The following is a 72089-nucleotide window of genomic DNA, read 5'->3' on the forward strand; positions in this document are numbered from 1 at the left end:
AGGAGCAATTTGTAATCCCCATAAAGGCAAAACTTTCTTTATTTCTTCAAACATTCTTCCTAAAGTGTCTATGTTTGAGTCAGATAGCATAGTGTCATACATGTAATAGTAACTTATAGATTCAGGAAATTCTTTACATGTTACTTCCAATGGCTGACTTACAAAGTATTAGCACAGGATGGGGCCATTGAGGGAGAACAGTCCATCGATATCTTCTAGTGGGCTGAAAATTATTTTAAGTAGGCACTGTGAAGGCAAATTTTCCTCTGTCCTTTTTTTGCAAAAGTTTAATGAAGAAACAATCTTTTAAATCAATAACTATAAGAAGCCATCTTTTAAGTAATATAGAAGGCAAAATAATTCTAGGTTTTAGAGGGGCCATAGGGTGAATTACCTTGTTGACAACTCTTATTTGTCACCATTGCTATTTTCCAGATTTTTTTAACAAGTAATAGAGGAGAATTCCATGGACTGGTTCATTCATCTATATGGAGGGCATCTCATTGCTCCTGTACCAGCTGTTCTAAATCCTGAAGTTTTTCTTCTGTTAAAAACCATTGCTTAACCCATGTTGGTTTCTCAGTTAACCATTTTAAAGGTAGGGCTGTTAGTACCTCTGGAGGTTTGCTTGTTTCAGCCTGAATGACTGGTAACATTTGCTTGTAGTAACTTATAACAACAAACATGAGTTTCTGGGACTGCAGTAATGTTAATCTAGATTTTTCCATTGCTGCAGCAGGTCATGACCCCCAAAATTTACAACAGTATTAGGTATATATGGCCTCAACCTTCTTGTCTGTCCTTCTGGCCCTATGCATTTAACCCAACTCATTGTTTCACTTGAGATAGGGTTCAAATTCCTAGGAATTGAACATCTGCCTCTTAAAGATGCCAATTCATATGTCAAGATTCTACTAAAAGACAAGGAAATGGTAGTTTGCTTTTGTTCCTAATAATGATAATGAAATGAAGCATTTCTGTGCAGCAATGTTCTTCACTTACATCATCAGCAACAAATTGCAGATATTGCAATGCTTCAACATATTTAACTGAAATGTCATGCAAATAAAGAGGCTGAAACCACTAATCATATTTTCCTTTCTCCATATGATATGTATCAGTGTGTGAAGAATCTAGAGGAGCAATGTTCCAACACAGCAGAACCAGTGCATTCACAATGCTGCAACCTTTATGAACTAGGAAGAACTGTATGGGGTGGCTGTTGCATTAATAGCCTTGGACTTCCCTGCATTCAAGTTTGGGTTCTTGGTGGTCTTTGTGAAGCACCATGACACCGCACTGTGAAGGCCAATAACCAACTCTCAGCTACATCTTTAACCTTTCACTCATCTTTTTCCCTGTGTTTCTAGTTCTGCATTGACCATCTCAACTCAGCTCCCTGCATTCATAAGTCTAATGCCTTTGGAGTTGAATTTACTGTGACTGTTTCCATTGTGTAGGCAAAAGCCACCTACACAATGCTAGTGGCTTCCAAAGTCACAGGCCCTGGAAGAAGGATGAAGTACATCCTGGATTCAGAGGCACCTAGCTGCATCTGGTCCACCTGTACTCTCATCCAAATTATTGTCTGTTTAATCAGTGTTTTGGAGCTTGTCTTCTCTCTGTTGATATTGATGTACACACTAAGGATGGCCACATCAGCATTGTATACATCAGTGATTTAGTCACTACCTTCTACGCTGGGATTCCTGTCCTACTTGCCAGGAGTTTTGTCATATGAGTAGCAGATGGCAATTGAGATTGAGGTGCCAGCTCACCAAGACACAAATCATGGATGGGTGAATCTTGTATAGGCAAGGCCCAGAGACCACAGACTTCAGAATGTCTTTGACTCTGCCAAGACTTTCGATGTTTGTCACTGACATCATTCTCTATTATCTGTCATGGTATGAATGGATGTGGGGAGATCCCCACTGCCTTTAATGTAGTGTGTTTTTCTCAGAGAAACATCTCATTCTACTGAGCATTTTTATCAGTGAGTTGTTACAAAGATGATTCCCTCTTAAGCTGCACTGTCTAATTGATAAGATATAATAATAGTTCAAGTAGAGTTATGATGATTAAAAACAAGATAAGATAGTGTCACAGAGCTAGAACGCATTAGGACTCACAAAGACTATGATATAGGCTAATGATTAAGAAAATGAATTGAGTCTCCGTAACCCAACTCATTTAAATTTTTTTCACCTTAATGTAGTAGATACAGTAACAGGTTTCAGTGTGCACCATAGGTGAAACAAAGCTTTGAAATTAACTTAAAATTAGATCAGATGTTTTAGTCAAACAGATTGAGGTCAAAAACCCAAGAAGACAATCTAAAATTTAGGAAGGGACATTGTTGAATGAGGAACTCTTTAGGGTCATAAAACTACAATGAAACAGTCTGATTATTATTAGCTGATGCACCTTTATTGCTTGGATTCATTGATGACCAACAGTGATGATTGATTCTTGTACACATTTTTATGTTCAACATTCTATTATTAAAAAAACTATTGAGGAGTGGGTATGCACACTAAAGATTTAAAGTAGAAATGAGTGATTGATTTTCATGTATAAAAGTTTACATTTGTGATTTTTTAAAGATTCCTTATAATATTACATTTTAAGATAAATGATAAAATGATTGGTTCTTCTTTTTGTACCCACAAAAAATGCAGCCTGCCAATAAAAAATACTTTGCTTAAACTCTGTTAATCTATCAAGTTGCATGGGAAGGAATGTACGTGGGTTCAAGGATGATTTTGTTTTAATCTTCTGAAGGAAATAAAAACATACTTTTACTTGTAGTCTTTGTAATCATTCACTTGAAAAATAAAATGTAACCACATTGTAATTTTTATATTGCCTGAAAAGTTTGGTTGGAATATATAAGCTGTAAAGGAAAGAAAAAAGACAGAGTTAAAGGTAGTTAGAAGTTAAATATCAAGAATAAAGAGAGTCAGAAGGGGAGCATCAATAACAACAGTATTAAAAGGAAAATGTTAAGAGAGTTAGAGAGACAACATTAAGAGAAACAGAAGGAACATTTTTGGGTAGTGATTAAAAAAAAGCAAATAAAGAATACATAATCAGTATAAAGAAGAAAGAAAAGTTCTGAAAGAAACCATACAGAGGGTTATCATCATGTGTTTTTCCCAACCCCTTCAAACAAAAAATGTCATAGTAAAAGCCAACTATGTAGATTCCCTTCCAGCCCTGTGTTGCTGGTGTCTGGTCCCCCAAACCAGGAAACTTGCTGCACTCTGGGGACCTTCACTGTGCATTTCCTATCCATGAATCAATCTGACAGGTTCTAAAAGCAAAGTTCTTAACATTCAGCATACTGGAGTTCTGCAGGGTCTGGGTCACTTTTTTCCCTGCATACAATAGAACCAAGGACAATGCCATGGTGGCTGTGGTTTTGTTCTCCATTTTGACTTCCACTGCATGGATATTGGGATGTATCTTTTTTTAAAAGTGCATTACAATTTTATTAAGACCAGAGAGGATTTCTCTTTTAAAGATCAGGGAAAATTCTTCCAAACTCATATTTCATGAATTCCATCTGTTAAATACATAGTTGGTTCATAATCACCAAATATTGAATTATATTGCAAGACCTATTTCTTTTAGAACAGCTCTCATGGTTTCCTCTCATGACTATTAATGATGTCTACAATGTCTTCCCTAATTGCCACATCCACGGCTGTCACACCGGTGTAGCAGAAATGCTGACTGGACAGACTGAGGCTGGAGGATTGGGTTTTGTGCTCCATGGAGTTTATGCTCTGGGCTGTTCCCTGGCAATCAGCTGTGGTCCTGATGCCACCTGAATTGCCATCTGTACTGACTCGACCCTCACTGTCACTGGCACCACTGAAGCTGTTTCTTTCTTGTTCTTTTGTTCTATTCTCGTATTTTGCCAACAGACCATGCTGTTCCATTGAATGAAACTGCTGAGGACATTTTGAGCTCTGCCCCACCATTCACTAAAGCCTTTAAAGAAGTAGCCAGTTCTGGGAATTGGGGGTCATCGTTAGGATAATTCCTTAATGATGTGGAGCAGAAGGAGTTAGTCTTACTGGGAGAAATCTTAGAAGCCTTCTGCAGAGAAACAGTTACAGCAGCCCCCACTAGGCATCTGCCTGGGAGGACACGCACAGTTGCAATTAGAAAGCAGATGGTGAACGCCCCCACGCTGACCCCAAATTCTGGTAATTACCTTGATCCATTCCCGTACACAGAAGGCCTATAAGGACTTTCCTGTGGGCAGAAGAGGCCTAAACTGATAACAACATCCGAGCCTGGGAGTCAATAAGAGAGTTGAGATCAATGGTGTGAAACAAGTCTCAGAAAAGTGTGAGACCATGTCTTTGAGCAACAACCACAACTAACGTTTAGAATAGACAATGGACACATAAATTTGCTATTCTAGTTAAATGACAGTGCTGTTCCTTTTCTTTGTTTCTATTCTATGATCTGATGGCATATGCCTTTGCCAAGTTCCTTGATTGTAAAAGTATAAAAAGCCTTACACTAATTAAAGTAAAGCTACAGCAGCATATTCAACTATATTGTGTTTGCTTGTCATTTCCTTCGCTGATTCCTGAAATCTTCTGAGCCTTCGTCCTGTTTTCCCTCGGTCTGAGTGTCTCCACGAGAGACGGTCCATGGCACCTAATTTTCCTCTCAGCCATTTATCTCACAGGACCTAACCAGTAGGTAATACTGCAGTATGGATGTAGCCACTTCTGCTCTAAAATGCACAGTGCTCAAAATAAACTCATAGTTATTATTTTACTATCTGGGTGAAAGAATGGTTTTGATGACAGTAGAGTAGTGAGAAGAAAATACAAGATATTTGTAAGAGAGTGAAATAAGGTCTGCAGATGAAGGAAAAACAACCTTCTCCCTTGGAGGGGACATTCAGAGGATCTTCATGCATGCTAGGAGTTATAAGAGTTGAACTTAGAAGAGAGAGGAATGATTTGATAAACAGGTAGAAAAAATATTACAGGCGCTAGATTGTTGTGTCAGTAGTTAATACATGTACTCTTCTTGCAGAGGACCTTATTCAATAAACATCTACAACAAAATGTTTTTTACTGATTTTATTGAGCTCTACATTTTTCTTTGTTCTTCTTCCTTCTTTTCCCCTCCCCTTCAACCCTGTACCATGGTCCCCATGCACCCAATTTACTCAGGAGATCTTGTCTTTTTCTACTTCCCATGTAGATTAGATCCATGTATGTCTCTCTTAGGGTCCACATTGTTGTCTATGTTCTCTGGGATTGTGATTTGTAGGCTGGTTTTCTTTATTTTTCTTAAAAAGCACTTATGAGTGAGTTACATGTGATAATTGTCTTTCTGGGTCTGGGTTACCTCACTCAATAAAATGTTTTCTAATTCCATCTATTTGAGTCCAAATTTCAAGATATAAAATTTTTTTCTGCTGTGTAGTACTCCATTGTGTAAGTGTAGCATATTTTTCTTACCCATTCTTTGGTGGAGGGACATTTAGGTTGTTTCCAAGTTCTGGCTATGACAAACAATGCTGCTATGAACATAGTTGAGCACATTTCCTTGTAGCATGATTGAGCATCCTTTGGATATATACCCCTAATGTTAGAAAGATTCTGCACTGTGATTCTGAGTTTCATTGTGATCCTAAGGTGTGGGAATTTGAACAACATACAGGGGAGAAATGAGGTGTGAGAAGAGAAGACTGAGGCTCTGTTCATGCATATGACATTAGACCCTACATTACTAAGTGTACTATGTAGACACAGTTGTGAAACTGATAAGGGAAGAACAGCTAATTAACTTGCTCTCTTGCAGTATTATGAATTTTAGGTGATGCTGTCCATGGAAATTATGCATTTGTGACATCTCCATTGATGGAAATCATAGGTCTTGATACAACTGCTGTCTAGTAGAAACTACCAAAGACCTTTATTTTTGCAATATGAATATCTCTGCCCCCACATTATAAGTGTTATATTTCTTCTCTAAAAATATTTTATTTCCATTTCTTGCATAAGGGTGTCCTCTAATATGCATGCAATAACTACAGAGACCAGAATAGAACTTAGAAAAATTGGCTTTATAATTTTTGTTGGCTGCCATTTGGGTGCTGGGAAATGAGCACTGATCCTCTGGGAGAACAGGCTGCCCTCTTAAATGCTGCAGTTTTGTCCCTTGTCGCTCAGGTTTTATCTGAAGTTAGACTCATTAACTAACTAGTTGTAGTAAAAGATGTGACCCTGCCCTCTAGTTAGGCTGACACCTTTCCACTAAAATTCTCTTCCCACATGTTCCCACAGTATTAGGAAGCCATATATCATGTAGTGTAGCATCAAAGTTTGTTAAATTCTATTTGGTTTCCCAGTCTTTTAAACTGTGGAACTTGGAGACAGAGAGAAATAGCTTAGCGTTAAGGAGAGGGGCTGGTCTCATAGAAGACCTAGGTATGATCTCAAGCCCTTTTATCATTGCTCATAACTGAGCAAAACTCATGTTTTAGGAGATTACAACTGTATAGGCACAAAGGATTCATGTGGTGCAATGCTGTCATATAAGTAAAACTAAATATAGTGTAAGGCATGTTTGGTCATTTTAATAGTTGTTTGAAAGGATTAATAACTATCAACAAAACTCCGGAGTATACAGTCTCAAGAGGTCTATATGTGTTTTTATTCTGTCAATTGACCATTTTATTACACTTTTTTTCAGACAACATATGAGGTCAAAATACAAATATAAAACAGCTGATAATGGTGAGAAAGACAGAATCAATACAGAGTTCCAGGCACAACCTAGAGCACTGGAAATAGTGAATGTAACATCTAAACATAAGTTTTCCTATGCTCCCATAAAAGATTCCTCCTGTCATGTCCCTAGCTATATATCCAGCACTCTTCCCAACAAAGTCAGTTCATCACAGAGTCAGTGATTTTGGATATACTATGTGTTGATTGCTAGTTTTCTTTTCTTTTTTTAAGTAAAACTGGTATTTTATTCAAGTAGCTTCAAGTAAGAACACTTCTATGTTATGGAGTACACAGAGTCTAGTTCAAGTGCCAGACTACACTAAGGCAAAGACTTTACTTTGGAATGTTCTTTCTCCTGCAACAATAATGAAAAAATGCCCTTCCATGTGTATCTTGCTGAATAATTAGTGTAGAAAGAATCTCCAGCTTTTACTCTTAACTCCAAGGTTGAAATCTAATGACTTTCAATTTTGCTGTCTTCAGTACCAATTTAATCCAGGTTTAAATTTTATGTAATCAGAGAAACAGGTTTAGTTTATGGCCCATAAGATAGGTTGCAGGAATCAAGGAATATTTGTAATTTCCTGAAATTCTTAACTCATGAACACTATATAACACGCATTATATTAGATTGAGTTCAACTTAATCTAAATTTTATAGTGCCTAGATGAAAGGAAATGAAAAGAAAAAGCCATTTCTACTTGGGTAATGCTTTCTATTCTGGATGTAAGTTGTATGCAATAAAGAAGAAAAACACTGAACCTGATAGAAGAGAAATTGGGAAATAGTCTGTAACACATGGGCACAGGAGACCACTTCTTACGTATGGCCCCAGGAGCACAGACAATAAAAGCAATAATGAACAAATGGGACATCCTGAAACCGAGAAGGTTTTGTAAAGCAAAGGACACTGTCATTAAGATAAAAAGGCAACCTACTGATTGGGAGAAGATCTTCACCAACCTTGTATCAGACAAAGACCTGATGTCCAAAATATATTGAGGGATTAAAAAGAACCAAGGCACTAAAGAAACCCATTTCTGCATGACCGCATTCTATGAATATCTTGACCTAAAGGGGGTCGTGAGTGGAAAAAAATTAAAGAAGTTCTTCTTTAAAGTGTAAATATTTTAATTTTAATGAAATTAAACTGCATCTATTATAACACTTCAAAACAGAATTAATATCAAATAGTGTACAGGTCAGAAATTTTAATTTTAATGAGATATGGATTTTTTAGATCTATGGAAATTAGTGAACTTAAGATCAATTTTAATGTTTTCTCTTAATGTTGAAATTATAAATAGATTTCCTTGCTTACACTAATTGTTTCCAATATGTTCACTCTCCAGCTTTTGCTACAATGAGAAAGATCTTTGTCTATCTTTTAAAAATCTTTTTATTATTCAAACTTTTTCATTAGCAACATAGATTGAATATCTAATTTGATAAATCCGTAGTAATTATTATAAATTAATTAAACAGCTTTTATAAATGTGACCACAGCTAGCTTCACACACCTCATTACATCATGATTTTAGCTATTTAATTACTTAAATGTTAGCTTCCAAATAATAAAATCTGTAATAGTAAAGTTATAATAGAGTAGATAGATGATAGGCAGACAGTCAGAATGATAGATAGACAGATGATAGATTCACAGTTTGGGGATGAGACTAGTTGATAAGATTTTCTTATTACATTGCTGAGAATATGCAGCATCTCATCTATTTTTTCAGCTTTCTATGCACAATGCACATGCTAACCATTCACCTTCTCTAATCATGTAAAAAGATGGGTCTCTATGGAAGACAATGGTCCAATTCACTATGAGCTCACAAACAGCACTGACTCCACATCAGACTTTTCCCTCCCATTTTCTCATGACAGAAACTCTAACTCATGAATACAAGTCTAGGACACAATAAAAAGTAAGTTCAAGGACAACAGTACTGCATTTTCTGGGTTAATATCACTGAATTTGTGAAGCCGCCTTTGCCCATGTTCTCACCCTGTGACTATTGAAAGGCAGGCTGGCGCTCAGCCCGCTCAGACACTGTGGACTTGTTCTCAGGTTACATTTCTCTACCATTTATGTGCGTTTTGTCACAAAGCCTTTGTCAGATTTGTCCTACACTATTATTTCTCTTCTGAGTCAGGCCAGCCCCCTCCCAGGTCTGGGGAGGGACCCCAAACAGAGCTTGTGAATGCCCCTCCAGGTCCACTTTCTGACCTCATCCCTACTCTGTACATGGCTGTTTAATTTCCTCTTTAAGACAAATTAATTGTTGCATACTCTAATGAGACTGCAAAGGCTCCTGCTCCAATCTGGGAGCCGGGAAGAGGTTACCCAGGGGTTGTCCAGATTGATGAATTCAGGGTGGTTGACCTAAAGATGAACTTTGACTAAACTTTGCTCTTGGTGCACTTGGCAGTCTGCACTTGAAAAGTGGTAATTGTACACAAGAGACAGTCTAAAACTCCAAGCCAAGACTGTGTTGGGAAGTTTGCCTTTGGAAAAAACCAGGGGGAACCCTTTGCCACTGTTTTCAAAACCAATAGTTTGATTTGTTTTTCTAAGTATTTTTCTTCTTTATTGCTAGTTTTCAACAGTATCCAGAGAAGAGCAGCAAAACTGCGTTCCTCATTTCAGTTACTAAAGAAAACCTATTACCCTCCACACAAAAGAATTTTCCTGTATTTGTCTCCAACTCTACGTAGTCCATATCATCTAAGGAGAATCCAATACCCACATTTATCGGTACAATTTCCCCCTGGAAATGCATGTTCTCAAAAGAAGAAAACCACAGGCCATTCCCACTAGGGACCCAGGAAGGTGACTGAAGATCTGCACCTTCCCCTTCTCCCACAGACCCATATCGCTAGGCTCACATTCAGCTTTGCACGGGAACATCTTCTTGAGCTATCTCTTAGCCCTTGTGCCATCTCCCGAGGGTCCCCAGGCATCTTCCCCTCCTAGCCTCTCTCCTTAGCTTTATCACGGTCCCACAACCCCAGACACATGCCCTGCTACTGAAAATGCTACTGATGCCAGGAAAGAAGATAGACTACATGTAGATCATTAACTCAGCTCTCCACCTCCTTACCCGAATCCTCGGTTTTATCCGCTGTCTTATAGCAGAACTCCTCTGGTGTCCTCTCTTTACCTTGTGTCCTCATTTCAAGGAGACTAAATGAACACATCCTGTTTGAACACTCTTCTCCCTTTCCTTGGAAACACGTCAGACTCCTAGCCTATCCCCATTCCTAAGTGCTATGTCTAATGCCCAGAAACAAAATTTAACTGGAACCCTCACGATACACACCAATCAGGTCAACAGAAAATTTCCTACCAGGTACCACATCCATCACAGTCTCCTAAAAGTCAGAGAAGAAACAGAAACCAAGAAACTAAACATCTACCCATCAAAGGAAAAAAACAGATGATGGAAGCTATAAGTGCAATCTTCCTAATCCTAGATATCTAGGCAGCACCATAGAACACAATGACAACCAACCAGGACCAGACGGCTCTCCTAGTGCCCTGTAACACTACCACTGCAGCCTCTGAATATTCCAACATAGCTGAAGCACAATAACAAGACCTGAAAATAGCCATTATGAATATGATGGAGGGTTTTTTTCTTATGTAAGAAATTGATTTTTTTCAAATTTATTTAGATAATATTCTTTCTTTTATTTTACATGCCCACCAGTTTCCCCCTCCTCTCCTCTGGTCTCCTCCTTCTGCCCATCTGCCCGACTCCCCATCTGTTTCTCCTCCATCTCCATTCAGAAGGAGGCAGGCCTCTCGTGAACTTGGACGAAACAAGGTATATCAAGTTCAGTCATGACCGAACTCCTCCCCATAGTGTCAGGCAGGGCAAGGTAATCCAGCAGGAAGAAGAGATTGTCAAAAGCCAGCTAACCACCAGGAATAGGTCCTTTTCTCACTGTTAGAAGCTTTAATAACAGGCCACGCTACATGATTGTCACACACATGTATGCAGGGGGCTAAAGTCATACACATGCAATCTCTGTAACTGTTGGTATAGCATCCATGAGCCTCCTTGAACTCAGATTAGCTATCTCTGTGGGTTCCCCCATCATGACTAACCTGGTTCAGCTAATCCACTCCCTTCTCCCTTTCTTCTGTAGGACTCTCAAGATCAACGCAGTGCTTGTCTGTGGACATCTGCATCTGCTTCCATCAGTTACTGGATAGAGTGTATCTGAGAGCAATTAGGGTAGTCTCAAGTCTAATTACAGTAGATAGGCAGTTCTTGCACACTCTCTAGTATTTCTAGGAGTCTTATTGGGGTCATTTTGTAAGTTCTTAAAGGTTGTCCTGGCACCAGAGTTCTCCCCAACTCCATAATGGTCCCTTCTATCAAGACAACTCTTCCCTTACTTTCATCCTCCAGGCTACCTCTAACTTACCTCATACACCCAGTCCAATCAAACAACTCTCTCCACTTCCCATCCCTCCATCCCCTAACTTCAAGCCTACAGTTTACTCAAGAGATCTTTTCTGCTATCTAGTCTCAGTGAAATTCATGGAACCCTTTTTGGGTTTTCCTTTTTATCTAACTCTCTGGGACTGTGGATTGTAGGTTGATTATCCTATGCCTTATTCCTATTAACCATCTAGGAGTGAGCACATACCATGTTTATCTTTCTCTGTCTGGGTTACCTCACTCAGAATGTTTTTTTTCTAGTTCTATCCATCTGGCTGCAAATCTAATTCAGGAAAACACAAACAAATGGGAAGGAAATTAAAGAAACATTCTGAGACCAATAAATATAAATTAAGCCAATAATTAGTAAAGGGACCCAAAGTGAAAGGTATCAGGAAATTAAAACTTAAGCAACTTGAACAGGAACACCAGAGCTAAGATTACCATCAGTTGCATCAGTACAACTCAATTATTCACAGGTATCCAAAGAAAAATATTCAGTTTCATATCGATAAACAGCCAAACTCAAGTACAAATTTGTCAAAGCATTTCAATATAAAAAGAGATACACTGAACCTGGTGGAAGATGGAAAGAGCCTAAAAATCATTGGATTGATAGAAAAATTTCTGGACAGAACACCAGTAGTGTACAGAATAGGATCAGTAATTAATAAATAGGTCCTCATTAAACAGAAAGTGTCCTCTAAGGCAACCTAGATAATGAGATGATGTGGAAATCTCCTCTGTGTGCTGTGATTAGCGATAATGAATAAAGAATCTTCCTAGTGAGTTGATAGGACAGAACTTAGGAAGGCGGAGAGGACAGAACTGAATGCTGGGAGGAAGAAAGGCAGAGTAAGAAAGAGATGCCATGTATCCTCCGCCTCAGACAGACGCCAGTTAGAACTTTACCTGGTAAACCACTGCCACCTGGCAATACACAGAATAGTAGAAATGGGTTAAATTAATATAAGACTTAGTCAATAAGAAGCTAGAGTAAATGGGTCAAGCAGTGTTTTAATGAATATGGTTTTTGTGTGATTATTTCAGAGCTAACCTAGATGGGCGGCCAGAAAGAACAAGCAGCACTCTCCCTACAACAATGAGAGAATATTTTTACAAAGTCCACATCTGACAGAGGTCTAATATCTAAAATATATGGAGAACTCAAGAGACTATATATCAAAAAACAAAGATTGCAAAATTAAATGGGACCTAAATTAAACAGAGAATTCTCAAAATTCTTAAATTGCTCAGAAACACTTAACAAGATGTTCTTTTTTCCTTGTCTCACTGTACATTTTTTTCCTGTAGAGTGGTTGTTTCTTGGAGTCCTGCACTTTCTAGAAGGGTAATAGAGACATAGTGAATTTGGAAGAAAGTATAGGGATGGATCATGTGAGTCTTTAGTCTCAACACTCACTGACGGTTGAAGACACATATTCAGTCAGACATCAATATATGGATTTTTAGTTTATTTTAAATCTGATTGTATATTAAAGTAAGAAAAAGTCTTCTAAAATGCAGCAATGTCCAATAGGCAGGTCTTGGAAATTAAGTGGATGAATGGAAGATTACAAGACATTACGTTCAGAAAAGTAGTATGTATATCAATTCTAGGCATCTTCATTAGAAGAAACAGTGAGAGTCACTAGCTAATGCATACTTCTTTCATTGAATCATAACAAGTGGTTTTGTACCAAAACTACAGCTGTCGCTTTCAATTTAGGAAATGGTAGTTTAGGAAGATGCTTTCTCCTTTAACTTTTTAAGAGAATTTCTTTCTGGTCTTAACAACATTATATAGTACTTAGGGATAAAGATACACCCCAGCAAGCCTGCACTGGAGGCCAAGATGGAGAAGACTTCCACAGCCACCATGACCTTGCCCTTGGTGCTATGGTAGACAGGAAGAAAGGAAACCCAGACACTGCAGAACACTAGCATGCTGAATGTCAGCAACTTGGCTTCATTGAAAGTGTCAGGGAGATTCCTGGCCAAGAAGGCTACAACGAAGCTCCCTAATGCAAGGGAGCCATGGTATCCCAAGACACAGTAGAACGCAATAAATGAGCCCTTGTTACATACAATGATGATGTGGTTTTGTTCACTCTTGGCATCAATTTCAATAAACGGAGGAGAAACTCCCAGCCAAATTGCACAGAGAATAATTTGGATGAGGGTACAGATGACTATAATGAACCATTGGAATCAGGTAGTACCTCATCCTTCTTCCGGGGATTGTGACTTTGAAAGCCAGAAGGACAGTCACTGTTTTGGCCAACACAGTAGAAACAGCTACACTGAATACTACCCCAAATGTGATTTGCTGCAGGATATACTTAGCTGCATTGGGATGACCAATAAAGAGCAAGAGACACAGGAAACAAAAGATGAGTGAGACAAACAAGGTGTAGCTGAGATTCTGGTTATTGGCCTTCACAAGTGGAGTGTCATGGTGCTTTATGAAGACCCCAAGAACAATAGATGTGAACGCAGTGAAGCCCAAGGCCATTAAGGTCAGAGCCATCCCCAAGAGGTCTTCATAGGTCAGAGAACTCACAGTTTTGTCAGTGCAATGGATCTGTTCTGCATTGGCATACTGGTCCTCTGGACACCTTACACACTGATCCACATCTGATGAAGAAAAAAAAACTATAACTACAGAATTTTGAGCATTTTTCTTGATAAGAAATTTGAATTGTGGATGTTGAAATTAGCATTGCAATGTGTGCACTTGTGTTGAGGATGACATTAAAAGTTAATGCTGCATAGCAGTGCTTCCATTTCACAATACTCATTCATTATCTCTTAGTGGAGTGAATCCAAATAATCACTACTTTGTCTATTAAATGTGTGTTAATGTCATCATCTGTCATGTTATAAGGAAAGATGTGTTTAGAAGAGAGACAGGAGATAGAGGATGAGGGAGAAGGGAACAGAACAAAGGAGAGAAGAAGTGGATATTTGGGCCAAGAAGACAAAGCTTTCTCTGATTAGAGTAGAAACAGGTATAACCTGTGCGAAAATGACAATTTATAAATGTAAAAGGTTTACCCCATTTTAGGATGAAGTGTTAAATTTGATTATCAGGTTAATTAGGACAGTCAGAAGGAATTTTTTACTAGCTTGACTTCACACTTTGATATCTGGACAATGATAGTCAGTCTCAGGTGGAAGTGGCTGATTAAGGAAATAGATCTTAGTGGCTAGCTTTGGAAATGTAATTGTCTTAGGTTTTATACTACTTTGAAGAGAAATGAAGACCATGGCAATTCTTTTAAATTTAATTGGGTATATTATAGTCAGAAGTTCAGTCCATTATCATCATGTTTGAATATAGTCATATGCAGATGGACGTGGAATTGTAGAAGGAGCTTTGAATTCTATTTTCATCATTGGCAACAGGAAGTAAACAGACTCACTGTGTGTTTCTTAAGCATGTATGAAACCTCATACTCTGCTGCCACAGTGAAACACTTCATCCAATAAGTCCATATTTTCTCCAACAATACCAAATATCCTAATAGGAACACTGCCCATGATGTCGTGGGGGCAATTTTTTTGTCAAGCTACCATTGTAATCTAATGGTTTACAGCAAGCAAATGGAATGTGAGAGAAGGACAGGATTTGTTAGATATGTATCTGCCATGCCTGGGATGGCTACAGCCCTTTCAGAATCATTAATTTGTATGTGTTTACATGTGAAGTGTCAAAAGAGATCATAAATATGAGATCGGTTAGGATTATATGGAGTAAGTAGGAGGTTGAAATGAGAAAGGAAGGTTATTTAAGTATAATTTTGATGTTGAAAAATGAAACATAATCTAATAAGTTAAATAAGTATGCCCTTAGCTGTGTCTTCATCTGATAGTAAGATTTCTGTACTCCTCAGTATTATTCATAACAAGCAGCAACATGGCAGTTCACACGAGTAGCTCACAGTTGAGAGACCTGCCTCCAGGATGCATCCCCACTTCTGGTGTGAAACAATGGTCTCTATTCTGTCAATCATATATTAAATAAACACTGATTGGCCAGTAACCAAGAAGGAAGCATAGGTGGGACAACCAGACAGGAAGTAGAGGCAGGTCAGTAAGAACAGGAGAATTCTGGGAAGTAGGAAGTCCCATTCCTCTGCAATCCTGGCCCAGCCAGAGAAAAAGCATGATGTGACTGTCCCTCCAAATAAGGTACCATGCCATGTGGTTAAAATAGATAAGAATAATGGGTTAATATAAGTTATAAGGGTTAATAAGAAGCTTGAGCTAATGGGCCAATCAGTTTATAACTAATGTACAACTCTGTGTCATTTCTTTGGAATTTAATGACTGTGGGAACTGAGCAAGACGAAACCTCTGACAACAAATGGTATGCCAATATGGGGATGACCAAATCTACTTAAAAGCCTGAGAGATCTTGGGAAGTTATCCCAAATAAGAAAAGAATAGAGTTAAGCATGGCTTCTTAAGAGCACCATTTTCTTAGGTGGGTTCTGCTTGCTAGAGGCAAGCACTCTCATTTAAGAGAGACTTCCTGAGTCAGCTTTAGCTGCAAAATCTTGCATCTCTTTTAAGAGGTCCTGCTACGAACACTTAAATGGGGTTGACGAAAAGCTGACCACATGCTTTCTGGTGGTGGCAGGGATCTTGAAATGCCATTGAGTTGTTGCAATAACCATGGCTATAGCCAATACCTCTACCATGAGGCTGGAAACTCAGAAAGCTAAGAAATGGGCTGGAAACAGCTGTCAAAGCCACGATTTTAATCCTCTCCATATTGATGGACAAATTAAAGACTCAAGTGATCACAAAAAGGGAGATATACAGTAAAGAGAGATTTAAAGATAAAGAAAACTTCTAAATGTTTTACAGTGTGTTAAAAATATATGCAGGCTTGGTAGAGAAAAAAAAGGATAAAGTCCTTTTAAAGTCAGAGAGTTGTTGGGTGGGTGGCAAACACCTTTAATCCTAAGACTTGGAAGAAAGGCAGGTTGATCTCTGTGAGTTCAAGGCATGGTGGTACATGTCTTTAATCCCAATACTTGAGAGGCAGAAACAGGCAGATCTCTAAGAGTTCAAGGACAACCTGGTCTACAGAGTGAGTTCCAGGACAATGATAGTCAGAAACCCTGTCTCAAAAAGCCAAATATTAAAAATAAAAGAGATAGAGCTTAAAATAAAGCCAAGTGAAGATGGAAAACACACAAAGAATCTGGACACTGTATGATATTATGTTCTTTTTGAATTGTTTGAATGCTGAGGAGGGAGTAACAGCTGCTAAAAGATATACACTTATAAATCCTGATGAATTTATCCAAGATAAGTATTTTCAAAATACTTTGACTCAAATTGAAGTCAAAAGATACGTTATTTTGGAGAAGAAGTTTTGCTTTTCTTTCTACACAAAATGAGAGGCTATGGATTTATTCTGAGTTAAGAAAAATCAGGTTTGCTATGAACATATTTGAACAAATGCTTTTGTATTATGATTGGGCATCTCTTGGGTATATTCCCAAGAGTGGAATTGCTGGGTCCTGAGGAAGGTTGACTCCCAATTTCCTGAGAAACCACCACACTGATTTCCAAAGTGGTTGCACAAGTTTGCATTCCCACCAACAATGGATGAGTGTTCTCCTTACTCCACATCCTCTCCAGCATAGGCTATCATTGGTGTTTTTGACTTTAGCTATTCTGACAGGTGTAAGATGGTATCTCAGAGTTGTTTCAATTTGCATTTCCCTGATCACTAAGGAGGTTGAGCATGACCTTAAGTGTCTTTTGGCTATTTGAACGTCTTCTGCTGAGAATTCTCTGTTGAGTTCAGTACCCCATTTTTTAACTGGGTTAGTTAGAGTTTTAATGTCTAGTCTCTTGAGTTCTTTATTTATTTTGGAGATTAGTCCTTTGTCTGATGCAGGGTTGATGAAGATCTTCTCCCAATCAGTAGATTGCCTTTTGTCTTAATGACAGTGTCCTTTGCTTTACAGAAGCGTCTCAGTTTCAGGAGGTCCCATTTATTCATTGTTGCTCTTATTGTCTGTGCTACTGGGGTTCTACAAAGGAAATGGTCTCCTGTGCCCATGTTTTGTAGACTACTTCCCACTTTTTCTTCTATCAAGTTTAGTGTGGTCAGATTAATATTGAGGTTGAGTTTTGTGCATGGTGATAGATATGGATCTATTTTCATTCTTCTACAGGTTGACATCCAGTTATGCCAGCACCATTTGTTAAAGATGTTTTCTTTCTTCCATTGTATAATTTTTAGCTTCTTTTCAAAAATCAGGTGTTCATAGGTTTGTGGATTAATAACCAGGTCTTTGATTCGATTCCATTGGTCAACATCTCTGTTTGTGTGCCAGTACCAAGCTGTTTTCAATACTGCAGCTCTGTAATAAAGTTTGAAGTCAGGGGTGGTAATGTCTCTGGATGTACTGACTGAGAAGCCAAGGATAATGGCACTGGTTTTTGATTCTACTGCATGGACTGGCTTTGTGCGAGCCTAGTCCATTTGGATACTCACCTTCCTAGACCTGAATAGAGGGGGAGGACCTTGGACTTCCCACAAGGCAGGGCACCCTGACTTCTCTTAGGATTGGAGGGGGAAGGGGATTGGGGGAGGGGGAGGGGAAGAGAAATGGGAAGAGGAGAAGAGGTAGAAATTTTTATTAAATAAATTAATTAATTTTAAAAATAAAAAAGTTATTTATAGAATGACTTCTATATATTCATCTATTAATTTAAATTGATGTATATGTATAGGTATATGCTTTATTTTTTCTTTCTATATCTATATCTGCCTATGTCTTTTGTTTCTATATCTTTCCAAAACATGTATATTATATTGCATTGCCAATTTGGAGACTACTTCTAGTTGTCTCTCTTTAAAGTTCCTTTTAGTCCTTTCATGAAGTCTTTAAAGAAATAAAAATGAATGCTTTAAATATTAAAAAAAAAGAAAAGAAAAAAGAAAAATCCGGTTTGATCAAGGAAGACCACCTTAGAAATTTCCAGTATGGACAGATGACCCAGATATCTCAGTTCTGCATCCAGAACAGATTCAAGGCTTCCACCTGAGATGATCAAGACTCACAGGATACTCCAGTCAAGAATTGATTTTAATTCTAAATTCTCTTTAGGTCCCCATAAGATTATCAGTGCCCCCAACTAGCAAGAAGTAGCCTGGAATACAACGCCCAAATTCAAAATAAAAATGGGCTATGGATATTTTCATTTCTTTGGAATGTTGGTTACAAGTTGTTATGGCTAATGACCAGAAGACATTAGATTCAGAGTTCTTATATTTAAAAAAAAGAGGGGGAAGTGGTGTAGGAAAATGGTCTGTATTTTGTCAAATACATTTTAAATAAATGCTGATTGGCAAGTACCCAGGCAGAAAGTATAGGTGGGAGAACCAGACAGAAATAGAGGTAGGCCAATGGTAATAGGAGAATTCTGGAAGGAAGAATCCCATTCCTCGCATTCCTTGCCCAGACACAGAAAAAGGAAGATGTGACTGCCTCACCAACAAAGGTACCGAGCCTTGTGGCTAAAATAGATAAGAATAATGGGATAATATAAGTTGTAAGAAAGATTTAATAAGAAGCCTGAGATGCTAGGCCAATCAGTTTATTATTAATGTAGATTTTTGTGAGACTTGTTTGGGACTTAACAATTGCGGGAACCGGGCAGGAAGAAACTCTGACAATACACCCCTGCTATTGATTGGATTTTGTCCCTCCAAGACCAACTCCACCACCAATTCCTTCTCACCTGAACATTCTTCACCTAGCCAGCCCACACCTGCAAGCCCAGCAGACTATATAGGTATAGGCACATGCCACAATGGTTGGAGAAACAGCATCAGCCAGGTAGTTAGATCCTGTCCTCAAATCTGGTGGAACTTCACTGTTCTAGAACAGACTTCATCAGTCAGCAAGCAGGCACCTGAACATACTCTCCACATCCAGTAATCTATTGTAACCTTAGAAGACTACATAGGTACAAGGGCAAACCTCAGCAGTTGAAAGATCATGTACAGACACGAGCCATATCAGATGGAAGCACAGACTACTTAGGCACTGCCATGCCATGAACCACACCTGTTGGAAGAACAGATGAGTAAATCCAGTGCAAGAATACATTCAACAAGTGAAAGAGCAGTATGGGACTGTTAGTGATCCTATAACAGTAAGACCTGAGCATTCTAATACAGCTGAAACACAAGAAAATAGTCTTAATAATAACTTTAGGAAGATGATAGTGGCTCTGAAAGAGGAAATGAAAAATTCCCTTAAGAAATCAAAAAACAAGCAAAGTTTTAGAAGAAATCAATTAATCCCTGAAAGAAACAAAGAAAGCCAAGAATAAACAGTAAAATAGGTAAAGGGAAGAGTTCAAGGCTTAAAAATTGAAATAGAAACAATAAAGAAAACATAAACTGATGGACATCAACATTAATCCGACCATTTTGAACCTGATAGAAGAGAAAGTGGGAAATAATCTACAAGATATAGGCACAGGAGACCACTTCCTAAGCAGAACCCCAGGAGTGCACACAATAAGAGAAACAAAGAATAAATGGGACCTACTGAAACTGAGAAGCTTCTGTAAAGCAAAGGACACTGTCAATAAGACAAAAAGGCTACCTTCGGACTGGGAAAAGATCTTCACAAACCCCTCATCAGACAAAGGTCTGATCTCCAAAATACACAAAGAACTCAAGAAACTAGACACTAAAACCCTAATTAACCCAATTAAAAAATGGGGTACTGATCTGAACAGAGAACTCACAACAGATGAACTTCGAATGGCCAAAAGGCACTTAAGGTCATGCTCAACCTCCTTAGCGATCAGGGAAATGCAAATCAAAACAACTTTGAGATATCATCTTACACCTGTCAGAATAGCCAAACTCAAAAACACCAAGGATAGCCTATGCTGGAGAGGATGTGGAATGAGGGGAACTCTCATCCATTGTTGGTGGGAATGCAAACTCGTGCAGCCACTGTGGAAATCAGTGTGGCGGTTTCTTGGAAACTGGGAGTCAACCTCCCTCAGGACCCAGCAATTCCACTCTTGGGAATATACCCAAGAGATGCCCTATCATACTACAAAAGCATTTGTTCAACTATGTTCATAGCAGCACTATTTGTAATAGCCAGAACCTGGAAACAACCTAGGTGCCCCTCAATAGAAGAATGGTTAAAAGAGGTGTGGAATATATACACATTAGAGTTTTACTCAGCGGTAAAAAACAATGACATCTTGAATTTTGCATGCAAATGGATGGAAATAGAAAACGCTTTACTGAGTGAGGTAAGCCAGACCCAAAAAGAGGAACATGGTATGTATTCACTCATAAGTGGATTCTAACCATAATTAAAGGTCTTTGAGCCTATTATTCGTGATCCTAGAGAAGCTAAATAAGAAGATGAACCTGATGAAGATTATTTAGCTATCCGCCAGTAGGTAGGAAATAGACAACCTAGGTAACCTCGGGTGCATGGGGGTGGGTGGGTGGGAGGGTTGTTGGAAGGGGAGAGGGTTAGAGAGAAGGGAGCAGGGGAGGAATGGGGAAAGCTCGGTGGACCGGGATGTGGGGGGAGGGAGGAAGGATGAATATGGGATCAGGGAAGAATATATTTCAACTAAGGGAGTCATTTTAGGGTTTACAGGAGACTTGATTATATATGGGATCCCAGGTCCAAGGAAAGATCCCCAGATTGTTCTCTGGACAGAGGAGAGGGTGCCTGAACCGGCCTTGGCCCATAACCATACTGATGAATATTTTGCTTATCACCATAGATCCTTCATCTGGCGATGGAGGGCGATACAGATGGAGACCCACATTGGAGCACCGGACTGAGCCCCTCAAGGTCCAAATGAGGAGCAGAAGGACGAAGAAAATGAAAAAAGAAATAAGTACTGCGAGGGATGCTATCACCCACTGATACAAGGGGACGGATCTAATGAGAGTTTACCAAGGCCAGTTGGACTGGGACTGAACGAGGACGTGATTCAACCAGATTCTCTGAATGTGGCCGGATTCTCTGAATGTGGCTGGCCCGGAGTCTTTCTGAAAAGCCATTGACAATGACACTGGGACTTGTTTCCTCTGCATATACTGGATTTTGGGGATCCAGTCTGTTTGGATACTCACCTTCCTGGACCTGGAGGGAGGGGGGAGGAACTTGAACTTCCCACAGGGCAGGAAACCCTGACTGCCCTTAGGGACGTAGAGGGAGGAGGAGAGGGAGTGGGGGGAATGGGAGGGTGTTGGAGGAGGGGCGGAACTGGAAACTTTTGTAATTTAATAAAATTACTTTCTATAAGTAAAAAAAATAATTGAAATGGAAACAATAAAGAAAACATAAACTGATGGAATTCAGGAAATGAAAAATATGGGTAAATGAACAGGAACTACAGATTCAATCATTATGGACAGAATACAAGAGATGGAAGAGACAATCACAGATGTTGAATATACAATGGAGGAAATAGATTCATAAGTCCAAGAAAATGTTAAATCCAACCAATTCCAAACAGAATACATCCAGGAAATCTGTGGCACCATGAAAAGACCAACCTTAGAGATAATCAGGGTAGAAGGAGAAGAACCACAGCTCAGAGATACAGAAAATATATTCAACAAAATCATAGAAAAAAATCCCAATCTAAACAAGAACATGTACATAAAGGTACAAGAAGTTTACATAACACCAAGTTGACTAGACCAAAAAAAACTGTCCCCTCACCCCATAATATTCAAAACACTAAGCAAACAGAATGAAGAAAGAATTATAAGAGCTGCATATGAAAAAGGCCAATAAACATATAAAGGAAGATCTATCAGCATAGCACTTGACTTCTCAAAGGAGACCCTACAAGTTAGAAAGTCCTGGACTGATGTTTTACAGACAATAAGGGACCACAGATGCAAGCCCATAATACTATGCCCAGAAAAACACTCACTCACCATAGACAAAGAAAGCAATGCATTTCAAGACAAAACCAGATTTAAACAAAAACTTTCTACAAACCCACCACTACAGAAAGTGCTATTTTAAAAACTCTAACCCATGGAAGCTAGCTACCATGAAAACAAAGACAATAGATAACTCACAACAGCTAAACCCAAAGAAGGGAAATTCACACACTAACACCACGATGGCCAAAAAATACAAGAATTAATATTTGTGATCGTTAACATTTCATAGTATCAATGGACTCAATTTGCCAATAAAAAGAAATAGGCTAACAGAAGTTACAGTATGAAACCAGGATCTATCCTTCTTCAGGTTTCAAGAAAAACACCTCAACCTCAAAGACAGACATTACCTCAGAGTAAAAGGTTGGGAACAAAATTTCCAATCAAATGAATCTAAGAAAGAAGCTGGTATAACTACCCTAAGATGTAAAAAAATAAAACTTCAAAATAAAATTACTGAAAAGAGATGGAAAAGAACATTTTATATTCATCACAGGAAAATCAAAATGAAGTCTTAATTCTGAACATTTATCCCATAAATACAAAAGCACCAACATTATAAAAGAAACACTACTAAAGCTTAAATCACACATCAGACTCAAATGAACTTATTAGACTACTGTGCAATATTTTACCAAAACAAAAAGGAAGGTACTTTTTTCATTTCTTTTTATTCATTCCTTTATTTATTTATTTATTTATTAAAAATGTCCATCTCCTCCCATTTCCATTGCACTCCCTCTACTCCCCCTCTCCCTCCTTCTCCAGTCCTAAGAGAAGTCAGGGATCCATGACCTGTGTGAAGATAAGAGCGTACTTTTATTCAGCACCTCTTGGAACCTTATCTAAAATTCACACACACTTGATCATAAAAATATCTCAACAGACACAAAGAAATTTGAATAACTCCTTGTATTATATGGCACCAGTATAGGTTAAAGTTAGAGTTCAGCAGCAACACAAACCAAAAAAATGGAAATACTCATGGAAATATTTTCTACTGAACCACCACGGGGTCAAGGAAAAAATAGAGAAAGAAACTGAAGACTTCCTAGCATTCAATGAAAATGAATCCACAATATACCCAAACTAATGGAACACTAGGAAAGGATAAATTAAGAGGAAAGTTCATAGCACTAAATGCCTACACAAAGAATTTGGAAAACCTTGTGCTGTGGTGAAGATTCTCCTGCAGGGAGATGATGAACTGAGAGCTTTGGCCAGCTGGGAAAACACATGTTACACAGTAAAAAGAGTTATTGTTTGCATGTGACCCCTTTTTTGATGAAGAACTTCCCAGAATCAGAATCTTAGTGAAGATTCTGTGAGAGTTCATTGAATGAATCTCTGAAAATGGAAGTCACATTTGTATTTTGATATGATAGGATGTTGAAATTCCCAAGCTGTGAGACATATGCCATGGAAAGCTGCATACAGGGAGTGTAACTAGCAAAAGAGAGACGTGTATAAAATTTTACAGGGGTAGAACTATGTAAACTCAGCTTAGTTTATGGTCACCCAGCCTTGGAAGAAGAAATGATCCAGACCAGGGACATTTGCAGAGGCAGAACTAGGCCTGCAACCTGGGTCTGAGCAGAGCTGAGACAGCAAACTCCACAGAAAGAGGTACAGGAAAGCATCCACTGAGTGAGTGAGCCAGAGCCAGAGCCAGAGCCAGAGACCACTGCAGATCTGGGCATGAATCTGGGACCTTGCAGGGAGTAGACATGAGCCAGGACCCTTGCAGGTCTGGGTGTGAGTCTGGGACATCTAAGGGAGTAGGCCTGAGCCAGGATCTCTGTGGTACCCAGCATCAGTCTGAGACCTCCAAGGAAGTAGGCAGGACCAGAAACATCTGTGGGTCTGGGCATGAGTCTGGGACCTCTGAGGGAGTAGGCATGAGGCAGGTCATCTGTGGGTCCAGGCACACCCAAGTCTGGGACGTCTGAAGGGGTAGATAGAAGCCGGAGATCTTTGCAGGACCAACCCCAAGCCAGATCCTTTGCAGAAGCAGATCCAGACCAGGGACATTTATGGAAACAGGTCTGAGTTTGCAGCCTAAGCCAGAGCAAGCCTGAGAGGGCAAAATCCGTAGGAGAGGGGAATACCACAGAAGCTTTGAGTAACCTCCAGGAACACTGAGTGACCAATGGGGTAACTAGATCCATGGCACTGAATGTCCCACAAGGAACAACCATCTGAGCCTTGGATCCACTGGCACCTAGATGAATGACCAGAGTCACAGACAGCCACAACCAAACCAATTAGAGAAAAAGATGAGGAGACAAGGTAAGAACACTTGCAACACCACAAGGAGCAATACACCAGTAAAATCTAGAGACTCTTCAACAGCAAGACTTGATCTACCAAATATAGGTGAAGCAGAAGAAAAGGACCTAAAAATAACTTCAGGAGAATGTTTGAGACTCTTAAAGAGGAAATGAGAAGTATTTCAAATAAAATTTTTAAAAAAGAAAGACAAAAATTTGGAGACATTAGGAAATCCCTTAAGAAAACTAAGAAAAACCAACCAAACATAGGTATGAAACTATTGAAGCCTTGAACACCTAAATAGAGACAATAAAGAAAATAGAAGCCAAGTGAATTATAGAAACAGAAATCATGAGAAAACGATCAGGAACCACAAATGCAAGCATAAACAGCAGAATACAAGAGATGGAAGAGAGAATCTTAAGCGCTTATGATACAATAAAGGAAATAGGCTCAGTAGTCAAAGAAAACATTAACTATAACAAAAGCTTAACCCAAATTATCCAGGTAATATGCGACACCATGAAAAGACCAAACCTAAGAATACTAGGTATAGAAGAAAGAGAAGAAGTTGAACTCAAAATCACAGAAAATATATTTAATAAATCATGGAAGAAAACTTCCCAACCTAATGAAAGATATGCCTATGAAGATGCAAAAGGTGAACAGAAAATCAAATAGACTGAATCAAAAAAAAAAATCTCCTTGCCACATAATAATCAGACCACTAAACATACAGAATAAAGAAAGAATATTAAGAGCTGCAAAGGAAAAAGGCCAAGTAACATATAAAGAAAGACTTATCAAAATCACACATGATTTTTCATTGGAGACCATGAAAACCAGAAGGTCATGGACAAGCATTATGCAGACATTAAGAGACCACGGCTACCAGTCCAGACTACTATACCCAGTAAAACACTCAATCACCATAGAAAGACAAAACAAGACATTCCATGACAAAACCAGATTTAACCAATACCTCGCCACAAAATCAGCCCTACACAAAGTGTTAGAAGAAAAACCAAGAACTACAAACCAAGAAAGTTGGCTACATCAAAAAAAAATGACAATTGATGATCCCATAGCAAGAAATCCCAAAGAAGGGAAAAACACACAAATTAGCCTCACCAATAATGAAAACAAAATTAAAGGATACAGCAATCACTGGTTATTAATTTCTCTTAATATAAATGGACTCAACTCACATATAAAAGGACACAGGGTATCAGATTGAATACAAAAACAGAATTCATCCATCTGCTCTGTACAAGAAACACACCTCAACCTCAAAGACAGACATCACCCCAGAGTAAGGGTTGGGAAAAAAATTCCAATCAGATGGACCTAAGAAACAAGCTGGTGTAGCTATCCTAATATCTAACAAAATAGATTTCAAACTAAAATCAATCAAAAGAGATAAAGAAAAACATTTCATATTAGTCACAGGGAAAATCCATCAAGAGGAAATCGCAATACTGAACATCTATGCCCCAACTACAAAAGCACAATCAAATGTAAAAGAAACATTTTTAAAGGTTAAATCATACACTAAAACCCACACACTAATAGTAGGAGACTTCAACACTCCACTCTCACCACTGGACAGGTCAGTCAGACAAAAAAAAACAGGAAAATAAAAGAACTAACAGATGTTGTGACACAAATGGACTTAGCAGACATTATTGAATATTCCATCCAATCATAAAAGAATATACCTTCTTCTCAGCACCCCGTGGAATCATCTCAAAAATTGACCACATACTTGTTAACAAAACAAATCTCAAGAGATATAAAAATAGGAATAACCCCATGTATGTATCTTATCAGATCACAAAAAAAGCTCTGAGATTCCATCTTACACATGTATGAATGGCCAAGATAAAAACACTGATAACATCTCATGCTGAAGAAGTTGTGGGGAAAAGGGAACAATCCTGTATTGCTTGTGAGAGTGCAAGCTGGTTCAGCCCCTTTGGATATCAGTATTGTGACTTCTTAGAAAATCAAAAAACAGCCTTCCTCAAGACCCAGAAATACCACTTTTGGGTATATATCCAAAGGATGCACAACTGTGCCACAGATACATGGGCTCAACTATGTTTATCTCAGTATTGTTTGTCATAGTTAGAACCTAGAAACACCCTAAATGCCCCCTGAACAAAGACTGGATAAGAAAAATGTCCTTCTCTTACAATGGAGTACCACACAGCAGAAAAAATAATTACATCTTGAAATTTGCACGTAAATGTATAGAGCTAGAAAACATCATTTTGAGTGAGGCAACCCAGACCCAGAAAGACAATTATATTATGTACTCACTCATAAGTGATTTTTAAACATAAAGTAAAGAAAACCAGCCTAAAAAATCACAATTCCAGAGAACCTAGACAAAAATTAGAACTCTAAGAGAGACATACGTAGATCTAATCTACATGGGAAGTAGAAAAAGACAAGATCTATTAAGTAAACTGGGATCATGGGGACTTTGGGTGAGGGTTGAATGGGAGAGGGAAGGCAGGGAGTCAAGCAGAGAAAAATGTACAGCTGAATAAAAATTAAGAAAAAATATGATGAAGCACAATGAAAATTAAAAAAAGAACTTGGAAAACCTCATACTATCAACTTAACAGCACAACTGAAGGCTGTAGAACAAAAAGAATTAAACCCAAACAGAAGGAGTAGATGACAGGAAATAATCAAACTTGGGGATGAAATCAATGAAATCAAAATAAAGAGTATAATATAAAGAATCAATGAAAAAAAGAATTTCTTTTTTGAGAAAGTCAGCAAGATATACAAACCCTTATCCATATTAACCAAAAAAAAACAGAGAAAGAAAATCCAAGTTAACCAACTCAGACATGAAAAGTTAGAGATAACAACAGACACTGAAGAAATCCAGAGAATCATTAGGTCTCAGTAGTGGTGACACAGGCCTTTAACCCCAGCACTCATGAAGCAGAGGCAGGCGGATCTCTGTGAGCTTGAGGTTAGCTGGGACTATGAGAGAGAGAGAGAGAGAGAGAGAGAGAGAGAGAGAGAGAGAGAATCATTGAGTCATATTTCAAAACCCTATACTACAAAATACAGGAAAATCTAAAAGAAAAGGAAAATGTAGTTAACAGTTACTACAAACCATAATTAAACCAATATCATAAAGAATAGAAACAGTCATTAAAAATCTCCCAACCAAAAAACACAATGGTCATATGGCTTCCGTGCAGAATTCTATCAGCATTTCACAGAAGAGATAATACCAATACCTGCACATGGACAGAAGGACCTCCCACACCATTAAGAAACTAGAGCTAATGGGCTAGGCAGTGATTTAATTAATACAGTTTCTTGTTGTTATTTCAGGTGTAAGCTAGCCAGGCTACCAGGACAAACAAGCCGCTCTTTGCCCTGGAACAACCAATACTCCTCAACTTGTTCTGAACAATTGAAACAGAAGGAATATGTGATTTCTTTAATTGGTCACAGTTACCCTGATAGCCAAACCAGAAAAAGATGCAACAAAGAAAGAGAATTAGAGATCAAACTCTTTCATGAACATTGATGCAAAAATTCTCAATAAATTACTGGAAAAATAAATCTAAGAATACATAAAAAGAAATTATCCACTATGACTAAGTAAGTTTCATCCCTGAGATGTGGAGTTGGTTAACAGATTTTCGTTTGTTGAAGATCTGTCAATGTAATCCACCGTAGAAACAGACTTGAAGAAAACACACATGATCATCACATTAGATTCCAGAAAAGCTTTGATGGAATCCAACACCCCTTAATGATAATGGATCTGGAGAGATCAGATGTAGACAGAAGTTTCTTCCTGCCCAGTCTCACAGTCATTCATTCCAAAAAACACAGGCTTCATTAATTATAAACTGGTGGAGTATTAACTCATGTTTCCTATCAACTAGCTCTTAAAAGTTAAATTAACCCATAATTCTTATCTATGATTACCCATGTGACTGAGTACCTTACTCAGTGAGGCATTCTCATCTTCCTTCCTCTGCATCTGACTGGTGACTGCAAACTGAGACTTTCCTCTTCCCAGAATTCTCCTAGTCTGATCACCCTACCTACACTACATGCCTGTCTGGCTACTGGACAATTAGTGTTTTAGTACATCAGTACATCTGACAAATCTTTACAGTGTACAAGAGAACTATTCCACAGCAATCTGAGATACAAGGAACATACCTAAACATGGCAAAGGCAATAAAAGTAAGCTAGAAGTCAACCATAAATTAAATAAAGAGATACTCACAGTAATTCCACTATAAAAAGAAACAAAAGAAGTCCATCTAGTCTTTCTATTTCTCTTCAATATAATACTTGATGTTCTAGCTAGAGCAATAAGACAACAAATATGACAACAAAAAGAGATCAAAGAGATACAAATTGGAACAGAAGTCAAATTCTTGCAATTTGCAGATGATACGATAGTATATGTAAGTGACCACAAAAATTATATCATGGAACTCCTACATCTGATAAGACCTTAAGTAATGTGGCTAGATAGAAGATTAACTCAAAATGATTAGTAGTCTTCATTTATGCAAATGATAAATGGTGGAGAAATAAATCAGAGAAGGAACATTCTTTACAATAGCCACAAATACTATAAAGTATCTTGGGGAAGCTCTAAACAAACAAATGAAAGACTTGTATGGTAAGAATTTTAAGTCTTTGAAAAAGATGTTAGAGAAGAGATCAGAAAATAGAAGATCTCCCATATTCATGGATTATTAGGATTAATATAGTAAACATGGAAGTCTTACCAAGAGCAAACTACAGACTCAATTCATCTCCATCAAAAAAAGCCTCAAAAAATCTTCACAGACCTTGAAAGAACAAGACTCAGCTTCATATGGAAAAACAAAAACCCCACACAGTTGAAAGAATCCAGTAAAGAAGTTCTGGAGGTATAACCATCCCTGATTTCAAAATCTACTATAGAGCTATAGTAATAACAGTTTGGCTTGGCATAAAAACAGAAACAGGGATAAATGGAATTCAATGAAAGACCCTAATATAAATCCATATACCTATAAACACCTGATTTTTGACAAAGAAGCCAAAATCATACAACAACAACAAAATAAGGCATCATCAACAAGTAATACTGGCATAACTGGTATCAACAAGTAGAAGAATGCAAATAGAAACATATCGACTGCCCTGAACAAAACTCAAGTCCAAGTCTATCAAAGACCGCAATATGAATCCAATTACACTGAAGCTGAGAGAAGAGAATGTGGGAAGGAGTCTTGAAGACATGGGCACAGGGGACTACTTTCTGAAAATAACACTAGCAGCACAAACATTGAGATCAACAATTAATAAATGGAACCTCTTAAAACTGAAAAGTTTCAGTAAGCAAAGGACACTGTCAGTAAGACAAAATGGCAGTGTACAGAGACAAGGTGAAGATAGGGAGGAGGGATTATATGAGCAAGGGGAGTGCTTTGAGGCAATGGTCTGTACCCTGTCAATTTTATTATAAATAAATGCTCAATGATCAGTAGCCAGGTAGGAAGTGTAGGTGGGGTGCAGAAATTAGAGGCACAGCAACAAGAATTCAGGGAAGAACAAAGTCTCAGTCAGAGTTGTGATCTAGCCTCAGAGCAAGCAAGATGTAACTGTGTTGTCGAAAAAGGTACTAAGTCACATGGCTAACATAGACAAGAATAATGGGTTAATATAAGTTATAAGAATTGGTTAATGCTCTCTTTCTCCTTTCCCCCTGGGGCCACAAGATCTCCCCAGAGCTGCTCCCTTGCACACTGAGCCTGGGCTGTGGGCTCAGCCAGGCAGGGGCACTTCCTGTGCTTTGAGAGCCTGCCTGACAGGCAGGCCCTGAATCACCTCAGCCACATTCCTGGCCAGCAAGAGACAGTGAACTTCTAGCAGACATCCATTGGAGGAGGGGTGAGTTTGCTCCTGGCCTGAGGGCTTTGGCTAGGAGGAATTCAGACTTTCCCCGCCCCCCTCGACTTTCTGGTCGCCCTGCAGTGGTGGCTCCACCCTGCAGAGCTCTCACGAATCCCATCCCAGCCTTCATCCAGGTACACCTTCCTCTCTTTCCCCCTTCCCTCTGGGGCCACAAGATCCCCCCAAAGCTGCTCCCTTGCACACTGAGCCTGGGCTGTGGGCTCAGCCGTGCAGGGGCAGTTCCTGTGCTTTGAGAGCCTGCCTGACAGGCAGGCCCTGAATCAGCTCAGCCACATTCCTGGCCAGCAAGAGACAGTAAACTTCTAGCAGATATCCATTGGAGGAGGAGTGAGTTTGCTCCTGGCCCAAGGGCTTTGGCTAGGAGGAGTTCAGACTTTCCCTGCCCCCCTCGACTTTCTGGTCACCCTGCAGTGGTGGCTCCACCCTGCAGAACTCTCCCGAATCCCATCCCAGCCTTCATCCAGGTACACCTTCCTCTCTTCCCCCTTTCCACCTGGGGCCACAAGATCTCCCCAGAGCAGCTCCCTTGCATGCTGGGCCGGGGCTGTGAGTGCAACACGGCAGGAGGGAGTGCCTTTGTTTCAATAGACTGCCTGAGGAAAGGTAGACCTTCTGTCAGTGAAGTCCCTGTCCAACAAGGGAACTTGACCTGGTACCAGAAGATCCAATAGAGAGCAATTGAAGGAAAAGATGGGCAGACGCCAAGGCAAGAACTCCTCCAACAATCTAAAAAACAACATGAAATCACCAGATCCCAACGACCCCACAATAGAAGAACTTGAACCTCTTAATTCAGAAGAAGTAGAAAAAAGTGCCATTAAGAAAGCAATAGAGTCCCTTAAACAGGATATGAATAACTCCCTTAAAGAACTGGATGAGAAGTACAACAAAAGGATTGAAGAAATGAGTAAAGAAATGGATGAGAAGTATAACAAAAAGTTTGAAGAAAGGAGTAAATCCGTGAATGATACACTGGGAAACCAAGAAAAAACAATCAAACAGGTAATGGAAACAGTTCAAGAATTGAAAACTGAAATGGAGGCAATGAAGAAAACACAAAAAGGAGGGCCGGCTATATATGGAAAATCTAGGTAAACGAACAGAGACTACAGAATCAAGCATAATGAATAGGATACAAGAGATGGAAGAACGAATCTCAGAATCTGAAGATACCATAGAGAAAATAAATGCTCAGATCAAAGAAAACAGCAAATCCAACAAATTCTCATCACAAAACATTCAACAAATCTGGGACACAATAAAAAAACCAAATCTAAGAATAATAGGGATTGAAGAAGGAGAAGAACTGAAGATCAAAGGCCCAGAAAATATATTCAACAAAATTATAGAAGAAAACTTTCCCAACCTAAAGAATGATATTCCTATGAAGGTTCAAGAAGCATACAGAACACCAAATAGACTTGATCAAAAAAAAACATCCCCTCGCCATATAATAATCAAAACACAAAACATACAGATTAAAGAAAGAATATTAAGAGCTGCAAAGGAAAAAGGTCAAGTAACTTATAAAGGTAAACCTATCAAACTTACACCGGACTTCACTATGGAAAATATGAAAGCCAGAAGGTCCTGGATAGAGGTACTGCAGAAACTAAGAGACCATGGATGCAAACCCAGACTACTATACCCAGCCAAGCTATCATTCACTATCAATGGAGAAAATAAAATATTCCAGGATAAGAACAAATTTAAACAATTCGTAGCCACAAAGCCAGCCTTACAGAAAGTAATAGAAGGCAAATCACAACCCAAGGAATACAACATTGCCAACACTGCCTACAATAACTCAGACATCTAGCGACCCTTCACGAGCTTAACTCAAAGAAGGGACACATAAAAACTCTATTAAACAAACAAACAAAAAATAATAATAACCGGAGTCAATAACCACTGGTCATTAATATCACTTAATATTAATGGACTCAATTCACCTATAAAAAGGCACAGACTAAGAGACTGGATACGAAAAGAGGATCCAACATTCTGCTGTTTACAAGAAACACACCTCAACCACAAAGACAGACATCTACTCAAAGTAAAGGGCTGGGAAAAGGTTTTCCAATCAAATGGACCTAAGAAACAAGTGGGTGTGGCCATTCTAATATCTAACAAAATTGACTTCAAACTAAAATCAATCAGAAGAGATAGAGACAGACATTTTATACTCATAACAAGAACAATTCATCAGGAGGAAGTCTCAATCCTGAATATCTATGCCCCTAATATAAAGCCTCCTACTTATGTAAAGGAAACAATTCTAGAACTCAAGGCAGTCATCAATCCACAGACACTAATAGTAGGAGACTTCAACACTCCTCTCTCACCAATGGACAGGTCAATCAGACAGAAACCTAGCAGAGAAATAAGAGAATTATTGGAGGTATTGAATCAAATGGACTTAACAGACATCTATAGTACATTCCATCCTATTAGGAAAGAATATACCTTCTTCTCTTCAGCCATGGAACCTTCTCGAAAATTGACCACATACTGGGTAACAAAGCAAATTTCCACAGATACAAAAAAATATTAGTAACCACCTGTGTCTTGTCAGACCACCATGGATTAAAGTTAGAATTCAACAACAGTGCTACCCCCAGAAAGCCAACATATTCATGGAAGTTGAACAGTCAACTACTGAATCACCCCTGGGTCAAGGAAGAAATAAAGAAAGAAATTAAAGTCTTCCCTGAATTTAATGAAAATAAAGACACAACATACTCAAACCTATGGGACACTATGAAAGCAGTGCTAAGAGGAAAGTTCATAGCACTAAGTGCCCAATTAAAGAAAACGGAGAAAGCACACATTGGAGACTTAACAGCACACTTGAAAGCTCTAGAAAAAAAAGAAGCTGATACACCCAGGAGGTCTAGAAGACTGGAAATAATCAAACTGAGGGCTGAAATCAACAAAATAGAAACACAGAAAACAATCCAAAGAATCAATGAATCAAAAGGAGAAAATCACCAAGATTGACAAACCCCTATCCAAACTAATCAAACGGCAGAGAGAGAACATGCAAATTAATACGACCAGAAATGAAAAGGGGGGCATAACCACAGACACAGAGGAAATTCATAGAATCATTAGATCTTACTACGAAAGTTTATATGCCACAAAGTTGGAAAATGTAAAAGAAATGGACATTTTTTTAGATAAGTACCATATACCAAAGTTGAACCAAGACCAGGTGAACAATCTAAATAGACCTGTCAGTCATGAAGAATTAGAAGCTGTTATCAAAAATTTCCCTACCAAAAAAAGTCCAGGACCAGGTGATTTCAATGCAGAATTCTACCAGAACTTCCAGGAAGAGCTACTACCTATACTCCTTAATGTATTTCATAATATAGAAACAGAAGAATCCTTGCCAAATTCTTTTTATGAAGCTACAGTTACTCTGATACCAAAACCACACAAAGACACAACCAAGAAAGAGAATTACAGGCCAATCTCACTCATGAACATCGATGCGAAAATTCTCAATAAAATACTGGCAAACTGAATCCAAGAACACATTAGAAAAATCATCCATTATGATCAAGTAGGCTTCATCCCAGAGATGCAGGGATGGTTCAACATACGCAAATCTATCAATGTAATCCATCATATAAATAAACTGAAAGAAAAAAATCATATGATCATTTCATTGGATGCTGAAAAAGCGTTTGACAAAATTCAACACCCTTTTATGATAAAGGTGTTGGAGAGACTGGGGATACAAGGATCATACCTAAATATAATAAAAGCAATATACAGCAAGCCGACAGCTAACATCAAATTGAATGGAAAGAAACTCAAAGCCTTTCCACTAAAATCAGGAACGCGACAAGGCTGTCCACTCTCTCCATACCTCTTCAATATAGTGCTTGAAGTTCTAGCAATAGCAATAAGACAACATAAGGGGATCAAAGGGATTCGAATTGGAAAGGATGAAGTTAAACTTTCGTTATTTGCTGACGATACGATAGTGTACATAAGCAACCCCAAAAACTCTACCAAAGAACTCCTACAGCTGATAAACACCTTTAGTAACATGGCAGGATACAAGATCAACTCCAAAAAATCAGTGGCACTCCTATACACAAAGGATAAAGAAACGGAGAGGGAAATCAGAGAAACATCACCTTTCACGATAGCCACAAACACCATAAAATATCTTGGGGTTACTCTAACCCAGGATGTGAAAGACCTATTTGACAAGAACTTTAAGCCTTTGAAAAGAGAAATTGAGGAGGATACCAGAAAATGGAAAGACCTCCCCTGCTCTTGGATTGGGAGAATCAACATAGTAAAAATGGCAATTCTACCAAAAGCAATCTACAGATTCAATGCAATCCCCATCAAAATCCCATCAAACTTCTTCACAGACCTTGAGAGAACATTAATCAAGTTTATATGGAAAAACAAAAAACCCAGGATAGCCAAAACAATCTTATACAATAAAAGAACTTCTGGAGGCATTACCATCCCTGACTTCAAACTCTATTATAGAGCTACAGTATTGAAAACAGCTTGGTATTGGCGTAAGAACAGAGAAGTCGACCTATGGAATCGAATAGAAGACCCAGATATTAACCCACAAACTTATGAACACCTAATTTTCGACAAGGAAGCTAAAGGTATACAATGGAAGAAGGAAAGCATCTTTAACAAATGGTGCTGGCATAACTGGATGTCAACCTGTAAAAAAATGAAAGTAGATCCATATCTATCACCATGCACAAAAATCAAGTCCAAATGGATTAAAGACATCAACATTAATCCGTCCAATTTGAACCTGATAGAAGAGAAAGTGGGAAGTAGTCTACAAGATTTAGGCACAGGAGCCCTCTTCCTAAGTAGGACCCCAGCAGCACAGACAATAAGAGAAACAATGAATAAATGGGATCTACCGAACTGGGAAGCTTCTGTAAAGCAAAGGACACTGTCAGTAGGACAAAAAGGCTGCCTTCTGACTGGGAGAAGATCTTCACCAACCCCTCATCAGACAAAGGTCTGATCTCCAAAATATACAAAGAACTCAAGAAACTAGACACTAAAACTCTAATTAACCCAATTAAAAAACTGGGTACTGATCTGAACAGAGAATTCACAACAGATGAACATCGAATGGCCAGAAGACACTTAAGGTCATGCTCAACCTCCTTAGCGATCAGGGAAATGCAAATCAAAACCACTTTGAGATACCATCTTACACCTGTCAGAATAGCTAAAGTCAAAAACACCAAGGATAGCCTATGCTGGAGAGAATGTGGGGTGAGGGGAACACTCATCCATTGTTGGTGGGAATGCAAACTCGTGCAGCCACTGTGGAAATCAGTGTGGCGGTTTCTCAGGAAACTGGGAGTCAACCTCCCTCAGGACCCAGCAATTCCACTCTTGGGAATATACCCTAAAGATTCCCTAACATACTACAAAAGCATTTGTTCTACTATGTTCATAGCAGCACTATTTGTAATAGCCAGAACCTGGAAACAGCCTAGGTGCCCCTCAATAGAAGAATGGGTAAAAAAGGTGTGGAACATATACACATTAGAGTTTTACTCAGCGGTAAAAAACAATGACATCTTGAATTTTGCATGCAAATGGATGGAAATAGAAAACGCTTTACTGAGTGAGGTAAGCCAGACCCAAAAAGAGGAACACGGTATGTATTCACTCATAAGTGGATTCTAACCATAATTAAAGGTCTTTGAGCCTATTATTCGTGATCCTAGAGAAGCTAAATAAGAAGATGAACCTGATGAAGATTATTTAGCTATCCACCAGGAGGTAGGAAATAGACAAGAGTCCAAGATCCTTCATCTGGCGAAGGACGGCGATACAGTCGGAGACCCACATTGGAGCACAAGCCTGAGCCCCCCGAAGTCCAAATGAGGAGCAGAAGGAGGAAGAACATGAAAAACGAAATCAGTACTGCGAGGGATGCTATCACCCACTGATACAAGGGAACGGATCTGATGAGAGTTTACCAAGGCCAGTTGGACTGGGACTGAACGAGGATGTGATCTAACCAGATTCTCGGAATTTGGCCGGATTCTATGACTGTGGCTGGCCCGAAGTCTTTCTGAAAAGCCATTGACTATGACACTGGGACCTGTTTCCTCTACATATACTGGATTTTGGGGATCCAGTCTGTTTGGACACTCACCTTCCTGGACCTGGAGGGAGGGGGAAGGAACTGGAACTTCCCACAGGGCAGGAAAACCTGACTGCCCTGGGGCACAAAGAGGGAGGAGGAGGGGGAGTGGGGGGAGTGGGAGGGTGTTGGGAGGGGGGGTGGAAATGGAAACTTTTATAATTTAATAAAATTTACTTAAAAAAAAAAGAACTCAAGAAACTAGACACTAAAACTCTAATTAACCCAATTAAAAAACTGGGTACTGATCTGAACAGAGAATTCACAACAGATGAACATCGAATGGCCAGAAGACACTTAAGGTCATGCTCAACCTCCTTAGCGATCAGGGAAATGCAAATCAAAACCACTTTGAGATACCATCTTACACCTGTCAGAATAGCTAAAGTTAAAAACACCAATGATAGCCTATGCTGGAGAGGATGTGGAATGAGGGGAACACTCATCCATTGTTGGTGGGAATGCAAACTTGTGCAGCCACTTTGGAAATCAGTGTGGCGGTTTCTCAGGAAACTGGGAGTCAACCTCCCTCAGGACCCAGCAATTCCTCTCTTGGGAATATACCCTAGAGATTCCCAAACATACTACAAAAGTGTTTGTTCAACTATGTTCATAGCAGCACTATTTGTAATAGCCAGAACCTGGAAACAGCCTAGGTGCCCCTCAATAGAAGAATGGTTAAAAAAGGTGTGGAACATATACACATTAGAGTTTTACTCAGCGGTAAAAAACAATGACATCTTGAATTTTGCATGCAAATGGATGGAAATAGAAAACGCTTTACTGAGTGAGGTAAGCCAGACCCAAAAAGAGGAACACGGTATGTATTCACTCATAAGTGGATTCTAACCATAATTTAAGGTCTTTGAGCCTATTATTCGTGATCCTAGAGAAGCTAAATAAGAAGATGAACCTGATGAAGATTATTTAGCTATCCGCCAGGAGGTAGGAAATAGTCAAGAGTCCCAGGTAACCTTGGGTGCATGGGGGGTGGGGGGGTGGGAGGGTTGTTGGAAGGGGAGAGGGTTAGAGAGAAGGGAGTAGGGGAGGAATAGAGAAAGCTCGGTTGACCGAGATGGGGGGAAGGGAGGAAGGATGAATGTGGGATCAGGGAAGAATATATTTCAACTAAGGGAGTCATTTTAGAGTTTACAGGAAACTTGATTATATATGGGATCCCAGGTCCAAGGAGAGATCCCCAGATTGTTCTCTGGACAGAGGAGGGGGTGCCTGAACCGGCCTTGGCCCGTGACCATACTGATGAATATTTTGCTTATCACCATAGATCCTTCATCTGGCGTTGGATGGCGATACAGATGGAGGCCCGCGTTGGAGCACCGAACTGAGCCCCCCAAGATCCAAATGAGGAGCAGAAGGAGGAAGAAAATGACGAAGTACTGCGAGGGATACTATCACCCACTGATACAAGGGGTCGGATCTAATGAGAGTTTACCAAGGCCAGATGGACCATGACTGAACGAGCATGTGATCGAACCAGATTCTCTGAATGTGGCCGGATTTTCTGAATGTGGCTGGCCTGCAGTCTTTCTGAGAAGCCATTGACAATGACACTGGGACTGGTTTCTTCTGCATATACTGGATTTTTGGGATCCAGTCTGTTTGGATGCTCACCTTCCTGGACCTGGAGGGAGGGGGGAAGAACTTGGACTTCCCACAGGGCAGGAGACCCTGACTGCCCTTGGGGACAAAGAGGGAGGAGGAGAGGGAGGGGGGAAGTGGGAGGGCGTTGGGAGGAGGGGCGTAAATGGAAACTTTTTATAATTTAATAAAATTACTTTCAAAAAAAAAAAGATCCATTATGATCAAGTGGGCTTCATCCCAGAGATGCAGGGCTGGTTCAACATACGCAAATCTATCAATGTAATCCATCATATAAATAAACTGAAAGAAAAAAACCATATGATCACTTCATTGGATGCTGAAAAAGCATTTGACAAAATTCAACACCCTTTTATGATAAGGGTGTTGGAGAGATTTGGTTTACAAGGATCATACCTAAATATAATAAAAGCAATATATAGCAAGCCGACAGCTAACATCAAATTGAATGGAGAGAAATTCAAAGCCATTCCACTAAATTCAGGAACACGACAAGGCTGTCCACTCTCTCCATACCTCTTCAATATAGTGCTTGAAGTTCTAGCAATAGCAATAAGACAACATAAGGGGATCAAAGGGATTCGAATTGGAAAGGATAAAGTTAAACTTTCGTTATTTGCAGACGATACGATAGTGTACATAAGCGACCCCAAAAACTCTATCAAAGAACTCCTACAGTTGATAAACACCTTTAGTAATGTGGCAGGATATAAGATCAACTCCAAAAAATCGGTTGCCCTCCATACACAAAGGACAAAGAAGCAGAGAGGGAAATCAGAGAAACATCACCTTTCATGATAGCCACAAATAGCATAAAATATCTTGGGGTAACTCTAACCAAGGAAGTGAAAGACCTATTTGACAAGAACTTTAAGTCCTTGAAGAAAGAAATTGAGGAGGATACCAGAAAATGGAAAGACCTCCCCTGCTCTTGGATTGGGAGAATCAACATAGTAAAAATGGCAATTCTACCAAAAGCAATCTATAGATTCAATGCAATTCCCATCAAAATCCCATCAAACTTCTTCACAGACCTTGAGAGAACAATAATCAAGTTTATATGGCAAAACAAAAAACCCAGGATAGCCAAAACAATCTTATACAGTAAAGGAACTTCTGGAGGCATTACCATCCCTGACTTCAAACTCTATTACAGAGCAACAGTGTTGAAAACAGCTTGGTATTGGCATAACAACAGAGAAGTCGACTTATGGAATCAAATAGAAGACCCGGGTATTAACCCACAAACTTATGAACACCTGATTTTTGACAAGGGAGCTAAAGGTATACAATGGAAGAAGGATAGAATCTTTAACAAATGGAGCTAGCATAACTGGATGTCAACCTGTAGAAGAAAAAAATAGATCCATTTCTTTCACCATGAAGAAAACTCAGGTCCAAATGGATTAAAAACATCAACATTAATCCGACCATTTTGAACCTGATAGAAGAGAAAGTGGGAAATAGTCTACAAGATATAGGCACAGGAGACCACTTCCTAAGCAGAACCCCAGGAGTGCACACAATAAGAGAAACAATGAATAAATGGGACCTACTGAAACTGAGAAGCTTCTGTAAAGTAAATGATACTGTCAGTAAGACAAAAAGGCTATCTTCGGACTGGGAGAAGATCTTCACCAACCCCTCATCAGACAAAGGTCTGATCTCCAAAATATACAAAGAACTCAAGAAACTAGACACTAAAACCCTAATTAACCCAATTAAAAAATGGGGTACTGATCTGAACAGAGAACTCACAACAGATGAACTTCGAATGGCCAAAAGGCACTTAAGGTCATGCTCAACCTCCTTAGCGATCAGGGAAATGCAAATCAAAACAACTTTGAGATATAATCTTACACCTGTCAGAATAGCCAAACTCAAAAACACCAAGGATAGCCTATGCTGGAGAGGATGTGGAATGAGGGGAACACTCATCCATTGTTGGTGGGAATGCAAACTTGTGCAGCCACTGTGGAAATCAGGGTGGCGGTTTCTCAGGAAACTGGGAGTCAACCTCCCTCAGGACCCAGCAATTCCACTCTTGGGAATATACCCAAGAGATGCCCTAACATACTACAAAAGCATTTGTTCAACTATGTTCATAGCAGCACTATTTGTAATAGCCAGAACCTGGAAACAACCTAGGTGCCCCTCAATAGAAGAATGGTTAAAAAAGGTGTGGAACATATACACATTAGAGTTTTACTCAGTGGTAAACAACAATGACATCTTGAATTTTGCATGCAAATGGATGGAAATAGAAAACGCTTTACTGAGTGAGGTAAAGAGGAACACGGTACGTATTCACTCATAAGTGGATTCTAACCATAATTAAAGGTCTTTGAGCCTATTATTCGTGATTCTAGAGAAGCTAAATAAGAAGATGAACCTGATGAAGATTTTTTGCTATCTGCCAGGAGGTAGAAAATAGACAAGAGTCCCAGGTAACCTCGGGTGCATGGAGGGGTGGGAGGGTTGTTGGAAGGGAAGAGGGTTAGACAGAAGGGAGTAGGGGAGGAATGGGGAAAGCTCGATGGACCGGGAGGGGGGGAGGGAGGAAGGATGAATATGGGATCAGGGAAGAATATATTTCAACTAAGGGAGTCATTTTAGGGTTTACAGGAGACTTGATTATATATGGGATCCCAGGTCCAAGGAGAGATCCCCAGATTGTTCTCTGGACAGAGGAGAGGGTGCCTGAACCGGCCTTGGCCCATAATCATACTGATGAATATTTTGCTTATCACCATAGATCCTTCATCTGGCGATGGATGGAGATAGAGACAGAGACCCACATTGGAACACTGGACTTAACTCCCTAGGTCCAAAGGAGAAGCAGAAGGAAAGAGAACGTGAGCAAAGAAGGCAAGACCAGAGGGAACCTTCATCTGACGATGGATGGCGATCCAGATGGAGACCCACATTGGAGCACCGGACTGAGCCCCCCAAGGTCCAAATGAGGAGCAGAAGGACGAAGAAAATGAAAAAGTAAATCAGGACTGCGAGGGATGCGATCACCCACTGATACAAGGGGTCTGATCTATTGAGAGTTCACCAAGGCCAGTTGGACTGGGACTGAACGAGCACGTGATCCAACCAGATTTTCTGAATGTGGCTAGATTCTCTGAATGTTGCTGACCTGGAGTCTTTCTGAAAAGCCATTGACAATGACACTGGGACTTGTTTCCTCTACATATACTGGATTTTGGGGATCCAGTCTGTTTGGATACTCACCTTCCTGGACCTGGAGGGAGGGGGGAGGAACTTGAACTTCCCACAGGGCAGGAAACCCTGACTGCTCTTAGGGATGGAGAGGAAGGAGGAGAGGGAGTGGGGGGAGTGGGAGGGTGTTTGGAGGAGGGGTAGAAATGGAAACTTTTATAATTTAATAAAATTACTTTCAAAAAAAAAGAATTGGTTAATAAGAAGAGCATAAGATACTGGGCCAATCAGATTATAACTAATGTAGACCTCTGTGTTTTTCATTCGAAATTAATGACTGAGGGAACCAGGCAGAAAGAAACCTCAATCAATGGGAAGATGAGGATCACGACAGGGAAACCCACAGAAATAGCTGACCTGAGCTCAAGGGAGCTCACAAAATCTGTACCAACACCTAAAGAGCTGGCGTAGGACTCTCTTAGGCCCTCTGCATGTTTCTAACAGTTGTGTAGGCTGGTCTGTTTATGGGATTCCTAGCAGTGGAACCAGGATCTATTCGTGGCACATGAACTGGCCTTTTGGAACACATTCCCTGTGGTGGGATGGATTGTCCAGCATCAATACAAAAGTTAGGAGCTTGGTCCTGCCTTAACTTGGCATGCCAGGGTTTGTTGGCTCCCATTAAAGACGTTATCCTTTCTGAAAAGAGACAGGAGTGTATGTGAGGAAAAGAAGGGATTGGAAAGAGAGGAAAGAGGACAAAATGTGGTTGGTTTGCAAAATAAATAAATGGAAAAAGTGCCCACCATCCTATAAGCATAAACAAGCTAGGAAACAAGTAGCAATGAGAACAAATGTAGAAGAGGAGCAGTAACTCTATCACTGAAGGTAGAATCCTCTCTACATATTTAGCATTAATAAGCCCTACATCTTGATGCCATCAATTTTTGAACCGACAAGCTCCTTCCTTTTATTTCTTTTTTGTGAGATACAGACACAGAGTGTAGTCAGGTGGGAAATAGATACAGATATAGAACCATGAGGACAATAACAGAAGAATACTCAAGTAAGACTGATAGCGCAGTAAATGCCATTTACTCTTATAATTTTTTCCATTTAAAGCCAATTCATTAGATGTTGTTTATTTCTTTGGTGTATGTTGAATGTGTGAGTGCACAGAGCCAGATGGTGTGGGAGGTCCTTCTCTTTATGTGTTGCTTTTACTGGATAATGAATGACAGACTGCTTTGGGCCTGCACAGGGAAGAGAGATAGGCAGGGAAAGCAAGGAAGAATGATGGGAGAAAGGAGGTAGAAGGAGAGAGAAGCAATGGAGCTGCTGTCAAGGACAGATGAATGAAAACTTTACCCAGTAAGCCACAGCCATGTGGCGATATACATATTAATAGAAATTGGTTAAATTATTATGTAAGAGTCAGTCAATAAGAAGCTAAGTGTAATGGGCCAAATAATGATTTAATGAATATAGTTTCTATGTGAGTATTTCAAGTCTGGGCAGTTGGGATGAACAAGAAGCCCCCCCAACAGTCAGAAGACAATTTCAAGGAGTTCGTTACCTCTATTTACTACATGTGTCCTGGGGATGAACTCATTATTAGCTGTAATAGCAAGAGATTTAATTACTTTGCTATATTATTGGCCATTAATATTCTTTAAAGACTTTTATTTTATTACATGGGGTGAGAACCATAGAGGAAAACAATATGTCTGTCTTCTGTATATACCCAATATTAGACAAATAATCATTTGACTAATAAGGGCTTGTAGGTGACAACACCATTCAGATGATTGTGACTACGTTACATTCATACCAAGCTGTTTTTTAATTTCACATGTGTAAAATTATTAAGTTGGTGCTGTACATAAAAATATTGAATGCAGGATTCCTCATCAGTTGTATATTATGTGTCAGTACCTATCAATATTTCCCTAGAGTTCAAATCACATTGATCCTTTGAAAAGGGGGTCTCTGGATATTGCTTAAAGTCTTCTGTCTCATATTTATCTGTGTCTGATTTAACTGTACAAGTAAATATTTCTGTTTTCATTAACCATACAAAGAACTTGCAATTGATTCCTAACACCCTCTAACAGAATTCTGTAGTGGGAGGCTGTTAGAAGGACCTCCCACACCAGAGTTCAGTGGATCTGATGTCCTATTCTGATCCTCATTAAATGTTATACCTACATGGTACCTATAAATGTCTGTAGAGACAGATACACACATATAGTTAGATTAAAAGATCACTAGGTAAGACCTTGTTTAGAATTCTCTCTCACTGCAGTTTGATTATCAAAACTGTTTCTTTGAGAAATTGACATATGTCATGAATTTTTAGTGGGTCAAAGATGTATGTCATACCAAACAGTATGACTTAAAGGGACATTAATATTGATCATATTCCAATAAATCTAACTTAGGAAAGTGATATATCCAATCTGTGCAGCAGATTTTAGATCCTTTGATCATCCCTCTGTATGTTAGAGCAGATGACCAAGGTCAAGGGTTTATCTCAGCAGCAAATACTCACTTGTCTCATTAGAAACTTCATTTTCTTGGCAGGGAGTGCAATCAAAACATCAGGCTGCTGTTCCCTGCTGCCTGAACTTTCTGAATCCAGGACCACAATCAGCACTGCACACAGAGGGCGGCATCTGAGGAAAATTAGACACATGATGGTATCAGTCTTGCCTACTCATTCCATAACACTTTAAATTACCTCAACAAAATATCAATAAGTTTATTTTATATACACCAAGAGTGATCATATTTCACTTAGCATATTATAGAATGACAATTTATGTAAATGTATAGAAACAATTTAACATAAAATTGATAGTGTCACACAACTGGAAATTTAGGAAGAATGAGTTGTTCACTGTCGACAAATAAACATGACAGAGCATGCAAACAGTTTTTTTTCTTATTACTTTTTTCTGCTTGACTCAGAGTACATTAAAAAGTTAGAGGGAACCTTAACCAAAAAAAAAAATTTCCATTGGATTAACCTGTCATCATAACTGCAAAACATTTTACTCATTGGTATTTGATGTAGGAGTGCTCAGTCCACTGTGGACAGTGCTGTCCCCTAGGCAGGCTGTAGGAGAAATCAAACAGAAGAAGCCAGTAAGCAGTGTTCCTTCAGGATCTGTACTTTGCTTGCAGTCTTAAGATTCCTGCCTTGCCTTCCCTCAACTATAACGTAGAGTCAAACCATCCCTCCCTTCTCACTTTGCTTATGGTCTGTGTAATCACAGCAATAGCATAGCAAGATAGGACCAATGGAGAAATCTAAAACAGGGAAATACTCCTCAAATCTGAGATAGCACACAAAAACTCCACAAAAATTATCCTGCAAAGCATGACAGAGTGTAAAAAAGACAGATGACTAGGTAGAGCCTGGTGCATTTCTAGTGATGAAGTGCTGAGTTGATGTGCACTGAGCTGGAAGGTGGAGTGTTTCCTGAGCATAGAGTGCTTTACAAAGGCTGCAGATACTGCAGAACCTGGATAAAAGTTAAATAACTTGAGGTTAATTGAAAGATTTCTTAAAGTTTAACATAAAATATCTTCATATCATCAAAAAATTAGTGATACAGGTCTACATGCTGCTTTAGAACGCTGCTAATATTGGAGGTTCACATTGTATGCTCTGTTCAGTGCTGAGTTCAGTGTTAAAACTTCAGATTCTCCTATGCTCGCGCTCTTTCATATTCTCCACAATTTAATTAGGGACTAATATTCCTTTGTTTTCTTCCTCCTTGAAAGCGGGTTTCACTGTGTAGTGGTCTTAAACCTCACTCCTTCTATAAACTAGGCTGACTTAGATCCCATAAGGATATGCCTCTTCTGCCTCCTGAATGCCGGGGTTAAACATGTATGCTACCAGTAGACATATAACTTCCCTTCTTTTCTGTTTATCAAGGTTGTAATTTCTTTCTGTACTTGCTAAGATGTTAAGGAGTATTTTGAATGAGAGTGAAAATCATGTATATACTTGTCTACTTTTTGCCCATGTATTTTGAGGTGTGGTCTCTATATGCAACCCTAGCTGGCTTGGACTTGCTATGTAGGCCAGACTTGCGATAAAAAGACAGGGCTTTGACTGTCTCTGCCTCCCAAGAGTTTAGATTAAGATATGTACCTCAACATACAACTGGCCTCACTTAGGATTTTAATGAAAGTTCTTGAGTTTCTCTTCATGTAGGATAATGTTGTCAAATGGTTTGCCATGGAAAACATTTTTAAAGTGATCAGGCTGTTAAATATTAATTAATGAAAAGAAAACCTGATTTTGTCAAGATGCGATCTTTCTTTTATGCTGTTTTTTATTTTAATTGTGAATGAATGCTAAAATTGTTATGCACACCTTCTGCATATATTTGGATGATCCTTTAGTTCTATCCATGAGTCTATTTATCTGCAACATTTACATAACTGATCTGCATAGGTTGAACCCAACTTGTATCTCTGAAATACAGTCATCATTATCAGTGGGGCAGATATTTCTGTTGTGTTGTTGAGGTTTTGTTTTTTAGTTTAGTTTTGTTTTGTTTTTTGCAGAGTGAGGTTGGATATTTATTTAGTGGGTTATGGATGGGAAAAGGACAAAAATGGAAAGAGCAGAGAGATAAACAGAGAGGGGGAAGAAATAGGGAGAAGGGAGAGACATGGAAAGGCATGTTGTTGAGTTTTATTACTCAGGTTTAGTTGAGAAATTTTACATCTATGTCCATCAAAATGTTTAGTCTCTAATTTTCTTTATTATGCTACATTTCCTCAAAATTCTCCCACCCTATATTTATGGAAGTAGTCTCTTCATGTTTGTAAGTGAGGTTTGGGTTTGAAAGGAAAAATGACTGCTGATTTTACTGCAAATCTTCAATTTTGTGTATTTTGACTAGAGAATGGGAAAATTAACATTAAATTGTTATTGAAAATTTAGCTAATTATTATTGCTTATTTTTGTTATTGCAATATTTGAAACTTTTAATAGTTGTTTATCTGTCTGGTGTTCTAGTCCTGTCTTTATATACTTTGACCACTTGTATTTTCATTATTTTAGAGGTTGTAACAGTTCTTCAGGTGTCTTACATAGTAGTGTTAGAATGGTTATGAATTCCTATATTTTATTTTCATCATTAAATTTTGTTCTGTCTTTATATTAGTTAGGGTTCTTTGGAGTAACAAATCAAAAAACAAAACTGTCTCTTTTTCTCTCTTCATCTCTGGCTCTCTCCTCTATTAATACACATATGCAACTTATTAGAATGTCTTGTGATCTAGCTAATTCAATAATTGCTAGATATGAATGGAAAGTTCAAGAATCCAACAACTTCTCAGTACATGAGGCTGAATGTCTCAACTGATTTCCATTATACACTGGAATCCCAAAGAAATACCCTTAATGCCAGTGAAATAATGAACTTGGGAACAAGCACACAAAGAGCAAAGGTTTTCTTTTTCTGTGTCCTTATATGTGCTTCCAGGAAAGGGTGTATTCCAGATAAGAGGTGGATTTTCCAAGACGAATTGATCTGGTTAAAGTTTTGTCTTCCCAACATAAAATCCAGATAAAAGACATGTCTTTCCACATTAAAACATTTCGATTAATAGTAAGTCTTTTATCTCTCTCTTTCTAGTTAGATAGATAGATATAGATATAGATATAGATATAGATATAGATATAGATATAGATATAGATATAGATGATATAGATATAGATATATATCTTTCAGTCTTTTGGCCTTCCTGTATGTATGTCATACTTCTTTTTTATTTATTTTTTGTTTTGCTTTTAACCACAAGGTTTATCTTTCACCCTGGCTGTCCTGGAAATCACTGTGTAGATCAGGTTGTCCTCCAACTCAGAGATCCACCTGCCTCTACCTCAAGAGTTCTGTGATTAAAGGCATGCACCACCCATGCTCTTTGTAAAGTGTTTTATCCTATCTCAAAGATATGGATAAGAAGTGGATCGTCCCACTTCACATTAAGCGAAACTCCCTTTCAGGTTTGCTCTGCATATTTGAGTTTCATTGAATTCTTAAATACTGTGAACTTGGTACCCAAGAAGAGCCATCACAGTCTCCTTCATTTCTAAAAGATAACTTTGTTGGGTACAGTGACTGGGATTGGCAATTATGAATCTAACTGCTTCAATTCTATCACTGATACTGTCCTGTTTTATGGACTTCTTTCCTGAAGCCTTCAACTTGTTCTCTTTGTCCTGTATATTTTGAATTCAAAGTAAACTATATCAGGGAAAGGTTCTCTTCTGATATTATGGGTTTGGTATTCAAATGTCCCCTGTTTCTAGATAGCCACATGTCCCACTGTATTCTGGAAAGTCACTGTTACATACTTTCGGATATACTGTTGATGCTTATTGGGTATCCTTCCTCTCTTCTTGATATAGGTTAAAATTTGGATCCTTTAATTTGATCCACTTGGTCTCACACATCTTTTATTTTTTTCTTATCTTTATCATCATCATAGTTTCAGATTTATATTTTCAGCCTGATCTTCGAGTCTTGCCACCCTGTCTTCATCTTGAAATATTATGTTAGTGAGAATTTTCACTGATATATTTAAGTGATTTTATTTCTTTTTCCTTTACATATTTTAGTTTGAATTATTTTCATTTTTGTATCTTTTGGGATATATCTGTCACATGCTCGCACAGTTCTGTATTGTGTGCAAGGTTTTGTGAACTCCTTGCTTTGTTCTGGAGGTTGTTTGACTTTCAAGGTCATCTTTGATTCTTTGTTCAGTACACCGTGAACACACTCTTGTTTAAAACTCTGACTCTAACATTCGGAGTTGTGTTGCTTGAATGTCTTCATATTTGTCTTCACTTGTTTGTGCATTGAAATTTGCATATCCGGGAGTGTAGCCCTGGTTGCATTTTTGTAATCTTCTGGATTCCTGCAATGGATGCTTTTGTAATGCTCAAGCAAGGCTAGCTCACAACACACATGAAATTCTGTTGCTGCTCTCTGAATGGACATGTAGTTCAATAGATAAACTTTCAGATCAAATGTCATTTTCTCTGATAATGACTCTCCTCATCATGCTGAGAAAGGATATTAACTGTAAATTTCATACAACGTGGGAAACATAAGATATAATTTCAGATCAAGCTTTATGTCTCTCTTGAAGTTAACTCCTTTAAAATTCTAGTCACTTTGTAGTTTGGGAGTTTGAATTAGATACCTTAAATACACCTTCATAAGAACTCTTACCTATAACATATATAAAGTCCATAATGGGATATATCATTTATAAATTTTCAAAAACAAATTTCTTTCCTACTAATACCTCCACAAAAAGAGATAAGGAAACTAGATATACACTTGTTTGTTCTGGGTGAACTATGAAAGAATTCATGGGATCAAGCAATGTACCTCTAGTGAAAATTTTCTTTTACAGTATAAGTTTCAGGGCTATAGAAATGGCTCAGCTGTCAATAATAGTTGCTCTTCATGAACAAATGCAAGATTCATTTGTAGTTCACCCTGTGTGGAACCAAGTTGTCTCCAGTTTTGTGGAAATCCAAATCATTGTTCTGACATGCATACGCACCACACATTCCAGTACTGCACAAAAACATGCCAAAAAACACTCATACCAACAGAAAAGAAAAAGACAGAATGATAAAGCAAGATTAAAATTCACAAGGTTTCTAAATGGGTCAAAAAATGTTATTTCAATGTTTGGTTAAACATATTGGTAATTTACAACCTGTTGGCAAAAATTCTTAAAACAAATTATATAATAAAAATGAATGATTGGGGCTGGAGAGATGGCTCAGTGGTTAAGTGCGCTGGATGTTCTTGCAGAGGACCTGAGTTCAATTCCCAGCAACCACATGGTGGCTCACAACCATCCATAATGAGATCTGGTGCCCTCTTCTGCCCTGCAGGTGTACATGCATACAGAACACTGTGTTCATAATAAAAAAAAATCTTAAAAAAAACACAGTTAAGAATAAAAACAACCCACATATGCTTTAAAAAATATAAATGATTGGCATATATTTACTTTATTCCTCCCTTACAATTAGACTCAGTCTTTCAGCATCTGTGTCAGAGGTGCTGAAGAAAAGAGGAAAACCACTGTGTAGTAATTAGAATAGGATCAACAGAATATTTCTGAATTGCAGGAAATAAGATTAAACACTGGTAACCACTAGTTTTCTATTTATTTTAAAAGCTAGAAACATGTTCTGATATGATAAAAAATCACAGTATGCATGTATGAAATCCTGAAACAATTCATACAATGTTACATCAAAAAAGTAAAAAGAAGAAACATTTTGTAGGAGCCTAGAAAATGGCTCCTAAAGTGACAATCTATTCTTACTAAATTACATGGAAGCACAGGTGGACCCACGTGACGGTGTTACTGCTATGTAATGCAAATCAGTTCATCAGGTCAGACCTACCTGTCTACTTCCTGTGGTCCACTCTAGAATGTCTTCATATAAATGGAGCTGTTGACCATGTGGAAAATATGGGCTAAACATTCCTATCTTCACCTTAAGTTCAAGACCATTTAGGAAATTCCAAATCTGGAAAATGTCATACTCTGGCTGCAGTTTTTCTTTCTGGTTCATATTCACTCTGTCCCCAACTGGATTAGTGAAGTGAATCTTCTTAAGTAAGGACTTGACCTGAAAGACAGGCAGCATTCTTTAGTGAATGTGCCCTTCCTTGAAGTCAGAAAATATATTCTGATTTCATCTTCAATGCAACTTTCTTTAATGTGTCCATGTGAAAAATCTCAATAAAAGCAAATAGATAAATGGAAATATAATATTAGTCCTAAAATTTTATTTTTTTCAGAGGAACTACCAAACATAAGCACAGACATACATGACAATCCCAATTGTAAGTATTAAATATTCTTAAACACATACACACAGAGACACATATTCATACATAGATACATACATAATACAGGCACACACTAATTACACATACATACACCTGAAGACAAGAAAGGATATGAACATATAGACACACAGTGACAGACTTATGCACTCAGATATAGAGAACGAGAAACCCACAAAAACATACACAGGACCATGCACATGCTCACAAATTCATGGATAAATATGCACAAGGAGACATACACCAATATAAACAGATATAAATGCGGGGAGACATTGACAGAGACAAATTTATCCTCAAATGCAAAGACAGACATATACACATACAGAGGAAAAGAAACACAGATATACATATGTACAACACATTCACCAAAACTTGTCCATACCCAGTAACACAAATATGCATAAGTGCAAGCACAACCACAAACACAGACAAATCACACACATGGGCACTTGTAGACACATGCACTGAAAAATACACATATGGAGAGACACACAGAAGCACACCCATAGAGAAAGGCATTGACAAAGACCAATTTATTCTCACTCACATAGTCAGGTAGGTATGCAGACAGATAGAAACACATATTTAACATCTACACAGATATACCCAGAAGTACAGAGAAACACACAAACATTCACCCAAATACAATAAGAACCATTCATTCACACACTTGTGAGTTTTACAAAGCCCAGAGTTGGGGCAAAATCAGTTTAGAACATCTGTGCAAACGACCCCTACAATGATTACCACATATTTGTCAATTAAGGAACAAAAGCTCATCTTTTTATCATGGAGAGGATTAATGAAGTAGACTCCCGTGTTTCCAGTATTACAACAGTGGTGATAATATTCAGGTGTGCTATAACAGAATCACTGGTTTTCATCGAGAAATTGTCTCCCAACCCACAACGTTTGCATTTGAGATTTTTCAAATCTATAAACTTACTTCCTCAAGAGGAAAAATGTTCAAAAATCTTCCTATTTGCAGAAATATATTCTAACTCACTAGAATGGGTTAGCTGAGACTCTAATAGAGACTGATATGGAAAACAATGAGTATCATCAAATAGAAATATCACCTTCAAGCAGTTACCCAGGTGTACTTCTTGATTGCCCGTTGGCTGAAGAAGCCTCTCATGGTAGACATGGGCCATAGTATACACAGCATTGTATATGTCATAGCTGTCATCACTAAAAGCCATGTCAAATGTCTGTGCAATCAGCCATTCAAATGAGTTGTTGGATGAGCAGTTCCTCAGTGTCTTCCACATAGAAGCCAAGACTCCACAGTTAAAGTTCATCCACTCCAGCCTTGCCAGGTATTCATCTGAGTATTTGAGAGGGTTCACTGTCTGGATAAAACTTTTAAAACCAGAAACCTCAGCATGGTGATGTGCAAATGCCAGAGTCCCAGAGAACAATTCAGGTGAGAAGTCGCTTTTACTTGTAGTGACATCCCACTGTGAGGTGGTGACCCAGATTTTCTTTATTCCTCGGGAGACCCATGTTCTAAAGCTGACAGCTAGAGTACTGTCTGTGTCACCATAAATGATAACAACATTTGAGGATGACGTCAAGATTTGGTTATAATACACTTCAGCTTTTGGCATGTACAAATGAATGTTGAGCGGAATCATGTTAACAAAGGCAAAGCAGAGTGTATTTTTTTCCATCTCTGTTCTCAAATACGAGAGAAACTGGATACCCTGATCATTGTCTGAGATGGTCAGCCCAATCCAGTTCCAGCTGAAATGGAGTATGAGGGAGACCATAGCCAGGGGTAGAGATGTGTCCTCACTGGCCATTTGGTACAGAAAAGGAAATTGTTCACGATCACTCAGGACAGGATGAAAGGGTCCGTAGGTGAGCTGAAAAAACTAGGAAACAGAGAGCAGCGTGAGGTAGCATGCACTGCTAAGGACTTGTCAAACACACTTTTCTGTAAAGAGTTCTAAATCACATCCTTGCCTGTTACTCTTCCCTCATCTCTATTTCAAAAATGTAAATACAGAAGTCCCCTGAATAGTACCCATGGACTAAACAGCCTGAGATAAGTGTAGGCCGGTCGCCTCCTCACACTTTTCTTAACAACTGAAAATGGCACCAATGGAGACAGGATTTCTTGCCACCCATGACCACACAAAATCTCACCTGATAAGGAAGGAGGCTGTGCAAGGTTTTTCCATCCATAGAAGACACTACCCAGCTTGGTCCTGAAAGCATAACTATACATTTGTTCCATTCTTTACAGTGAAAACTATGATACAAAGTATCAGTATGTTGAACATTGAGAATATTATGATATCGAAGGCAACTGTGAAATTGTGGCATAGTCTTACACCCACTTGGCAAAATATCAAATTGCAAAGACATATTTGGAGAAAGATCAGGGTCCCTGTTGACTTCATCCAAGGAAAAAATTAAGGCCATTACAAGCTGATAGTTTTTCTTTGGTGTTCTGTAAAATGATACAGTGTTTAATAGGACAAATACCTACAGAAAATCATGTACAATGAATATGAGGACTATCTGTACTGAATGGTATTCCCAACCACCCCCAATGTCTGAAATGAATCTTCTGTGTTGTAATGTTCAGATGACATAGGAAGCTGGAAGCTTGAAAACACTTTATATTTCATGAGAATGCATCTCCAATAAAGAAGATGCGCCATTATCATCTTTCACAGAGAACCTTGTCCATCTCTGGTTTTTGAGTGCTTGCTCATAAGGTAAAGACAAGGCCACTGGCTTTGACCAAACAGTAAACCTGGTCATGTACACATTTTGAAATTATTGAACAATAAAAATGCACATGATGTGTGAACCATTGAATTTACTGTATTTTATGTGAAATTAACTGAACTGGCTAAGGCAGTCAAAATGTCAGATGAGTGTAAAGTGGTATGGACAATATTTGGCTCTTCTGCTTACAATTATTTATAATCAGTAGGTAATATACATAACATATCCCATCCTATACATATTCATCTATTTTTGTTTCTTGTTTATCTTTTTTCAGGGATAAAATCTTTTTAAAGATATATTTTTAAATGTATTTAAATACCAGCGGTATATTTTATAAAGTTTTATGTCTCTATGCATCTGTATATATGGACAGTATTAATGTACATTGAAGCCATAAATAATGAATGGATTCTGTGGCTTTGAATGATTTTTTGTTGTATACTAGACTTTCATCAAAGGCATGGGGTTATACCTGCTCCAGATACTGAGTGAAGAAATTAAGCGCATGTACTTCCTCCCCAATATTGTTTACCTATTTTATGTTTACACCCGTATGCCATATATTCACTCTGGGTGTATCTGACCAACATAAATTGTCTTCTGGAAAATATCTTTCCAGATATCTTTCCATTGTTGTAAAAGGAGCAGCGGGCCACTTCCCACTGCCAGGCACCTGGCTAGCTTTACCCAAAATAATTACACAGAAACTGTATTCATTTAAACATTGCCCAGTCCATTTGTTCTAACCTTTTATTGGCTAACTCTTACATGTTGATTCAACCCATTTCTAATAATCTGTATTGCCAGTTGACTGTGGCTTACCAGCATGAATCTAACCAATGTCCTTCTTGGAGATAAAAGTCATGGCGTCTTACAGACTGCCTTCTTCCCAGCATTCTGTTCTGTCTACTTGTCCCACCTAATTTTCTGCCCTATCAAAAGGCCAAGACAGTCTTTTTATTTAATGAACGAAAGTAACACATAGACAGAAGACCCTCCTACACCATCCAATTACAATAACAATGGCATCCTACTGGGATTAGTATGTGCCAGTATTACATGTTTGCAAAATAGAAGACCTTAGCTGTAAAGTGTATGTTAAATATTAATGGAGTTTCATGTAATAATAATGGGTAAGTAGTCAGTTGGAAGAGAATGATACCAATTTCTGTTTTTGTATATGGGAAGAAAAATTGTGGTTTCTTCCTAACTCATTGCATATAATCTAGCCACAAAATATCAAACATACATTATCATTTTGAATAATTCATTAAAGTTAAATACAATCACTTTACCACTTAGAAATTGTACCACTGCAATGTTTTTATGTATGAAAATAGGTATTTATCTATATATTTATAAAATAAAAAATTTAGAATTTTCTTTATTACCACACAGGAAATATAACATTGAAAATTTTGGTAACTTGCAACAGGAATCTGAGATTAGAATTTGTAAAACTCAAACACTCAAACACTAAGTCCTGCAAACTAAGTATTAAGAATCATCTATGATTTGAGACAATAAAGTGACCTAGTGGATTAAAGTTCTGTGTATGAAACCAGCTCTTAACAATTGATAAAATCAAAATATGTATATTTCAAAAGAAGTAAAAGGGGTAGAAATAATTAATAAAGTGACTTACAGAAAAACAAGAGAGGTCAATGCGATATGAGGGTCAGAGAATAAACAACTTAGACTTGGAAAGAAAAGACACATGCCTCTTAAATAATGACAGAGGTGAATCTAGTTGGTACCTCCTCTATTCTTGTTGTCAGATAGTGCCAATTCTCAAGTGGCACAACTGTCACTTAAGCAATTGACAGCAGAAGTGAGCAGTCATCACTATTAGTGACAGCTTCAATTTTCAAAGAATACAAACCTATCATTTACATTCTATATATTCCTGCTTTACGCTAATGTTTCAGTGAAGAAATGGACTTTGAAATTAAAGGCCAGTGGTTGTGCAGGTATATATGTGAACTATGAAGGAAGAGGAACTCATAGGAAGTTCAGAGTGGACAGGTCTCCTACTTCCTGTCTTGATGCACCTTTGAAAGTTTTAGTGTGACCACATGCAGAGCATCTGAGAGAGTAACTGAAAATGAACTAAAATATGACATTCATTGGAATAGAATAGGGTTTCTTTAGATGAGACATCACCTGCTACTGTATTGTGGAAACTGAGAAGAGACAGGCTTTATGTGATGGAAAAGGTATAGAGTACTTATTCACACAACACCCAGTCTGGTAATTTGGAGGGTGACTGGGAGAAAAATAGAACATTCTCTGAAAATTTAAAGATAGAAAAATAACATGTAGTCTCTAGAAGAATGTGGTGTTTTATTTGGGTGCAAGTTGGGAGAAGAGGGCAGAAGATTCAAGGCATTGTTCAGATGTTCATGCTCTTGGCTCCTCATGGAATATCCATGACGGCATTTACATAGAAAATAAAAAGGCACTTACTCCTCATGCAAACGACCTTCCAAATCCTCCACAGCATGTGTTCTATTCCTTGGGCCAATAAGAAAGGTATAATATCTCAATGTGTCTCCATCATTCTCTTCATTCTGCTTCATTCTCCAAAAGCACCTGGGATGAATGAAACCGGGCTCCTGAGGTAAAATGTTCTGGAGCAAGAAGAACAAAACCAAAGTAAGCATGTTTGTCTGCTCTAAGCCTGGGCAGTTGAATTATGAACTTCCATGCAGATCGCCACATCCAGTGGGGACCTGGGTATCACCACCTGCTTTTATTTCTGTGGCCGTATGAGAAGCTATTTATGCATTCAAGAATCCTTTCTTTGTGTGTGTGCAGATGTTTTCTTATCCACTGGGAAACTTTGACACTCTCTTCCCTGCGGCTCTGCACCTGATTTCCACAGCCCATGTGATAAAATTTGGTTTATAAATAGATACAAGGACAGTTATGCTAGTTTAATGACATCACTCATTTTTGTGGAAATTATGCCCCTGGGAAGATGCCAATTAGAGAAAATTTGGTCCCATGACTACTTTATCAATGGGTTTATGCTAACACCTTTAGAAATGATGTCAGTGGACTTCACTAGATAATCCACAGTGAGACTTGCACATTGGTTCAGGAGGACTCACGGTGTCAGAATTCATGGTTCCTCACTGGGAACTGTTTCACTGAGTCCATGTCAGGGCAAAGCAGCTCCATGTTTAGAGCAGTGGAGCACCACACAGCACACAGAGTGCGGCATATTCTACACATGTGACAGGTCCAAAATACCTAACCAAAGCCTGTGCTTCCATTGTCTTGAAAACCATTAATCAGGCCAAACCCAGAAATTTTCTGAATCCTACTGTTCCAAAACCACCCAGCTCATCATAGAACCACAGTTCATTCCCATGTTGAATGCTAATTTTAAGTATTCAAAAGATTCAGAGAGAAAACCAGACCTCTGTGCCTTATTACTAATACTACACAAGACTCCTCCTCCCAGCCAATCATTATTAATGAGAAGCTGGGTATTAGATTTCCAAACATGATTTCCTTTCCTGGCCCTCCATTCAAGCAGACCAATACTGTGTTTTGACCCATTTCTTCTGGTTTATCTCTGATTTCCTACATTGTTTTACTCATTTTATAATCCAGTAGAGACTGTAAAGAAGTCTTGTTTAGTATCTTAGAAGCAAAGAGAAACTGGGAAGTGATGCTGTGTTTACGTGTAAATTCTTATACCATTTTCCTAGTATTCGACTTAGTTTGCACTTGAAACCTGCACTGTCAGTGTGGGAGTGTTCTGCTGAGTGTGGGCTGGAAAGCATCTTTTAGTGGAAATGTACTACAGAGAAAGTAGGACAAACTTAGGGCAAGCATTTTGCTGTGGGTGATGATATGACTAATTTAGTATTTGAGATGAGACAAACAGGACTAGTGTTCTCCTCAGATCTCATTGTATATTTCAGAATAATTAATGGCTGGGCATTAGTGGCATGTGCCTTTAATTCCAGCGTTTGGGAGGCAGAGGCAGGCAGATCTCTGAGAGTTCAAGGCCAGCCTGGTCTACAAGAGCTAGTTCCATGACAGGCTCCAAAGCTACAGAAAAACCCTGTCTCTAAAAACCAAAAAAAAAAAAAATCCGTAGATTTCAGAAATAGGAATGTAGATATAAAAAATATAAAGTTGTAAGTCTAGGAAAATGAGAACAGACTGTCATCAGCTTTTTTGGCAGCTTGAGGATTAACTATTAACAGTGGGTTATTTTGCTTTACAACCCATAGGTCTGTTTACAAGGCCAAAGCATCTCTCTGCAAACTGAGAGCTAGCTTATGGATATGACCTGAATCAACTTTTAGGAAATAGATAAATGACCTCTGGGTTATGCATCATCCCTGCTATGTGAAACTGGCAGCATCAAAGGGGAGAGCACAGGGCTTCAGTAAGCACTGCCTGGAAGTACCAAGGAAGACAATAGGTTAATACAAACATGAGTTTAACTGAAAAACTCTGTCAATGGAGATTTTAATGTAAGGCAATCTGTTTCTGAGTTTTACCTTGAGATTGTAAAAATTCCTTTGTTCATACCGAATGCTTTGTGCCTCTACTATAAAAATGAAACCAGCCTTTTGCCACAGGGTCAGAAGCTCGAAACCTGCCTGTGGTCTCAGCTAGTTGATAAGCTTCTGTGCTCAGCAGTGTTTTTCCTTTTATCTTTTTTTTTAAGTTTGCTTCTGGTTTATTAGACGTTGGTGGTCTGTCCCCATCTTTGCATGATTTCCCTGGACCCAAGATGGTTAAGGGTGTTTCCCACCATGCCTGGACAATAGTAAGGCTTTAAAAGTATAAAAATAGCTGGGCATTGGTGGCTCATTCCTTTAATTCCTGAACTCTGAGTTCAAACCCAGCCTGGTCTACAGAATGAGTTCCAAAATAGTGAGTGCTACACAGAGAAACTGTGTCTAGCCAGGAGGTGGTGGTGCACGCCTTTAATCCCAGCACTCTGGAGGCAGAGGCAGATGAATCTCTGTGAATTCGAGGCCAGTCTGGTCTACAAGAGGACAGGCTCCAAAAGTCATATAGAAACCCTGTCTTGAGACCCACATTGGAGCACTGAACTTAGCTCCCAAGGTCCAAATGAGGAGCAGAAGGAGGGAGACCATGAGCAAGGAAGTCAGGACCACAAGGGGTGCATCCACCCACTGAGACGGTAGGACTGATCTAATGGGAGCTCACCAAGGCCAGCTGGACTGGGACTGATGGAGCATGTGATCAAATTGGACACACTGAATGTGGCTGACAATGAAGGACAATGGCACTAGGTTTTGATTCTACTGGATGAACTGACTTTGTGGGAGCCTGGTTTTTTGGATGCTCACCTTTATTGACCTGTATGGAGGGTGGAGGACTTTGGACTTCCCACGGGGCAGGGAACGCTGACTGATCTTAGGACTATAGAGGGAGTTGGAGGTGGGGATGGGGAGGGAAAAGGGAGGTGGGGAGGAGGTGGAAATTTTTAATTAATTAAAATAAATAAATAAATAAAAGAAACCCTGTCTCAAAAAAACAAAAGAAAGAAAGAAAGAAAGAAAGAAAGAAAGAAAGAAAGAAAGAAAGAAAGAAAGAAACTGTGTCTGAAAAAACCAATACCTGTGGGTGCACATGCGTGTTTGTGTGCAAAGATGTGCAGCCTGTACCTACCTGGAGATTGATCCTAAATGCTCCTTAAAACTCTATCATCTCTGTCTCCAGAGTTCTGGGATTGAAGGTGTGTACCACTGTTCCCTGGCCTCTAGGGGGTTAGATTTGCTCTCTGATATTCTGGCTAGCTTTATTGATTAAAATACAAATAAAATATCACTACATTCACCTTACAAGCCTAAACAACAATACTTATCTCAAACCCAGATGTCAACATTTGTTTTCATGTTCATCTTTTCTATATTTCACCCTAATGACATCTTAATAGTTTTAATCTAGGGCATATAAAGGAATGTCTCTGTGTCACCTGGGCAGCTATTGTTCTGAAGACAGGCTGAGGATGATGCACTGGGTTCCTTTGAAGTCATGGAGTCACTACATTTGGAACCGATGGGAGGACACTGAAATCAGCAAATCTCTGAAGCCTCCATCACTGTAGATGGCTCCAGTGAAACTCTAAGACCACATGAGTCACAGGTGCCCTAATCAACCACTGCCTTCCAATCCCAGAATTTGAGGGATCGTATTTCTTAATTTCCACCTGCTCATCTTCATGGAGGACTATATCATGACTTAAAAACCCAGGGACAGATATTGGGGTTCAAGCTGAAGATCAGAAAACAAAGCAGCCAAGCAAGTAGAGAGTTCTTGCCTCTACCAAGGCTCAGACAAAAAAGGGGTGATCCTATCATCAGCATGACTGCAGACTGCAATGCTCCCCACCAAACCTCAGACTGCAATCTTGTCTCCTCCTGCCTCACACACCTCTCTCCATCCAGCCATTTCACTCCTGTCTCCACCTCCCTAGTGCTGGGATCAAAGGCCTGTGACTCCCATGTGCTGGGAACAGCTTCCTGTGAAACCTGTTTCTCTTTTTGACAGGTTCAATTTCACAATGCCCAGGGTGGCCTTGCGTCCTGGGACTAAAGGTGTGTACCACCACTCCCTGGCCTCTAGTGGCTTAGCTCTGCACTTTGATCGTTGGGCAAGCTTTGTATATTAAAACGCAAATAAAATATCACTGTAGAGTATAATCCATGGAACTGATGGCAACAAATGTGTTACCATTAAAAGATGATTGTTACGGGTGTGGCCAATCCAGGAGCACATTAATGACACATGAGTATCCGTGAGAATTAACTGAGCATTCCTAACATGTGGCCACAACAACCTGAGTGTTGGCTGGGAAATGCTTTCTCTATTCTTGGGTTTAGACAGAAAAGTAATTTTGTGGAAGGTTGGGATGACTCAGTGGGGAAGGGTTTGCCACAGAAGACCAAAGACCTTAGTGTGATCTCCAGAATTCCAGTGGGAGGAGAAATGTGACACTTGAAAGTCAGCCTCTGAGGCCAGGCCTGTTGACAAGAGCCTTTAACCCTAGCACCGTGGAGGCTAGCCTGGTCTACATAGTGAGTTCCAAAAGAAAATCAGCGCCTGACCTTCGCATGATCAGCCCTGGACTCCATGTGGATGAGCAGAGTGGGGATTCACTAAGCTGATCCCTCACTCTGTGGGACTAGAAAAGTGGTCATTTTTGACCCCCCAAAGGGACACAGTCCATCCCTGGCCAATAATCAAGGATGACAGTAGCCCAAGGTGGCTCTCAGAGCATCCTTTTGTCTCACTGGATGCAAAGTATTAACAATTTGTTTGACTGAGAAATAGAAATAAAATAAAAACACAAGTAGAATTTTGGATTTAGGATGAGTATAGATCTCAGGCTTGATAGAACAGGATTAGGTGTTCAAAGCCAGCAGGGGCAGGATAGGGCAAACGTGGATCACATATGACCCTGCCTTAGGGAGAATGGGAGGAAAAAGCAGGACAGCAGCTTCTGGATGAAGAGCACTAGAAATCTTAGGACATTCAGAGCCCATTTGAGGTGCTGGAGAGATGGCTCAGTGGTTAAGAGCATTGGCTGCTCTTCCAGAGGATCCAGGTTCAATTCCCTGCACTGACATGGCAGCCCACAGCTGTTTGTAGCTCCAGTTCCAGGGAATCTGACACCATCACACACACAAATGTGCACATAAAGTTAAAAAGAAAACAACAAAAAAGCCCACCTTCAAGAGGGCTTCCAGGAGTGCAGCACTGCCCATGGGGGTGGGGCGTGCAGCAGTGGCTGAAGGAGCCTTTACCTCTGCCCACAAACATGGGGAGAGTCCAGTCTGTGTTTCAGAGTGAAGGGTCCTAAGCAGAAAACTGAGCTTTGTGGCTGACTCTGATGAAGTGGAAGTTCTGTTTTGTTTGTCTGTTCTGTATGTTGGGGGTTGGTTTTTTTGTTTTGTTTGTTTGTTTTGTGTGTGTGTGGTTTTTCGAGACAAGGTTTCTTTGTAACTTTGGAACCTGTCCTGGAACTAGCTCTTGTAGACCAGGTTGACCTGGAATTCACAGAGATCCCCTGCCTCTGCCTCCTGAGTGATGGGATTAAAGGCATGTGCCACCACTGCCCAGCACGGGGCGGGGGGGGGGGGGGGGTTCTTTGTTCAGTAATTTATTTAGTTTTGAGAGACAGAGGTTGTTTATATACCCAGGCCAAACTGGAGCTTGTTATGTAAACAAGCTGATCTTGAATACTTGGAGATCAACTGTTGTGTCTGTTGCAGCATGGGATTGAAGGTGTGCACTGCCAGGCCCGGTGGAAAAGCCTATCACAAATCAGCACCACACAAGCTGAATCGTGAAATCATCGTGTCCTTGGCATCAGAATGTGATGTAATTGGGCTCCAGCAATTCTCCCAATTCAGACTTCTGAGCAGCCCTTCGTGCTCCTGACTAAACTATAATTCCACAAAAATTCAGATCTACACAGTATGACCACATCTAAAAGAAAGAAAGAGGAAACAAGGAACTAAATCATTATTGAGTGTTACAGATTTTCAGTTGTTTTGAACACTTATTATTCATTCAAAGAATCCCCATTTGATTCTCAGAATTCACGTGGCTGCTCAGAACTGTATGTAATTTCAACTCCAGAGACCTGAGATGAAAACACTAATACTCCTAAAACAAAATAAAAATTAAGATTTTTAAAAAGCAAATTAATTTCAAAAACTGGTGTTTTTTATTTTTTTTTATTTTTTTAAATTGTCTAACTTTTTTAAAGTTTTTTTTTATGTATACAATGTTCTGTCTACATGCATGCCTGCGGGCCAGGAGAGGGCGCCAGATCACATTATAGATGGTTGTGAGCCACCATGTGGTTACCAGGAATTGAACTCAGGACCTCAGGAAGAATCGCCAGTGCTCTTAACCTCTGAGTCATCTCCCCAGCCCCCTGTTTTGTTGTGTTGTGTTGTGTTTTGTTTTGTTTTTAAGGATGCATTTTAGTTTTAAATTATGTCCGTGTGTATCTGAATGTAAAGGTGTGCACATGAGTGTAGGTGCCAGCAGAGTCCAGATGATGTAAGATCTGCCCAGAGATGGACTTGCAGGTAAGTTGCCAGTGCTCAGCCTCAGTGTTAAGAACTGAACTTGGGTCCTCGTTAAGTGCAGTTAGTGCTTTTAACTCTTGAGGGACCAATCTCTCCAGCTCTAGGATTTTCTTATTTAAAATGTGATACCATCAAATTAAAAATACTTGGAAAAAATGTAATAATAACAGGTTCATTTGATTTTGCCAGGTGTCTATCCTTGAATAAAATAAAATGGCGGTTGGTTGCAGTAGCCAATGCCTGTAACATCAGCATTGGGAAGCTAAAAGCAGGAGGATCCGGATTCCGAGGCCAGCTTCAACTGCATAAGGATTTGGAAGACAGCCTGAATACATGGAATCTGGTCTAACAACGCAAACCAAACAATAATTTAAGACTATGTGTGGCTCCCTTGTTGGACTACTTGCCTAATATGCAGGAAGCACTGGGTCTGGTGTGCAGCAGAAAGCACTGTGTAATGAACTGGGGTGGGGGTGAAATCCCAGCACCCAGCCCTAAGCAGCAGGATCCAAAGTTGAAGGTATTGAGGGCAACACATTGAGCTTGAGATCATCCTAGGAAACAGCAGGCACATGCTCAGATCAGAAAATGGGGAGCTCTGGAGAGAGGGCTGCCTGGTTAAGAGCATTGGATGCTCTTGCAGACTACCCAGGCTCAACACCAGCCCCCACATGGTGATTGACAATCATCTGCAATTCCACTCAGCTCCAAAGGTACCTGACACTGGGTTCTAAGCTCTTCTGGCTCTGCACCCATGGGGTGCTCAATCATAGATGGGGGCAAACACCCAAGCACATATGATGAAACTAAATATTTTAAAAATTAAGGACTTTGCACTTTTTTAGTGTAATACATCTTTTTTTCTTAGTTTTTTAATTTCCGTTTTTTGAGGCTTATTATTTTTTCATGATATTTATTGAGCTCTATATTTTTCTCTGCTCCCCTCCCTGCCTCTCCCCTCCCCCTCTTCAACCCTCCCCGAGGTCCCCATATTCCCAGTTTGCTCGACTATGCATTTTTAACACAAACATGGGGCTTCACAATGGATGAAGTGCTGGCTTTGTGTGGAAATCAGTGTCCATTTAACCTCCCATAGTCCCCTCCTTGCTCTATTTCAAATGCATGGCCTTTTTATTAATTGCTGTTACATGCATATATGCAAAAGTTTATACATGTTTATTCTGAAGTATAACCTCCTCTTCCATTATTTTACTCATAGGTATGTTTTCAGGACTGACCGTTTTGTATTAAAGTTGGTGTGTTCTTGCCTAGGGTAGGCTAACTCTCCTTTCTCAGTATTTCTTGGGACTTTGTGTAGGGTTAAGGCCCTCCAGTTATTCCTATGGTGACTTTGGCTTGTCTATCATTCTTGCCCAGCTCATCTTTAGGCAGCCATGTTCATGAGACTTTAATGGTGTAACTTCTGACATTTGGAGGAGACATAGTCTCAAAGATAGTTTCCTGACTCTCTGGGTCTCACAGTCTTTCCACCCCATCTTCAGCAATTCTTCCTGAGCCTTGGGTGCTGGAGTGCATTTTATATTTATCAACTAGGTCTCAACTAAACAACGGTGCATTTTAAATAATTAGAAATACATTATAAAAGGATGTCTAGTGCTCACAGCATGTCCTTATGTCTCTTAGTGGACTCTGTCAGTGTTGATGAGGCATACTTTTATCAAATGTCAAATAATATATCAGGAGCCCTTTAGCCCAAAAAAGGTAGAGCACTTGGGAAGCAGAGGCAGGTGAATCTCTGTGCATTTAAGACCAGCTTGGTCTATGAAGAAACCAAAGCCATTCAGAGCTATTACACAGAGACCTTGTCTCAAATATAAAAAAAAAGCTAGACAGTGTTGGTGCATGCCTTTAATTCCAGTACAGACACAAGTGACAAACACAAGTGGGTCTTTGTTACTTCGAGTCCAGCCTAGTCCACAGAGCAAGTTCCAGGATAGGCTTCAAAGCTACAGAGAAGCTGGGCTGTGGTGGCACACGCCTTTAATCCCTGCAGTTGAGAGGCAGAGGCAGGTGGTTCTTTGTGAGTGAGTTCAAGGCCCGCCTGGTCTACTAGAGCTAGTTCCAGGACAGGCTCCAATGCTACAGAGAAACCCTGTCTCAAAAATAATATCAAAAAAAAATAGCAAGACAAACAACAACAACAACAAAAAGAGTTCTTTGTAATGGGATTGTCCCTGAAGAGTCCCTACCCTGGGAGTCTCCATATCTCTCAGTTTGAGAATGTATGGTTTTGTTTTGTTTGTTTTGTTTTAGTTTTTTGTTGTTTTTTTTCTAGACAAGGAACTAGCTCTTGTAGACCAGGCTGGCCTCAAATTCACAGAGATCAGCCTGCCTCTGCTTCCCTAGTGCTAGGATTAAAAGCATGTGCCACTACTGTCCAGCTGAGAGTGTATGTTTTGAAGTGTCTTCCACTGTTGGACCCTAGAATCCAATCACTGAGGAAGAGTCACCCCGAGAGACCATCTCTCACACCACAGCTGATGTAAAAGCATGAGGATTTTATTAATTCTGTCAGGACAGTGTCTTTCAGTGTTAGAGGGGTCAGAAAGATCCCCAAATAGCTGGTACAGGCTAATTTTAAAGGGAAAAGCCACAGAAGCAAGGGGGTGTCTGGGGGTTGTTCTTTGACTATTATGATTGGCTTATTCAAAAGAGCTATTGCCAATAATTGGCTGGAGAGCAGTTGCCAAGTAAGAGGAAACATCTGAGGGTCACTTTGACCCCTTTCCCAAGGGCTGAGTCAAATCAAGTCTCCGGGAGGCCTCCCACCTGGTACGTAAATCAGGAACTGATTCAACATCTTAAAGGATATCTTGCCCCAATTTCTGGAGAATATATGTGCATGTGTAGTGGTTAGGTCCTTGGTTCCCAGGGGAGGAGGGTAAGCACTGTGGCACTGAGGCTGGGAGGGTTCAGAATTGTCAGAAATCACTTCAGAATTGTCTTAAAATCTTACAGAGGCATACTCAGAACAATGTGGAGAACACATGAACAAAAGTCAGCCAGCTGAAGAATAGGTAGGAGAATTGTTGAAAGTCCCAAACAAAATTATCTACAAAGAGTCCATCACAGACATAAATTATAAGCCAAGTACATAAATAAGCAAATAATAAATGAATTTTGAACAGCAAATGAACTCAGTGTTGTGAAGTGAATTCATGCATGGATTTCTGCTTCAGCCTCCCAGCATTTGGAAATCCTGTCAGAAAACTTGGTTCTTTACTTTTTGAAATAGTCTGGTTTGATAGTTCATGTTGTTCTCAAACCTGCAGAAATGCACGGGCCTGAACCTCTTGAGTGTGGAAATCGAAACTTTAAATGTATTTTAAAATTCCACTAGCTTTTGGACACAGGATAGCAATATTGAATATATTGGCCCAGAGATCATATGTAACCCAGGATGACCTTCAACTGTATTTCTGCTTTCACTTCTCAATTGTGATATGGAATAACATGTGTTTATGCTTCTGGTTATGGCACACACCTTTAATCCCAGAACGTGGGAGGCAGAGGGAGGTGGATCTCTGTCAGTGTGATGGTAGCCTGGATTACAGTACTAGTTCCAGGATAGCTGAGGCTATACAAAGAAAGCCTCTCTTAAAAAAGAAAGAAAGAAAGAAAGAAAGAAAGAAAGAAAGAAAGAAAGAAAGAAAATGAAAAGAAAAGAAAAGAAAAGAAAAGAAAAAGGATAATAGGTGCTCATGTAAGAATTTTAGAACTTTTATTTGGGATGGAATCTCATTAGGTCATGAATTCTCTGTAACTCAGGTTGACTTGGAACTGGAAATCTGCCTCTTTGCACCACACAAGAGGTAGGATACAGGTCACAGGCCTGTTTCTTTGTATCTAGCTCTGAAAGTTGTATATGTGAGAGGTGATCTCATGTACACCATGCTGGCCTTGAATGTTTGATCTTTTTGATTACAACTCCTCACTGTTGGGATTCTAGGTGTTTTTCAGGTTAGTGCAGGGCTGGGAATAAAACCCAGAACGTGTTGCATTCTGGGCAAGAATCTGAAGTAACTGAGCTACATGTTAAGATTATCTACATGTTAAGAGATGGCCCAGCACATAAGACACCACACTGACTGCTCTTCTGGACATCCTGGGATCCATTCCCAGCACCTATGTCACAGATTACAGACATGTAAAGTCCTCTGCTGGCCTGGCACTGCATGTAAGTAGTGCACATACATACATGCAGTCCCAAAAACCATACACACAAAATCAGCAATATTTTGAAAAGTTGAAATAAAATTCTTTCAAGAGGCAAGATGGTATTTTTGATTCATTAGTCTTGATTTAGTTAGGGCTTTCTGTTTGTTACATTTTTGAGAGAGGACTTCTCTGTGTCGTCCTGGCTGTCAGGAAACTCACTCTTAGAACACACTGCCCTTGAACTCACAGAGATCTGTCTATCTTTGCCACCAGAATGCTGGGATTAAAGGTGTGTGTAACCACCACCCAGTGGTTTAGCTGGGTTTTAATAGCCAATGACTGATAGACTATAATTAGGTTTTATCTAAGTGTAGGTTCTCCAGTATTTTGAGAGCCTTGAGACAAGATCTTACCCAGGCCTGACTGCTCTTGTACTTCAGCTCTTCTAGCTCTGTCCTGGCTTCTCTGCTATGTTGCTTTCAGTTATGGAATCATTGTTATTTGATGTGATATAATGCCAGAAATTGTAGCTCATGGGTTGTACTTTTGTGCTTAAATTGAAAAAAAAATGTTTGTTTTGTTTTGATCTCCAAGGCAGTAGCATTGGATGTCATAGAAATCTCTATGTAAACCAGATTGGTCTGCCTCTGCCTCTAAAGTATAGAGATTAAAGGCCTGTGCCACCACCACCCTGATAATGTGTAGGTACACAGGTTCTCCATTTTTCCGAGGTGCTATGCAGGGCTGTTCTGCTTCCTGGTTCCACTGCATCAGCTTGAGGGTGTAGCATAGAACTGCCCTCTCCTGTTATGTTGATTTCACCTACGGCCCAAGGGTGTAGCTTAGAGAGAACTCTCCCTTTACTGTTATGGTAATTCCACCTGCAAGCAAGGTTCTCACTGCAGGCAAGGTTCCTGGGTCAGCTTTTCTCTGAGCCTAAGCACGCCCACCTGGCTTCCTCTTTTCTCTGTTCAGCTGCTCTCTGACATTGGGTGCGGCCCTCTGACTTTTCTCTTTCCCTGTTCCTGATGGGGGGCTGGTGTCTTTTTGCCCCACAGTATATATATATCCGACTTATGCTTAATAAAGCTGCCATTTGCCACTTGCTCCTTGGCAGATGAGCCCGGTCTCTTTGTGTGTGTGTCATGTGTTCAAACCCTTAGGACAGACGTCCGTTCTCGTGGGCTCGAGTCAGGAAAAGCGCGCGCCTGTTTCGAGGTTCGGGTGTCCACAGAAAAGTGCAGAAGCTTACAATAATGGATGTAATTTTTAACAGTATCTTAAAAACAAGCCTGGGGATGGTTTTCTTAAGAAGGGACACAAGACCGTGATTCTTCGGGCAGTGCCTGTTGGGGTGCAGTTGCTTCAGTCTGGTCAGTTAGACAAGTTCACTCCTCAAACTGACATAAAAAGAAGCCAGGTAGGCTGCTTGCACAATGCTGGAATCCTAGCACTAGAGATGTGAGGGAAACCAAATTCCTGCTCTAGGATGGCCTGGGTACACGAAGTGACTCTGTCTCTATGTAAAATAAAAGGAAATGATTGAGTTGAATGCAGTTCAGAGCTAGAACATTTGTCTAACACAGGCCAGGACCTGGATCAAATTCCAGTACCAGACAACCTCAGTCAAAATCAAAGGGACTCATCAATCCGTACCATTCCTGCTTATTTTTGTTTTTATAACATCTGCTACTGGCCTGGCCTCAAACTCAAAGTGTAGACTAGACTGCATGGAATTCCTCCTGCATCTGCCTCTAAAGTAATGAAATATTAGGTTCTTGCCAACCACACTGACATCATGCAGTATTTGAAAGGCAAATGTTTGAATGACACCACGCTGAGCATTAAGGTCACACCAGATTGGCTAGTGTCCAATCTAGGATCTTAGGGTGAGTTGAGTCCAGCCTGGAATACATAGCCAGCTCTGGCTACATAATGAACAAAACAAAACAGGATGCTTAACAGACCTGAAACCCCTCTACTATCCCCCCAAACATATTCCCACGGTACAGTCTATGCCAAAGAAGTATAATATAGGCTCCCTAAACCAGGCGAAAAAGAGCTAAATCTTTGAAAATTAAAGGCAATGACCCCATTCACAGATTCTCCTCAGTCCCTGCCAGGCAGGATCAGTCTTTTGAAATCAGAATATGGGGTACGGTGGGCATGTAACATCTCAGTCTTTTGACATCATAATATTGGTACGGTGGGCAAGTAACATCTCCATTGTCTCTGAAAGGTGGTTAGGATCCTTTCTGCCATGAGGAAAGGAACTCGGATTTTTCCTTCCTGGATTCCCCCTTCCAAAGGGCTATGGGCTTCAGAGTAGCAGAGGTTGGGACTGGATGGGACAATGGTGAATGTGACTGATTGTGAGAGATTCCAAAATCTACCAGGGTAGCGAGTTTGACTTTGAAACCAACAAATAGTGACTGATGAGCAAAGCCAATCTTAATCAAGGCCAGAGTGGTGACAGGTGCTCACTGTGAGGGGAAAGAGCTTCATAAGAAAGACTCTGAAAATACATTTTTTTTCCTAAATTCTTCTGCAGGGACCATCTCCCTAAACATCCATCAGAATGGCTTTCCAAGCCCCACCCACACTCCTACAGCTGGCAATGCAGACCCTGGTGAGGAATGAGGCCTGGACCATCTGCAGGACCTGCCAGTGCTGCTCTTTCCCCCACTGTTCAAGGAGGCCAATGTAAAGTTTTTGTAGCCCAACAAACCTCCCAGGTGATGCAATAATACAAATCAGACCAAATCAAACCAAATTAGAAAAAGTCCAGGTTTAATGAATGCCAGTGGTCCCAGGTCGCCCTCCAGGAAACCACAAAGAGGGAAAAGGAGAACCAGAAAGACCACGTGTTCTTTTCTGGGGACAGTTTAAATGCCCTGTGGGAGTGGTCTTGACCCTCTCTGAGGAAAGATTCACTGTTTGCTGGCCTTTCTTGGAAGTGGAGTTTGGACTGTGGCAACTTCCAGGGGAAAGGGCTTGAAATGGAGCTTTCCACCCAACATTCCAAAACATGCCAGGGTTCTGAGGTGAAGCCCCACCAAAATGGACAACACTCAGAGAAGAGCAAAGGTGATTAAGATCCTGACTTAGGGTGAAAGTGGTGTTGAGTGATCAGAGTCCAGTGGGCTGTACTGTGTGCTCATTGCCATCCCATGATCACACTGACCCTGGCTATGTGGTCCCTTCTCCCTCTAGGACAATCCCACCTCTGTGTTTCAAATAACCCCATGGTACAGACATTTGTGGGTTGGTGCTTACTTGCTTGGTGAGATGGATATTAAGTCAGTTCCCGAATCTGTACTGTGATCCCTCATCGATCAATTTTTAAATGCTGTCCAGTAATGAATCTTGTTTATTAGAATCTGTGTGTGTGTTTGGTTTTATTTGGAGCATTCAACCCACACAACACTTTGATGCATTGGCCAGAAATCTGAATGCCCACCCATGATGAACTTCAAAGCCAGTATGACATTATTTGAGACTGTCTGGGTTTTGTTATTTTTGATTTTTTGTTTTTGTTTTGTTTTGATTTTGTTTGTTTGGAGGGTTTTGTTTGTTTGTTTGTTTTTTCAAGACAAGGTTGTTCTGTTGTTTTTTTGGTGCCTGTCCTGGAATTAGGTCTTGTAGTCCAGGCTGGCCTCAAACTCACAGAGATTACCTGCCTCCACCTCTCAAGTACTGGGATTAAAGGCATGCACCACCACTGCCCGGCTCCAACAGCATTTATAATTGAATGTTTTTTAGCAGCTGTTGCTCCTTCCTCAGCAGTCAAACAATTCAAAGACAACACAATCACATACAGGTTCTCAGTGCATTTTTCATCATATCGGGGCTCTTTTTCTTTTTTGCAAAGATTTATTAATTATATATACAGTGTTTTGCCTGCATGCCAGAAGAGAACATGAGATTTCTTTATAGATGGTTGTGAGCTATCATGTGGTTGCTGGGAATTGAACTCAGGACCCCTGGAAGACCAGTCAATGCTCTTAAACTCTGAGCCATCTCACTAGGCCATGGCTCTTTTTCATAGCTCTATTTCTTTTATTTCTACTTTTCAATTTTTGGTTTTTTTTTTGAGACAGGGTTACTCTGTATTGCCTTGGCTGTCCTGGAATAACTCTGTAACCAGACTGGCCATGAACTCACCAAGAAATGCCTGCCTCAGGCTCCCAGATGCTGGGGATTAAAGGTGTGTGGGGCAACACCCAACTACTCCATTACCTTTTTAAGAACTTTATCCTTTTTCTTTTCTCTCCCAAGTGTATATATATATATATATATATATTTTTAAAGACAACGTAAACTATTTAGAGGGTTTTTTTTTGTCTGAATCTGTCTTTACTGTACATATCTATCTTTTTCTGAGTATGTTAGTTTTTAATCTGCTAAAAGATATGGCTAGGGTTAAAGCTGAAGCTATAGCAGCTGGCTCCACCCCATTCCTTAGTTTCCTGGGAGTCTGACTTCATGGCAGAAGTACAGACAGAAGCCATATTTATTACCACAACCCTGTGGAGTTTCTGGGTCCATGCCAATAAGAGGCTTGATGATGGCTGCTCATAAACATGACCTCAGCTAAGACTCCTAGCAACAGTGCACAGGGTGTCTGAACTGGCCTTCCCAGTAAGTAGGTTGGAGAACATCAAATAGCATCATAAAGCCTTCATCCAGTAACTGTTGGAACCAGATGCAGAGATCCATAGCATAGCACCAGGCCAAGCACCAGAGAGCCAGTCAAAGAGATGGAGGAAGGAATAGATGGGCAAGTGAGGTCAAGATCATGATGGAGCTGCCGGGCATTGGTGGCTCCTGCATTTAATTCTACCACTCTGGAGGCAGAGACAGGTATATCACTGCGAGTTCAAGTCCATCCTGGACCACAGAGTAAGTTCCAGGACAGGCTCAAATGCTACACAGAGAAACCCTGGCTTGAAATGCAAAACAAAATAAACAAACAAATATCATGACATAGAAATCTACAGAGACAGCTGAACCAAGCTTCTGGAAACTCATGAACTCTAGACCAACAGTTGTGGAGCCTCCATGGGACTGAACTAGGCCTTCCCTTTGTGCCACACAGTGGTAAAGCTTGAACAATCTGAGGGGCCCCTGACAGTGAGACCAGGATCTATCCCTGGTGCATGAGCTAGCTTGTTGGAGCCCATTCCATATGGTGGGATGCCATGCTCAGCATTAACACAGCTGGGAGAATCTTGGTCCTGCCCCAACTTAGTGTGCTGAACTTCATTGACTCCACATAGAAGCCCTCACCCATATGAAGTGGATGAGGAATGGGTGGGTGGGGAAGCGACGGGAGGGAAGAAAAGAGTGGTGGAAATGAGGCCTGTAGTGGAAATGTAAATTGAAAAAAAAATTATTTCTTAAAAAATACCCAAAAGAAGAAAGGAATCAAAGTTTGATAAAATATTAAAATATCTAGAAAAAAGAGAGAGAAAAGTGACCTGCATCCAGGCAAGATGACACAAGAATTTAATTCCAGCACTGGGTAGGTGGAGACAGGTGGATCTCTGAGTTCAAAGCCAGCCTTGCCTCAGAACTGTGCTGTTCCCATGAAAAGAAATCTCAGACAGGTGTGGCAGCTCTCACACTGTAACACAAGGGTGACACACAGGACTGTTGTTAACAGTTGGAGTCCATTTTGGGCAAAATAATAGTGCCAGTTAATCTTTGATTCATGATGAAATCCTGTCTCAAAAAGTTC

At 39.6% G+C, this 72089-nt stretch overlaps 1 pseudogene; it reads right to left on the reverse strand.

Moving 5' to 3' along the window:
• Nucleotides 1-12970: 12970 nt before the first annotated feature.
• Nucleotides 12971-55732, reverse strand: LOC148121639 (vomeronasal type-2 receptor 116-like; annotated as a pseudogene).
• Between the last annotated feature and the right edge of the window lie 16357 nt (nucleotides 55733-72089).

The sequence above is a fragment of the Myodes glareolus genome, chromosome 6 (assembly GCF_982192425.1).
Source record: "Myodes glareolus chromosome 6, mMyoGla1.1, whole genome shotgun sequence".
Taxonomy (NCBI): domain Eukaryota; kingdom Metazoa; phylum Chordata; class Mammalia; order Rodentia; family Cricetidae; genus Myodes; species Myodes glareolus.